We start from the raw sequence: 72,089 nt of genomic DNA, 5'->3' as shown, positions 1-72,089 counted from the left end.
AAGGTGTTTTCCCAGGTAATATCTTATTTATAAAGGCTCATGATGTATTTTAATGCATGTGTTTCAGCAATCAATAACACATTCTCCTATAGGTTCTAAATACTTTGATTAATTAATTAATTAAATTTGTTTATTTGCTCTGCTGGGTTATGAACCCTGAGCTCAAGCATCCTGGGCATGTGGTTTATGACTGAGCTACTGCCCCCACCAGGTTCTATATACTTTATTTCCTAACATGAAAATATCTATATCTTCTTCCATGACATGGAGTATTAAATAAATCCATCATGAGAATACTGGAAGTCTAACAGATAGTCCTCCCTATAAGAAGGAAGAAAGCCTTAAGCAATCCTTTCTAGATATTTTCTGATCACAAAAAGAGACTAAAAATAGTTTAAGATAAAGGGAGTGTCATCAGATAACACAAGTCACAGATAAGGAACTGCAGACTGTTGGTGCTTAAAAGCACTTCTGAGGGGGAAGATAAGAAAGAGGAACTTAGGCCCAAGTGAAGTATAAAATGTCTACCTGCAGCAGACTTCTGCCCTGCCCTTTGGGTGCTCAGTATTGTATTTTGGTTATTCTTGGAGTATTATGATCACACTAATTCTTAAAATTTAACAGAAGAGCCAAAGAATGGCCAAGATATCATACAAAAATTAACAAGGTTTTGGAGCCTGTCTACACTTGTTTTAAAGGTGAATTAAGACAATAGATTAACACAAGGATGGATATGTGAGGCAAAAGATCAAAATAGTGTTCCCAGAAGCATAAGTCTAACCTACATATGACAAATGTGGAGAAATTTGTTATTAGTTAATGGTATCAGGGCAGTTGATGATATTAAATCATACCAGAGATATCAACTCCAAGCTCATAAAAGACTTAAATATGAATATCAAGACTTTATAAAATTTAGAAAAGAATTTCCTTATATCATGATAGTATTTTAATAAAACTGAAGTAGCACAAACTATGAGTGAAAAGTTTGATAAATTGTTTTACATTAAAAGTAACTTCTAATGAAAAGGGAGTATTAAAGTAGTAAGACAAACCAGTTTCAAGAAGAAATTTCCAATTCATATAATAAAAAAGATAATAGAATCATATGTATTTATACATATATACATACCCATGAATATATAATATTTGCACACACAGTTAAATATATATATGTATGTATAGATATATAGATATGTTTTTTCTGATAATGGTAAGCAAAACCCAACATCTCTAATAAAAATGGTCAGAATTATGAAGAGGAACTCTCCTGTTTGATGTTCAATAAATCAATATGAATATTCTTAACCACATTAGTAATTAGTGAAATCACAATAAGTCACCATTTTACTCATACCTTATTGGCAAAAATTAAGTCTGAAACTAATAATGCTAACAAAAACATACTTTCTTATACTCATTCCAAACCACTTTTGAGCATGATTTGCTATCATCTATTAAAGTTGAAAATATGCCTAGCTTGAGGTATCATAATTCCATTCATAAACATATGGTAAATAGGAATATTTTGCATATATGCTTCAAGAAATGCAAAAGAAAGCTCATAAGAACCTTTATTGAAAAGGCAAATAAGTACCATACCGGAAAAATATCTATTGGCAGAAAATTGAATGAAAATATTATGGTACAATTATATAATGGAATATAACCCTGTAGTACAAATAAATTGCTTTCTTTACACAGTACAAATGTTCTCTCCAGAAGCATAACATTATCTAAAAATAAAGCTAGTTGCAAAATGATTAGACAGCAGGATAAAATTTATAATCCACAAAAAAAGAAAATAATATATTAACCACTAGAATTCTTCAATCAAGTGAATAAGAAACACAATAGCCAGGAAAAGTTTCTTCTATGCAGAGAGGAGGGATTCTACTGGCAAATGGTTCACAGTGATTTTTCAAATTTTTCATAAGTCTTGGTGTTCTATAGTGAGCTGTTAATTTTATTTTTCCTTATTCTTGACAAATATTCTCTATATATTCCTTTTTATTGGTGCATTATGATTAAAGATAACAGTGGGTTTTGTTGTTACATATTCATACGTCACACAATATAACAATGTAATTTGGTCAATTCCATTACCTAGTACCTCTCCCTGCTTGCCTTCCTCTCTCCTACAGTTCTCTCTTCTCCCTTTTATTTTCATGAAGTCTATTCCTATCTTTTGTTGTTATTGTTTTCTCTCCATCTTCCACATCTGAGAGAAAATATGATCTTGACTTTCTGATTTTGGTTTATTATGCTTAACATAATGCTCTCAAGTTCCATCCACTTTTCTGCAAATGATATAATTTGATTCTTCTTTACAGCTTTCTAAAATTGTGTATATATACCACATTTTTAAAAATCTATTTATCTATTGATGGACACCAAGTCTGGTTCCACAATTTGGCTATTGTGAACTGTGATACTATAAACCTTCGTGTATCACTGTAATGCAGACTTTAATGCTTTAGGATAAATACTGAGGAGTGGTATAGCTGGATTATACCATTGTTCTATTCCTGAGGAACCTCTCTACTGAATTCCATGGGGTTGTACTAATCCACATTCCATCAAGAACATGAAAGTATTTCTGGCTCCTCATGTCCTCTCCAGCATTTATTACTGTTTGTATTCTTTTTTTTTTTTTTAAATATTTTTTAGTTGTCAATGGACTTTATTTTGTTTATTTATATGTGGTGCGGAGAATCAAACCCAGTGCCTCACATATGCTAGGCAAGTGCTCTTCCACTGAGCTATGATCCAAGCCCTACTGTTTGTATTCTTGATGGTTACCCTTGTAACTGGAGTGAGATGAAATCTCATGTTGTTTTGATAAGCATTTTTCCTATTTTTTCATACATGGGTTGGCTATTTTTATTTATTCATTTGAGAACTGGCTGCTTAGTTCTTTTTACCATTTATTGATGGATTTTTAATCCTCTTGTACATGTTCCTTTTCATATGATATTCATAAAACAAACTTTTTCAAAAAGTTAAAGAGAGGAGATGCACAAAGTTTTCAGTTTGGTAGCAGATCTGCACCTCTGAGTGAACACATTTGTATCTAATAAAGAATCAAAATATCCAAGACTAAATTCATATATATATATAAAATAAATTTGTTTCCTTATTCTATGAGGGAGATGCAGCACCAAGAGAGGGCACAAAGTTTGGTTCATTCTCATCTATTTTTCCTCCCTCATAACCATAATGCAGGGTCAAAGTGTAAAATCACATATGGTTTCCACAGTAGAATGCTAATACCATAACTTTATATTTCTTACATTTTAGATGAAGATTATGGGCCATGGCCCAAGAAAGCATCATATCACATGCAAACCACTGTCCAGAATGCACAGATTTGGACAGAAAAGCCTAGCAGATTCTAGGCAATACCAGCCTGAACTGTACATGGATTTGGGCTTAATCAAGTTTCCTAAGAAGGAACTGAAAGTTTAGTTTGAGTTCTAAGCATATTATTTATAAGTTTTTCTGTATAAGTTTTATAACTAACTATATATTGTTCTCATCCCTGAACATTAATCATTTTTGCTAAAGTAATATTTATATTTAAAAAGGTTTACCCCCCCCCCAAAAAAAAAGACTGTTTTAGAATACAGGAACAATGTGAAGATAGTACAAAAAATTCCTATATGCCCTACTCTCCAGTTTGTTTTCCAAAATTAATTAGGTCCAAAATTTGTTTCTATACTTCTTTCAGGGAGATTGTTTCATATATTCATAATACAATTAGATTGTTTTGTCATAGTCTACTCTCCATCCAGATTCTGTGTTTTCAAATATTACCTATTAATCTGTAGACCTTAAGTTTATCTCCTTGCACTGTAGAATTCTATGGCTTCTATATTTGTGATTATAGTATCATATGGAAAATTTTATTTTCCATAAATCTCCCCTGTGTTATTACCATATGAATCTTTTCCCTCCTATGAGTGCTGTTTTGCTTTTTAAAGGATGTATAATTAGAAAAATAATGGTATGTTGCCTTTTCAGAGTGACTTCTTTCACTTAGAAAAATGCATCTAAAATCAATTCATGTGTTTTTGTGGTTTCTGTGGTTCTTTTCTTTCCAACCCTGGATGATATTCCATTTCATGTGTTTACCATAATTTGTTTATGTATCCAACTGTCAAAGGCCACTTTGGTTGCTTGACTTTGGCTGTAGAAACAGAAGCACTATATTCATGCAGGCTCTTCTGTTGATGTTAGTTTTCAAATTAGTTGATTAAATATCTAGGGATGTGATTGCTAGATATTATGGTAAAGCTGCTAAGCTTGTCAAAATTGCCAAACTAAAGTAACATTGTGAATTTCTACCTTTCATGAATGAGAATTCCCATTGCTTCATATTGTTACATGAAATTGTTTTTTGACCATTTTGTGGATTCTGGCCATCCCAACAGGTGGTTAGGGGTATCTCACTTATTATTGTTTTAATTGGTTACTTTCTAATGTCAAATTATGTTAGGCATCTTTGGTATGCTTATTTGTTGTAGTACATCTTTAGGGAGATGTATCTAGATCTTTCGCCTGCCTTTTTATTTTTATTTTTTATGGTGCTGGGTATTGAACCCAGAGCCTTGTGCATGTAAGGCAAATACTACCAACTGAGCTATATCCCCAGTCCCTTGCTTGCCTTTTAACTGCTTTATTTGTTTGTTTATTGTGTCGTTGAGTTCATTTTATATTTTGGAAAAAAAAATCCTTTAACAAGTATTTACTTTGTAAATATTTTTCTCCTAATGGTTGACTTTTCTTTTCAGTCTCTTTATAATATAGTTAGAGTTGAGAAAATTTGTTTTAAAGAAATAAAACTTAGTTTTATGCCTGTTATTATTGTGCTTTTAGTATTCATCTAACAATTCACCAATGATTCTGAAGTAATGTATTCTTGTTCTCTTGATTTCTTCTGTTTTTAATTTTTCAGTTTTTATGTATTACTGTGATCTATTTTGAGATACTTTGTGTTAAAATGTAAAGTATTTGTCTAGATTCATTTTTAAATTTTTTTATAGAAACTGATTTTTTTATTTGTTCCTATTAGTTATACATGCCATTAGAACATATTTTGATATACTATACATATATGGAGTATAATTTCTCATTCTTCTGGTTGTATATGTTGTAGAATCACCTCATAGATGCACATAGGAAAGTAATGCCTGATTTTTTAAACTATCTTTCCTATTCCCATCCCCCCTCCCTTACCTGCATTCCCCTTTGTCTAATCCAAAGTACTTCTATTCTTCCCTACCTTTCCCTTCCCTAGCATCTGCATATCAGAGACCATTTGGCCTTAGGTTTTGGGGGATTGGCTTATTTCAATTAGGATGAGAGTCTCTAGTTCCATCCATATAACAGCAAATGTCATAATTTCATTTCTCTTTATGGCTGAGTAGTATTCAAGTGTGTGTATATGCTACATTTTCTTTATCTATTCATCTGTTGAAGGGCATCTAGGTTGATTCCATAGTTTGGCTATTGTGAATTGAGCTCCAACATTTATTATTGCTTGTATTCTTGATGATTGCCATTCTGACTAGAGTGAGATGGAATCTCTCAGTGTAGTTTTGATTTTAATTTCTCTAAAAGCTAAAGGTGTTGAACACTTTTTCATATATTTGCTGATTGATTGGCATCTCTTTGATAGGAAATGAAACAAGTATTTAATGTAAGAAGGAATAATCCATGATCATATACCACCCTATATAGTAATCTTGCAGAGAACATATTCAGTGAAATAATAGGGTTCAAGACTTACTGGAATAAGTGTAAAGATAGAGTGGTAGAAAAACAAGTGGAGCTATGAAGTATAAACACTGAGAGTAATGATGGTGAGCAAGACAGAGACACAGTCTAAGAAAATATAACTAAATAATTATATGTATATCCATGTATCCAAAATATACAAAATACCCAATACATACATAAATATATACATGTAAGTTGTATGAATTTAGATTATAAAAAATCATATGTAAACAACACACATGACAACTAGGAGTATACATGACAACTATGCTGGAAAATAAAAATCTTAATATGACCATCAAGTCAAATACTCAAATTTCACCATTCCAGGTTTATTAATAAGAACGCAAACTATTTTTATTGAAAAAAGATCTTACACTAAAGTGAAAAATATAGACTTATCCAGCAGTCTTCTTAATTTTTTTAATATATTTTATCAAGTGGCCAGAAAACTTTATTGATTTCTTTAATGTCATAAAGCTCTTGTATCAGAAAAACATACCTGTATAGTTTCTTGTGATTCATCCACTCTGAGGTATGGAAGAGGAGGAATTGCCAATAAGCTTGTGTACAACCTCATAGCTTTGGGTTGATTTTGTGTGAGCACTGTCAAATTACTTCAATCAAAAAAAAAAGCCAGACTTTTCTTCTAGAGATTTAAATTCTCAAAAAAAAAAAAAAAGAAAGAAAGAAAAAGAAAACTTAAAACATTTTTATTGCTGCATAATAAGATAATTTTCAAACAAAAATGAACCACTCCAAAAATGTGTAAAACATTTCCATTTCATTTTCTTTTGACATGTAACTTTTTAATTTGTGAAAATATCCACATGTACTTAAAAATGACATTAGATAATTTCTATTCTGTTTTAATTCTTCCAAATTTTTTAAACTCCATATATTCTTGATCTTTTAAAATATTTCCACAGATTCCAATAAAGCAAGAAGAGTATTTGTATTGATTAAGACATCATTCTTGACAAAATATTGTGAGATTTTATTTTCATTTGTAATTAGGCAATCTTATAGTTCCCTATCCATTGTATGCTTATGATCCCTAACTTAGTACCAACTTTACCTGACCCATCGTTAACAATATTTATTTTTCTTTACGTCATGTATAGATTACTTTTCCTGGAAGCTAAAATCTTGTATGATTTCCCCAGAGAAGTTACAATGGATTCTAGACTGTAAGCTATTTCTTTCATGAAAAACAAGGGCTCACAACTGTAGTAACTCAGACCAATATTCTATGTTTTCAGTGAAAGATCTATAGTAATGCATGTGAAATAAGTTGAAGTGATAGATCAACTCATAGCTGATAAGTCCTTGGGAATTGGTATCTAAAAACTTTATTTTTCATGCCTAGTTTCAGAGACTTAAAACTTAGTACTTCTATCCTATTTTGAGAGCCCAATGGTGTGATACTTTACATTTTCAAATTTGCAATGGTAGAAAGGGATATGTATAAATTAATTTATGCTATAATAGTCTAGTTCATAATCCCTATAAACCAGAACTCAGAAATCTCTACTGGAAATTATCTTTGAATATCTAATAGAAATAAATATTTGATATATTTCTAACATTATAAGGAAAAATAGTTCACATGTTGAACATTTGTAACTTCAGCAGGAAGAACATTTTAAATATGAAGGAGAAAAGTTTAATCTCACTGTTACCAGAGTTCTAGGCCAGAGGTCTGGCTCTGAGGGTCCCAACAAATTTCACCCCTAAAATCAAACATTAAAAGTAATGGTGAACACCTGAAGGGAAACCTTAATTGGTATAGCTGTCCCATTATGACAGTGGGGCCGATGTTTCTAGCCCTGTCTTCTAGAGTATTTTCCTGAGCTTCCCAATTATAGATCTGGGGAACCAGAAATGTGTGCACTGTCAAGCAGTCCTGGTTAAACTGTGGTCTGTTTGCTTATATTCTCAGGATGGTCAGGTTGGGCCTTGTGGGTAATCAAGTTGCTATTGTAAGGGGGATAGTCTCAGCACATCACAGATGTTCCTGGATCAGGCCTTGTTGCTCCTAAAATCAAAGATCATCCAGGGCAAAGGAGACAGATGAAAAACGGAGGCGGAAATTCCAAGTTTTTAGTCTTGCTTTTATTACCCATTGGACATTTGCAGGCCCAAACAAATAGGTAATGCTTTTAGCAAAAGAGGGCTCTAAGTCTTATTACATGTGCATGAGCTATTTCCTTGATTTTTAAAAAAATTTTGGTCCAGATGAATTACTACATTGCCATTTAAGTTCATTCTCTTAGAAATTTAACTTATCTTAGAAAAAAAATTTTAGAAAATAATCCACATCCTAGAATCATGTGTAAGCTAATATTTGTGTATGATTTTGTGTGTGTGTTTATATAAATAGAAAAAATAGAGCATTTTCTGGAAATTTCTGCTAGATTATGAATCCATAATAGTTCACTATAGAAAATATATATATATATATATATATATATATATATATATATATATATATATATATAAAATGTATATATATATTATGTATATATAATATCTCTTGTGTATAATGAGTCTAGATAAGGAATCAGGCTCTAGAAATACAAAACTCATTAATTCCTGATTCCTATACTTGAAGAGCCCAGCATCAAACTAGTGGTGAAGGAAAACTCAGGGAATAATATTTATACATTAGAAATACCATTAAAGAAGTTTGAGAAAAGTACTATCAAAGCCTAGGGAAAGGAGAAACTAACAAGGATTTGGGACATTTGGAAAGACTTCCCAGATAGACTGACTTTTGAATTGAAGTCCACCTTCCCACACACCATACCACACCACTAATGTGGAATTTCTTTGGAGAATTAGTTACTTCACACCCTGGCCAAAATTCACATTACAGAATTACTTAGTTTGGTGGCTGTAAAAGAATGTTCAGTTTTTTGGGAGCATTGCCAAAAGATAAATGACCATAGAAAGCTTCTTTGAAAAATTTATGGTTACTCTGCAGCTACATTTTTAAGCCTTTTTATCTCACCGGACTTCTTTTTTCCCACCTTAGCAATTTCTATTGTTTAGAAGTCTATGTCAAAGCAAAATTGCACTTACTCTGGCTGCAGAGTCACTGAGCTCTTGAGGCTTCCTCCCCTAATTGACTTTCTATTTTTAGCTGGGCCAGTTACAGTGCAGGCATTTTTAGAACCTCCTGAAATAGAACATGTTTGATGCAACATTATTCTTATGAATGAGCAGTGTTTTTTAATTAGAATGTTTTATTTTCTTTGGGAAAAGTTTCAAACTTTAGTAGTTGTATGGCACTAAATCTAAGATTCTGGTTTCAAGATCTATTTACATGAGTTTCAACTCACTCGAAAGTGAATAGAAAGGACAGGACCAATTTTGATTTTGAAAGTAAAGTTTGTAAAGATGGAAATGTACCTCCGGAGGATTTAAAAATAACCATGAATAAATGAGCAAAACCCAACCAGGCAACATTAGCTTTGAGCACTGACTATCTCTTGGAAGAGAATAGAAGGAAGTTGATTATGTTTCGAATGACCTACATTGGGCCATCTAATTGCCCACAGTGTCATGACCCAACTCAGGAAAGTTCATGGTGTCAAGAGAGTTTAATTGCTCCTTCTAAATGTATTGGCTTGCAGTTCACAAATGGCAATGAAGTGGAAAATAAAAAATAATATGAATATAGAGGCTAAAACCCGATTATTAATTTCAAACTGCTAAGTTCCTATAAGCTTCTTTTCTTCTTTTCACTGATTTTATAATGGTTCACAATTTGCTGTGTGGGACTAGTAATTCTGCTTTGCTCACCTAATTTAAACTGTACCATTTGACATTTTGGGGTTATCTAATAATGGAGTTAGCCAGGCAATCAGCTTTAGTATTATGCATTTCATGACTGAAAGAAAAAAAAATCTTAAAAGACAGGCTGGCTTGGTTTAATTTCATTGGATATTAGCATTTCACAAAAGCAAAGTGGTATTAGTGATGGAAAGTAGGTTAAAACATTGCTGCTTTCCTAATATGAGAAAGTATTTTTCCCTAAAATGATAATCCTATTGAATGAAATTTTAACACACGTAAAGTAGCAAAATTCTTTTGTTTTTATGAGTCTCTTGATTTCTGAGTAATAGATTCATTATGGCATGAGAAAAGCACAAAAAAGATGACAGATCTTTAAATGACTGACTGGTAAAAGAGTAAATAGCAGGATTAAATAGGGAGAGAAGGAGGTGGAACTCTTACTCTTTTTAGAGAGGGAAATAGAAGGAGAGACAGTGTATCTCAACAGTTTAAATGTGTAATAGGGCATACTCAGAAGTGCTGTGCAGTGGCATTTAATGAAATTCTAAGCTCTCCCTCCTCTCATTAAGTTGATTCATGGAGTCAGTAACAGGGGAATAACTGGCAAGTGCGGCCTGCTGTGAAAATGACCACATGTTCCACATCCGTCACATTAAACTTCTGAGAAAAGGGCCTGGAAAACACGTCCTCAAGTCTTCTTACCTCCTTTTGTACTGTTATTGCCCTGAACTTCTTTGTGAGTGTATTGCCTACTTTTTACCCTCATTATCTCGGCTGTCTACACGCATGTTGCCATTCCTCCTAAATGGGTCCAAAATCTCCCATGAATTTTTTTTATCAAGTTTTTGGACTCAAAAGTGACACAAGGAAAGACATGACATCAGCTTTCCTATGGTGGGGTGGGTGGAGTGGTGGTAAGTTAATGACAGAAGAAAATGGATGAACTGAAAAAAATCTAGACCTGTTTAATCTAGTATAATAACTACTTGATGAATACATAATAAGAGATTTAATGAAGGTAATATTTAATCTCTGAAATTGGAAGTTTTTAAAAACTGTTTCATCTAAACATAAGCAAGTGGTACCATCCCTAGGACATGAAACTTACATGGTCAAGATCTTTTCAGTGAAATAACCATGAATCCTAATCTCCTCCTGTTTATCCTGAAACTAGAAAGAGATTAAGTACTCATTCAGTTAACTGATTTATTTCCCCTCTTCAAGGCTGTACGAAGGAGCTCTCTGAAGAAGAAAATGTAATGACCCAAGGTCCTTGTCTAAATGAATATGGGGATTTATTAGATTGAACAGAAAGGATTCTCCTATCATTTGCTCAGCTGTTCTTGTTTCCTGTGGCTATTCTTTATTCCTACGCTAGCAATAAAGCTAAGAATAACTTTCTTAATATGCTTACAACTTGTTTGGGGCTGAAATAATTCATAAACAGCAGAATTCCTTGGAGATATATATATATATATATATATATATATATATATATATATGTGGGTTTTATTGAAAATAAGGAATTTGAATGTGTATTATAGGAAGGAATATAACATCACAAAATGGTAGAAATAAATATTTGTCTGAAGTTGTTGTCTTGGAATGGTCAAAGGAAAGGTCCAAAGCAAATGTTGCCCTGTTATTGTCAGTGACACTCATAGGTCACCTTAGTATGATGTAGAGAGGAGGACAAAAGGCATTTTCCTTGGATAACTAGCAGCATGGTTTTCCTAACTCAAGAAAATTACATAGTAGTGAATGACTGTAGTATTCTAAATCTCAACAATTATACAAAAATATTTATTTCTCATATCCATTCTTAGGATATGAGACTATCCTGAGATATTAAACCACTTGTTCAATGGTTTGTGCTCATGTCTTCTTAGTAAATTGTAGTTCACTTTTCAGTTGGTGCTGCAGTCATCAGACGACTGCTGGGCCGGAGTAGCCCCTTCTGAGGTAGCCCACTCACACACCTGGCAAGTTAATGCTCCTGTTATCAGGAGGCCATACTTCTCTACCATATGGATCTCTCCTGGAGATCGCATGAGTGTTCTGCAGACATGGCAGCTAGCTTCCCCCTGAGCAAATGAGCTAAGAAGACTGCAAAGTAGATGTCACAATGTCTAAGTCTTATTTTTGAAACTGTGTACTTCTCAATCTTCTTTCTTTATTTAAAGATTAGGAGCTGCTTACTGGTGGGGCAAAGGGCAAATATTTGCCATGATGAGCAAACAGAAGAGAAAATCCAACTTTCTGCTAATAATTATGCATGTATCTAAATATTAAATACTTCTTTTTCTATGTTACTATATAAACTTACCTCCACATTAACTACTCAAGGGAAAATCAGTGGCATGGATAATTCAAAATCAATTAAAAATGCATTATATATTTTGGTGTGAGTGGGGAGTAATTGCTAATTTAATTACTTCTGGCCAAATTGAAATTTGTTTGTGTTCCCTGAGAATACACCTGTTAAAAGAGATGGCCCAAATGAGGCAGTGAAGATATGGGAAGATTTAATTTTCAAAGTGTCTTTAGAAAATCTACAAAGATTTTAATTCTGGTATAGAAGTCAATGTAATTACAATTAATTTGTAGGTGTAATTGTAATAAACCATTGTTTCACATCTTTATTCCTTTCCTATAATAATGATAGTTTTATTTCAGCATAGATTTGTATTGAGTCATATTGCTGAAATATTAGAAAAAGAATAAACTTTTAAAATATGATTAAAGAAGAGAGTTAAAACCATAGCCAAAGTAAGAGTAAGGTTCTGGAATTGACAGCCCCTGAGAGACATAGGAAGCTGAGGGGAAGTCAAGATACCTTTAGAGTAAACTCCTGTGTCTATTAAGAGTGAGGGAGCTAAGCCATGTCAAGAATCTGCTGATTTGTGCTGTGTTTTAATACATGCTTCTGGGGAGCAGTTAGCATCCTGCAGTTCTAAACTCAGAAAGCCATTGTACTTTTTAATGAAAACTTGTTCATTAATTTCATTTATTCAGTCACTCTTATGGGGCAACTATTATATGTCATGTGGCTATCAAGTAATGTGTTATTTTTGGGCTCTTGCAATTATATTAACTACAACAAAATAGAACAAATTTATAAAGTGATCTTGCTTTTTCTAAAAGTAAAGATAGAGATTGCAAATAAAAATTAATTGTGCATTGCCAATCAGTATTCATCAAGATACCTGTATTAGAAATGTTTTCTTTACAAACACAGTATTCATTTTATTTTTATGAAAATGAAATGTATTTGTGAAGCCTTTACATTAGCACGTGATCTTGTTCTTCCAATTCTGTTTTTCACATGTCTTCCATGTGAGTTATTCTACCCAGATGTTTTCAGGTGTCATTTACAGATTAGTCACCTTTGAGTGAATGATTCTTCTACAAAAATACCTTCACTTTCAAATACCTTATCACTTAATTTCTCAATAGAGGCAAATATTCATATAGGAACACTCTATATGAACCTGAGCTAAGTACACAGAGATTTCAGGTGTCTTGAAAAAATCAAAACTGAGAGTTCATAAGCTGTTCGGAGGTATGGAGGCTAATGCTGGAACCCTGATTAGAAACCAGCTCTTTTTTTCTTTTAAATTTTGAAAATGATCTCAGAAATTTAAAAAAAAAAAAATCCTAGTTTTAGTACTAAGACTTCCTCTTTTGTGTTTTGTTGCAGACGGTCACTGGTAAATATTAAGCCTCCTTTCCTTTATCTTTTCCTCTCACAGAGAAATTCTCATCGTATAGCAAAAATAATTTTCCATTCTAACAAATTTTATTAATCTACTTTTTCTTCTTTTTAGGTACATGTAATTAAGAAAGTACCTAGGATTTTGGTAGAAAGTATTTTGATGATTTAATGATTTGAAGAAATTATTTTAATGATTTAAAGTAAGCTGTTATAAAATGTTTGTGCCCTATGTTAAATGCATAAAAACTGATTACTTTACAACTGATAACTAGATAATTTGTCCTAACAATTTATAGAAAAGGAAATATTAGACTCATCTTGGGGAAGAGAATGGGTTATTTGATGAACATCTTAGGAATGATCTCATGTTACTATATTTGCAGGTCCTTTTCCTATTCAATGCTATTGCAAATAACCGAAACACTCTAGGATCAGGCAGGAAACTTTTGTAATGGACAATGAATAAAGAAGGCAAGCCCTCACTTTAAAAGCATCTTCTCCTGCTAGGCATGGTGGTACACACCTGTAATCTCATTGACTCAGGAGGCTGAAGTAGGAAGATCACATGTTTGGGACCAGTCTAGGGACCTTAGCAAGACCTGTTCTCAAAACAAAATTGAAAAGAATAAAAGGGTTTGGGTTGTGTAGCTCAGTGGCAGAATGCTTCTGGTTTCAATTCCTAGTACCATAAACACAAAAGTACCTTTTCCATGAGTAAGTCTGGGATTTAGGCTTTTACTAGGACTAAGTGAGGAGGGGGTATGATGTGCACCCTGTCATCAGAGCTTTTCATGGAAAGGGGAGGATATTTCCAGGAAACAGAATGCACCTCTTCTTCCCCATGTTATGCCTAGTTGGTTGTTTTGTGGTTCCAGTGGGTGTGTATTATATCATTATGAATAGATCATAATAATCCCAAGGTCTTATGGAATGTCAACATGGCATCCAGATCAGATGGAATGCATCTGGAGCCCCTACTTTGTGGTTGGGCATGTATGATAAGTGGGTGGTTGTCTACTGGGAGCATTGGTTATCAGCATATAGGCCTAAACTTTTGTATGCAATCAGGACAGTGGGCAGGACAATAGCTTATCAGTAATTTCTGTGTTCAGCTGATGGCACTTAAGTTATATACAATTTGTAAGCACAGTATGAATCATGTGGAAAACTGAGGGAGAAGAAAAAAAATCTTTAAATTTATGTTAGTAATTTATTACTTTAGTTATTAATTTAATCAATTTCCAAGTTAATTTCTAGTTTCCTGGAAGGTCAATACTTTACTAATTTGGGGAAATACAGAAAGAACAGTTGTAGAAATAGTCATCCATTCTTTTCCCCAGGATGACTTATACCTAATGATAAATAAATATTCTATGCTGAAAATTATTAGGGTCTTTCAGTATTTCTCATCATGAATAAGAAAAATTTTATGAACTGATAAAATTGATGAAAGCCTTACACATGTTAAAATAGTAATAATGTCTCAGGTGAGGGCAGTTTGATGTCAGAAATACAAAAAAATGTGAGAAGAGAGACCTTACCTTCTCTCTGGTGGTTGTATTTTTCTGATAATTGTTGGGTTGCTAAATAATTTAAAATATAAATATGTCTTTGTTTTAAAAAATTCATATACCTGTTGTGTTTGTCAGTGTTTCATCACTGGAAAAGATACTTGAGAAAAACAACTTAAAAAAAAAGGTTTATTCTTATTTTGGCTCATGGTTTTCAAAAGTTTTAATCCATGATCAGTTGGCTGCATTGTTTTAGGCTGAGATGAAGAAGGACATAATGGCAGAAGAGAGTAGCAGAGGAAAGATGTTCTACCTCATAGCAGTCAGAAAAGAGATATAAAATATTTGATCTTTGACTCTGGGGGACTACCTTATTTCACTTAGCATGATATTCTCTAATTCCATCTATTTACCATCAAATGCCATTGATTCTTTCTTCTTTAGAGCTTAGTAATAACCCATTGTGTACACAGACCACATTTTCTTCAGCCATTCATATGTTGAGGGGCACCTAGGTTGGCTCCATATCTTAACTTGTGAATGTGCTGCTATAAACATTGATGTGGCTGTGCCACTGTAGTATGCTGAGTTTAAATCCTTTAGGTATACACCAAGGAGTGGGATAGCTGGGTCATATGGTGGTTCCATTTCTAGTTTTTTGAGACATCTCCATACTACTTTCCAGAGTGGTTGTACTAATTTGTAGTCCCACCAACAATATACAAATGAACCTTTCCCCCCATATCCTCACCAACCTTTATTGTTTCTTGAAGTTTTGATCATTGCCATTCTTACTGAAGTATGATGAACCCTGAGTGTAGTTTTGATTTGCATTTCTATAATTGCTAGAGATGTTGAATATTTTTTATAAAGGTTGAGTATTTTCTGTGACATGTAGATGCTAATCTAAAATAAGGAAGGGGGTAAAAGAAGACTAGAAGAAATATCAATGGAGTAGATAAAGGGGAATGAGAGGATGAAAGGAGTAATGGGATAGGAAAAATCAGTGGAATGAATCTGACCTAATTTTCCTATGTGCATATATGAATATACTACTGTGAATCTCACCACCATGTATCTCTACAAGACACTAATTAAAGAAAAACAATTATAAATAAACAGCAGAAAGATCAGCAGAGGAAAGGGAACAGGGGGGTAGAAGGAAGGGATGAAAAAGGGAAGTACTGGGGACTGAAGTAAAATAAATTATATTTCATGCTTTTATAATTGTTATAGTATATCCTACATGTGTAACTAAAAAGAACCAATAAATAAAAAAACAGAAAGGAGAGAGAAAGGGGGAGGGATGACTGGGTGGGTAAGTTGGGAGAGGTATATCCTCCCTAGTGCACAACCCCTACTTTCTCCAAGTAGACCCCACTTCCCATAGCTTCAACCACCTCCCAATAATGCCATCAAAATAAGAATCCCTCAATGGGTAAAGTTAGAGCCCTCGAGATCTAATCATTTCCAAAATTCTCCCCTACGAACAATGCTGCATTGGAGACCAAGCCTTCAACCCATAAGTCTTTGGAAGCTACTTTGTTTCCAAACAGAACACTTATTTCATTTCCTGGATGAGTGAAACTCAGAAATTCTTCTCCATTCTGTGTATGCACTTACATGCTCCATTTTAAAACAGAAGAAAGAATCTGTGCTTCAATTATACCAAAATGGCTGAAAAAGAAACCTGGCTGAGGTTACGTTTTGTCAAATAGCCAATTAGTTATTCTTCCACCGTGAGTAACTGAGTTCACTCTTTAGAAAGTCAGCCCTTTCATTGCCTGTAAGATCCACATTATGCGTCCCATCTGCACTGGCTTCCTTTCTGTCCTCCACCTGTACCAGACATATTCCTACCTTGGGATCCTTGTACTTGCTTTTTCCAACAGTGACTTTTACTAAAAATCCTCTTAGTTAATTCTTTCACATTCATCAGATCTATTTTCCAATGTCATAGTGTCCTCAAGGACTTCCTTGACTTCCCTATTTCAAAATTTTACCTCTCCCAGCACTCCTTATCATTTTTCTTACTTTAATTTTCTTGCTTCATGTCTTCCTATTTATTGGAAAGTATATTTTATTCATTTATGGTTTTCTTCCTTGTAATATAAGCTGCATGAGGAAAAGTAATCTTTATTGGTTTTGCTGTTCATCCTCTTTCTAGGATTTAGAATGATGTTATCATATAGTAAGGGCCCACATGTATTTTTTGCATCAATAACTATAAAAACAGCTGACACATTTAATTTAGAATCTCTTAATTTTTATTCTGGGTTAGTTAATTTTGGTATATGCAATGACTTTCTGGAACAATTGGAGAAACTCATCTTACTGGGTAAAAAGGAAAACATAAATCTAGTTTACTTCTTAATTTCCTATTCCTAAATATTTTAGATTCTTCATGAATTTTGGGGAGTTTTGATACCATCTATTGGTCTATTGTATTCATTCTTTGAACTTGTGCTGTGTTATTATCTCCTTATATTAGAAGTCATTGCAGAGAGTTATCAATAACTCTCTCCAACTTCTCCCCTCACTCTCTCCCTGGTTACTTTGAGAATCTATGTTGGCCAGTCAAGGTTTGCACAGTGTCTAGATTAAAAGAAATCCCCAGTAGTCCCTGAAAATCTTTAGATCTTGAAATTCCTGGCTTAATTTACCCACATTATGACCTGCATTACATTACAGGTTGAAACTCTTAATCTCCTTGAATAATCAATTTCATCTAATTTCCACATGTGCTTTAGTCTAATTCAGGGTTTATCCATCTCAAGTCTTGGTTCTCTCTAGGTGTTATGGTTTAGGTATGAGGTTTCCCTGAAAAGCTTATGTGGGAGACAATGCAAAATAGTTTAGAGGTGAAATGTTTGGGTTATGAGAGTCTTAATCCATTAGAGTGCGTTAATCCATTGATAACTATTAACAGAATGGTAACTGTAGGCAGGTAGGGTATGGCTGGTAGAGGTGGGTCACTGAAGGTATGACTCTGGGGTATTATATTTTTTCCCTAGTAAGAGGAGTTCTCTCTCTCTGCTTCCTGGTATTGTGTCCTGAACTGCTTTTCCTTGCCACACCCTTCCATGATGATGTTCTGCCTTACCTACAGACCAAAACAATGGAGTTGACCATCTAAAGACTGAGACCTCTGAAATCCATTAGGGCCAAATAAATTTTTCCCTCTCTAACAGTTCTTATCAGGTCAGTTATTTATTTATTTATTTGTTTGTTTGTTTGTTTGTTTATTTATTTATTTATTATTAGTTGTTCAAAACATTACAAAGCTCTTGACATATCATCCAGGTCTTTTGATCACAGTGATTAAAAAGCTGACTAAAATATCAGGCTATTGATTTAACCATTTATCATGAAAAACCTCTTTTCTTACTTCTTTCAATATTCCACAGATGATTTTCAAAGTAGAATCTCGTAGCTAGATTAAGGTCCTAGGATATTTCTCCAAGAAAGGGTTTACAGTTACTCCTACTTGAATTATTCAACCTTTATAAGTGAGAATTGTATCTGTTTCCAGAAACTCTTCATTGTTTAGGTTTAAGTACAGAATCTTAATTGAGTTTATTTCTGTATTTCCAGCCATGCCTGTCTTTAATGAATATAACAATCACAATCATGTAAAGCCACCTGTGACTTCTTAGTGCTGATACACATCTATCTTAACCATTGTATTTCTTTTGATGGGTCTATGCACTCTCTTTTCATATCCAAGTCTTTCATGTGTAACTTTTTGTTCACTCTTATTCCTCTTTTTGTTCAGTTGCTTTTGAGACATAGTAAAGTGACAGGAAGGCTCTCTAAACTCCTAGATTTCTGGTGATGAGAAAGCTGGTTTTGTGCTATGTATGATTGGAAAATCTTTCATTGTTATCACAGTCATTGAACTCAAAGATTATTTCACTAGCACACATATGTTCTGCCTCAGGTTCCTCAGATTTATGATTTACCTATTTAATGCTCACTGTTTTAAAGATCACTTACCCATACAGTCATTTTATATGCATTATTCACTAGCTAGTCACTATAGATCATTCAGAAAATATGGCCATATGTATATAAAAGTCTGACTTTAAACCAACTATACCTGGGTTCTTCCCTGAAGCATTCTAAAATTGTTGAAGAGAATAAACTTACTTGCTGTGCAAGAGGCATCTATGGATAATATTTCTCTAAACTCAACTTTAGTCTGGGAATAATTTATATTTTGTGATTGACAACTTAGCTTAGGACAACCCAAGTAAAAATTTTTGAGTAAATAGTCCTTGAAACAGAACTGAAATACTCAAGTAAATTTAAAATATTGAAAAGTATTCAAAATAATAATAGAATTGCTATTGTTTTACCTTAACTTTTAAGCAGAGAAGCTAAAAATTCCAAGGTAGTACATGAGGTCAAATAGAATAGTTAACAGCTAGCATACAGTATAAATAAGAACAGACATGACTTAATTCATTTGGTTCCCATGAGATTTTAAAAAGTGCTTTCTTAATAGGCTTGTGTAATGAAATTGGGTAACTCGTTTTAAATTTGTATTCCAATACTAAAAATTCATATTCATTTCACATAGCAGAAAATTATTTATGGATTTTTTGTGTTCCAGTTTTAAGAGTTTGGAGTCCATGAATTACTTAATTGCCATTTCTTCCATTTTCTAGACTTAATAAAAAGGAAAATGTAAGAGAAATATTACCTTCTAAGGGGGTTAAGATATGATTTGGAAAAGTTTTAATTTCTTCACAAGATAAGTGGATTTATTTTTCTAAAATAATAAGTAATAGTGACCCCCAAATCTTTAAGATTATAACTAATTTTCATAGCCACCCATCAAGAAACAAATGTAAAAGAATTCATCTACTCCTTGAAAACACAGTTCACGCAAGCAACAATAAAGGCCATTGGAATTAAGCATGCTATTCTGGACAAATGCAAAGAAAGCAGTTTGAACATTTTGATCTCAGATAAATAAGATATTTTGTACTTAATTTTCAACTTTTCAGCTGGTCATTCAGTGGAACATTTCAATTAATTAAAGACTGAGCTTTGATTAATAGTCATTCTGTTGTTTCATTCTTCCCTTTTATTAACAAGTCACTTTGCCTACAAATGAACAAACAAATATTGCTTTACATAATCTTCTGTCTTCTATAAGGCAGTCTTAATCTTTTCAAAATCAAAGTCAAAGCTCCCGTTGTAGTGATCGGATAGCTTCTAATTTAAACTACTTGCTCTAGGTGTGTCTATCAGCACACTCTCAGTTTTAAAATATTTGACTAATCTCTAAAGTCATTGAACAATTAAATTAGTTCAATCTTTTTATGTAGTAGTATATTAGAAAATAAATAATATTAATCTATAATTTTAGATTAGAATTCAGATGTTGCTTCTTGCTGGCTGTATAATCCAGGCCAAATTACTATAGGTCTCTGAGTTACCATTTCATCATGTATAAAAAGGGAATTATGGCATTTATTAGCCATGTTAGGAGGACAAAATGAGTAAAATATGTGGGAAGGGCTTGTAACACTGCTAGGTATTAATTAGATGCTATGATGATGTTATTTTCTTTCCCATTTGTTTTATCCTAGACCTCATTCTCTGCTTCCCCCACCACATATGTGAGCATTTATGCACATACACTCACAGTGCTTATTTGATTACTTCTGTTTAGTTGACTTACTAGGTAAGTAAATTTAAATGATCAATCTGGCTCTATATGGGAACAAACTCAGTAGTTTCCCTGTGTGTGGACATTAAGTAGTTGAACTAATACTAAATGCATTTAATGTTTTTCAATGTAAAATTCATTTCATGATAGCAAATTCAATTAATATGATATAAAGCACTGTTAATTCATACCCTCTCCTAAGTTCCTACTCTTGAAAGAACTTTTATCAATTTAATTCAGAAACTATCCTTCTGAATGGCGAATAGAATTTAGAATCGTTTAGTTTTTCCTAAAATAACAAAAAATTTCAAATTCATTGTGGCTTAAAACAAAAATTAAAACAAAATTATATGTATTTTTTTATGCCACAAGTACTACGTGGTAAGTTCAGTAGTATTCCCCCAAAATTAATGTCCTTCCAGAAATTAACAATGTGACCTTTTTCCCTTCCTTTTTTGGAGGGGAGTACAGAGGATTGAACCCAGGGCCTTGTGCATACAAGACAGGCACTTTACCAACTGAGCTATATCCCCAGCCCCTATGATGTGACTGTTTTTGAAAATATGTTCTTTGCAGTTCTAATCAAGAATTGAGATGAAATCACACTGGATTAAGTTAGGCACTAAATCCAGTGGGAGCATCCTAAGGAGAGACAGAAGAGTATACAAAGAGGCATATATAGGACATGATGTGATGACAGAATGTGTTAATCTGCTTTTCCTCCACAGTAACAAAATGCATGAGGAAAGCTAAAGGAGGAGAGATGTATTTTAAATCATGGTTTCAGAGGTTTCAGTCCATGATTGGCTAGTTCCATTGCTTTGGGCAAATATCATTATTTCATGAGCCTGTAGCAAAGGATGCTGCTCACTTGATCACAGCCAGTTTGTGGGATGTGAGGCACAAGATATATCCTTCAAGAAGGGCAGGTCCCCAGTGATCTACTTCCTCTAACTAGGACCCACCTTCTTAAGTTCCTACCACCTCCAATGCCATCAGCTCTGAACTCATCAATGGATGAATCTATTGATTAGATTAGAGCTCTCAGGATCCATTTATTTCCCAAGAGGTCTCCTTGTGGGTGTTGTAGCATTGGGGTCTAAGCCTTCAATACATGAGCCTTTGGGGAACATTTCAAATCCAAAGGAAATCACAAAGTTAGAGATTTCAGTAATGCATGTGTAAACCAAGGAATGCCAGGAACTACCTGACCTGCAAGAGACAAGGAAGATTCTTCCCTAGTAATTTCAGGTGGAGTAAGGCCCTGTTAGATCTTTATATTGGGCTTGAAACCTGTGTCATAATTATTTCTGTTGTTTAAGCCATGGAGCTTGTTTGTGAGCCGCAGCCCTAGTAAATGAATAGATGCTACATAATCCTAACTCTAAGATAGAAGTTGGGATCCTCTACTATGTGGAACATCACTGTCTCAGTGACTATATGTAGAAGAGAATCTGGGGAGCATTTTAAAAAGCATAACAAATTCTTAAAGATTTTACCTAGAAGGAATTTCATATGTACCTACTACTCCCATTCCAGTATCTAAATCAATTTCTATGTTTGTCTCTAATTTAATGGAAAGAAGAAATAAAATCCCACTGTGTGTTGTAAAGAAGATACCAGAATACTGATGAGTATCGCTTGTGACTACAAACAGAGTTTTACAAAAATTCTCTCATGTTTTTACTTTCATATTTGAGAAAACCTTATTGTAAATTCCAATAATTCCAGAAGTTCCAATGATGCTCTGAATGGCAGCAAGTACAAGGCAGAATAAAAAGAGTTTCCTGTTTGCTTTCAGGGAATGGCAAACTTAGTTTTTCTATAATAAAAACTTTTTTTATGTTAAGATAAAGGCTTACATAGTAAAATAAGATGATGGGTCAAAAACTCAGATTTCCCATTATCCAATTATAGCTAATATTATTTTTGCAAACAACATTTAAGGACTTGCTGTTGGCAATAATGGTGATGAGTTGAATGTGATTTAAAATGTCCTTGTGAATATTCCTCAGCTTGAATTTTGCTTTGAGTAAGACATTGTTCAGCATCTCTGGCATCATTGATATGCATCAATGACTTATGACTGAGAGAGTGTCCTAAGATTCTGAATGTCTCCAATACATCATCTCTGCTTCTATTTACATTCATTTAATCTGTTCCAGTAGGCTAAGGAAGCTGTGGCTACTGGTACCTTATGTTCTCCTAATCATAAAAGCAGGAAACTACTAAATATTTATAATAAAAAATCCTTTTTATCTTTCATTTTTCTTTTATGTCCAGATAATTTTTTTTATGTATGTATGCTTTTCTTCTTTTTCCTTCATTAAGATGACTTTTAACTAATCTTCCTTATTTATGTATGTTCTTATTCAAGAAATTTGTTTACTAATTTTTATTACTGTTCTTTTTATTGATATATGAATTTCAGGATTCATACTTTTAGAAAAATATTTTGAAGTTATGAATGTGATTCAGTTTAGCCCCAAAACATTGTCATCATTATTATTGTTATAACTGCACTGAGATTGTTATCTGATTTTGCTCTTGATCTGATCCTTTTATAAAAATAATATTTCTAATTTTTTGCTCTTGATACCCTTATTGAATTTCAGTTTAATTGATTGTGATTAACACAATATTTGTGCTATTTCTACATTTTTGGGGTTTTTTATTTGTCAATTTTTGCAACATTCTTTGAATTATTGAAAATTAAGAATATTTCATTGCATCAAAGAGCATGTAAATGTCCCAATATCATTATAATTTTCATTCTTAACTTTTCTACATTTTTTGCTTAAATAATATTATTTATTACCATACATTTACAATTCATTTATCATGTGCCAGATACTTTTCCAGGGGCTTCTCAAAAAAACTTTCAAATAGACATTTTTATAAAATCCATTTTATAAATGATAAAATTGAAGCATGGAGAGATTAATTTGTCAAAGCCTTGACAGGCAGAAACATGAATTTAGACCTTGGACATTAAACTCTGTAATGTGCTCATTTAAAAACATCATGGTAGTTTATTTCTTTCACCATTATAGACATTCTTTTTTTAATTAATTTTTTAATTAGTTATACATGAGAGTAGAATGCATTTATGCACTTTGATATATCACACATAAATGGGGCATAATTTTTAATTTTTCTGGTGGTACATGTAGAATCACACTGGTCATGCAATCATATAAGAACAGGTTTACTTTAGATTAGGTAGAGGAATGTGACATTCTTTACATAATTGAGTATTCATCATTAGAAAAAAAATTATCTGTTAATTCTACTGCTATTTCCTTTTCTCCCACTTATCTCATACATTTTAATTAATATTTCATAGGTAAACTTTCTAGATTACTTTGTTTACAAAAATAAGCATATTGGATACAAATAAATTCTAATGTAAATCACATACATGGTTTTATTTATTCAATGATTTTTTTAAAAGTTTTTTTCTTATTTTTCCTTTTTGCCATCTGTTGAAGTTTAGCCTTTGTTTGTTTTTAGTTCTTTACCTTCTCCACCTTTGTCCCAAGCAAATTAGAAGGCAAGCACTTTGGCTTTATTCATGTTTGTTAATTTTATGACATGAATGAACTTATTCTATAAATACTATTTGCACAATGACTGAAAATTAGCATAAGTAAACTTTCTTGACTCTTCTTGATCACTTGTTCTCTCTCTTTCTCTTTCTTTCTTGGTTGTTGGTAATAATGCTATTCAGCCTCCTGAGTGACTGCAATTACAGGTGTGCACAACCACACCTGATTCATCATGATGTAATTCCTATTAAAAGAGTCACTTGCCACTTTCTAGCATTTATATACTTTGTGTCAGTTATTACAATTATTATTAAACAGAATGACTTTCCTTTGAGTTGGAGTAATAGGTTTGGTTATATTCCATTGTTTCATAATTATTTATCATGCTTGTTCATTTTCTTCATCTCAAAAGGCTCTAATAAAGGGGAATTATGTAAATTTTACCTACTCTGTCATACTATATGCAAGCCCTTTACCTATTGAATAAGTATAAATTTATTACATAAATAATGTAATATCTAACATATAAAAATCATAATAAAATTATAGTATTTAAAATAACTTAAAGATTAAATATTAGGTGCTCATGTCACCATGTATCACATCAACTCTTTTGATTATTAATATTTGAAGTCCTCAAACTTCAAGAAGTGGAGGAGCCTTACAAAGTGAAAATGATTCATAATTCATCAGGTTGTTGTTTCATCAGACTATCCATTAACTGACATTATGAATGCATATATGGTAAGGATCTAATTATGCCTCCTAGTATAAAGAGAAGCAGTACATCAAGATGCTTATCTATTCTTTTTCTGTCTCCTATCCTACCTCCATTTTAAATGACTCATGAATTGATCTTTAATTATTTATTGTGGAATATCTGTTTAAGAATATGAAAGTTAAAACTCTATTACTTTCTCCTTCTACCTATAGTACTAAATTAAATTTTAATTTATCCCTCTGTTTCATTGTGTCATCAATGGAATGATAACCCAAAATGGCTCATAAGAGTGTTTACTGGACTACTGTTGTTGATGGGAAAGGTAATGGCAGGATCTAATCATAATGAAAGGACAGGTGGTATAGTCATTGAGCTAGGTCTCAATGGTCTGGAAAATTTTATAATCTTGTATTCTTATTGTTATCTATAGTTAATAACAAAGAAAAGCAACAAAAATGAAAGCCATCAAAAATAACTCCATATTGCCTTAGTTACGTATGATAAATGAAAATGAGCACTACTTGGGATAGCATGTATAAGGGGCAAATTTTTTTCATAGAGTTGTATTGTTTTCAGAAAGGATATTTATAGTCTTCACTTTATGTATTTTGAGCTTTATGTCTTCCTCCTCCACTCTCAAACATAGCCTTTATTTTCTGATCCCAGAAATTTCAAAGGAAAATATATTTAAAGTAGCCATTCAGAGATCAGTATAATTCATGTCTTATTTCTGGAGATAGAGGAAAATTTTACTAGTGAATTTTGTGTAAAGAGTTATAATTACTGGCCTTGTTAGTATGATATAGAGGAATCAAAGAAGATCTTATCAGATGCCTCACAGTAAGATTTCAAGACTACCCACAGTTTTTCCACTTGCTATATATTTTTTTTGCATTTTCTTCATCATTACAGAAATAATGCATGTAAGAAAATTATACATGTGAAATTACATGAAAAATCATGTAAGAAAATGGAATACCTTTTATTTCACTTATTTACTGGAAAAGAGTATTCATTAAACAGGAATAGATTTTGAATTAAAAATTCCTTGATAATTCTATGATATTTGAATTCATTCTCCAAGGACTGAGCATAGATTGAGTGATGTCAAGGTTTTCAAAAAGGCCATGGGAATGTTTCATGAATGAGAAATAAGAAATGGATGTTCTCAAATAAAATCAGAATAAGAAAACTGAGGATCATAACAGTGGTGGGGGAAAAATGACAGATGAAGCCTCTATTTACAGAGGATATAACTATTTATGCAAACCATTCTGAGGCATCTTTAAGAAGGAAAATATGTTTAGTTAAGAAATGACTCTAAGAAATTCAAAGAGCACAAGATCTACTTACACACACATAGACACACAAAACCAATTACATTTTTAAATACACTAACAACGTACTTGGAGTGTGTTAGTCAGTTTTCCACACTGTAAAAAAAAATACCTGAAGTAATCAACTTTATATTGCTCATAGTTTGAACCCATAGTTGCTTTGTTTCATTACTTTTACTCCTATAGTAAGGCAATACCTAATGAAAGAAAGCATGGATGGTATAGAACACATTGCTCACCTCACAATGACCAGGAAACACACAGAGAGAGAGAGAGAGAGAGAGAGAGAGAGAGAGAGAGAGAGAGAGGGAGGGGAGAGAGAGAGAGAGAGAGAAAGAAAAAGAAGAAGAAGAACAAGAAGAAGAAGAACAAGAAGAAGAAGAGGAGGAGGGGGAGGAGGAGGGGGAGGGGTGAGGGGTGAGGGGTGAGGGGTGAGGGGAGGGGGAGGGGAGGGGAGGGGAGGAGAGGAGTGGAGAGGAGTCTGGGATTCCAATATCCCTTTCAATAGTATGCCCCCTCAAAACTAACATTTTTCTGATTAAGCCCCACCTTTTTGTTCCAGCACCTCCCAAGAGTACCTTACTGGAGATTAAGCCCATAACACACAAGACTTTGCAGGACAATGTGCATTTGGGCTATCAGATGTAAGTAAAAAATAAAAACACAATATGTATAAAAATAGAATTTTTCTAAAAACAATGCTTACATATCTTATCTATTACTTTTGCTTCATAAAACATGTGTAGGGTAATTATACGGAAATTAAAAGAGAAATTCTCATGAAAGAAAGACCAAAATAATTAGAGAGACATACTGTGTTCATAAATGTGTCAGGAGTCTGGCACTAGATATACTGACCTGAAAAGCCATGTAGTTATTATCCAGCAGAGTGCCAGGAACTGTTGGTTATTTCTTCAACTTCCTGAATTCTGTAATGTGGAATCTGGCTGCTACTAAAACCTGATACAGTAGACAACTGGAGAGCTGGTGACCAGTCACTGAAACAATCAGTCTAACTGCCAATACTACTTTAACCACATTTGATGCTTGCAAAGTTGAAGAGTAGAAAGTGGCATCACCTTGATTTTTTTGTGTGTTATTGGCATAGAAACAAAAGTTTTGCAAAGTATAATACTCCCAACTCACTTCTGCCTTTCAACTCTTGCTCAAGAGAATGTAATTATCAAAAATATTTTTGTTAAACTGTAGGTTAAGTAATGTATGGGCTATGAGGAGAACAAAGATATTTTAATTATAGTAACTTTACAACCACATATAAAGTAAAAAATATACATTTTACTAAAACATTGTTCAGAAAAGACTGGAGGAGTGATATCTGGTTGGGTGGTCTGCATTTGAGGGTGCTTTTGAAATTTATTAATTGTAATGAGAACTTGAGGCATGTTTACAGTACAGGGCATTTATTTTAGACCTGCAACACACTAACAATTGAACCTTAAAAATGACTTGATTTTTCTATGCCTTATGTTCTGCATATATAATATATTCATATAATCATAATGTTTGATGAATTACTACAAGGTTCAGTGTAAAAATACTAAATATGGTACTTTAATATCATCTCCCTCCACCTACTAGTTTTAACCAGAATACAACATGCCTGTGGAAGATAGGTAAATATAATATGAAGGTTAGTATATCTTTATATGCACACAAAAAAATCTGTTTTTATGAATTCATACCTATATTCATAAGTTCAAGTGCTTTTCAATTTTACATTACCTATGTCAAATAATTTTCATCATAAATCTGAATGATCACATTTAAATAAAGTTTAATAGATTAAGCTCTATGGTCAATATATTAACATGGGGAAATTTGTTACAATTACTTAAAGATTTTAATTGTATTATATAGGTTTAATTTTTCTTAAAATGACTCTTTTATGCTCAATGGGACAAACAACACTATCAGTCAAATTTTTCTCAAATACTTAAATAATTCTTTTTAATCTTTCAAATTGAACTTTTAATGAATCAAGTTTTCTTCAGTACTACAAAGTTCTAATCTTCTGTTTTAATCTTGAAATCACATCTTAAATCACTTAAAATCTCACAAGTTGCTTAATATTTAGTGTTTCACACTCTTCTGAGTTTAATTTTACAAATAGTTTAATAACCAAAAGTTTTTCTAAAATTTGCATGTCTCTGAACCAACACATCAAAGCCATCCTCTTCAACCAGTATTTTACCTTAGAACATATTTGTCTTTGGAAATTATATCCAATTTTAAAAAAATTAATCTGTTTCTAGTTTTATAACTTAATTTTAGAAGGCATAATTCTGCATTACTTTAGTGATCTTCCTTACTCATTTCCCTTAAACATTTGATTGGATTTTGCTGACCTCTTTATTGCCAGATTGGATTCTGCATCATCTAAGTGCCTATGTACCTCCAATTAAAGAGACATAAGGCAGATTAACAGTACTTTTGAATTTCCTGTATGCCCCATTTACTAGATGATTGTTGTCTACCAACTTTCCATTTAAAACATGTGCTTTTCTAGGATGTATGTTTATTATTCCTTTGCTTTAGGTATTATTTTACTGTATACATAGGTACCACACACACACACACGTGTGTGTGTGTGTGTGTGTGTGTGTGTGTGTTTGTGGCTTTTTAATGTTTTCAAATTTGTTTGTCACTTCTGTATGAATTTGTCTGTGATTTGTTTTTTTTTCCACTTTTGAAATGCATCTTTGTTGATGCCTATAGCTACAGCACATTCATTTGTAAATTCCAAACTGTGTTTGCCTGTTATGAAAATGTTTGAAAGTTTACAGTCTCTTGTGTTATTATTCTTTAAATTTTCTTAGCCTTTAGATTTTTAATATAAAGTTTAAATTAATATCATTTTTACAAGGAAGTTAATTTTTTTTGTATACTAACATCAAATCTATAGGCTCTCCTAGAGGTTAACTGAGAATTTATAATGCTGAATCTTTCTCTCAATGATCACAAGATGTCTTCCTTTTTAGTTAGGTCAACTAATGGTTTTCAATAAAGTTTAAGATTTTTCTCTGGCAATCTTTTCACCAGGTTATCTTTTATTAGGTTCATTAATAGATGATATCTAAACATACATGCATACATAAATTGTATAGGTATATTTCTTAAAAATTCACAGCTTTTATGGTTTTTTCCCCTCTGTATAAAATGAAAAAGATTTTAGCATATTACTATTGTAATTTACCAAGTGACCAAGCTCTTTCACTAATTCCAATTCTGTTGTTCTTTCTATAGATACAACTCTACCTAATTCTATATCAGTTGATCTATGATTGATTGATTGCTCTATGAATAATCTTGGAATCTTAACATATTTAGTGACCTTTCTGGATTAGCAAAGACTTCTCATGAAGTGTTAAATGATTATGGGTATCTTTTCCTTGTTCCTCCTTTTAAATGAGTGCCCACATGTGTATCACTAATCTGGTATTTGCTGAAATTTATTTTCGAGCCTCACTTTGTGAGGTGAAATAGTAATTTATAACATAAAATGTTTCATTTTGGCATATTTTTTCTTTTTAATGGATCATACAAATTTATTTCTAAATTCCATGTAATTTCAGGCCTATGGATACAAATTTAGGGTTTTTGTTAGGGAAATTATATTATTATTAAATTGCTATTTTTAATTATCTCCCCTAACTAGAACTAAAAAAGAAATAGTTTACCCTGTAGATTCACTTTGCTGATTGACATATTTTTTTTCTGATTTATATTTTCATCGAGGCTGAATTTCATTTAGGAATCTCTGATTTAGCTTCACAATTTTGTGAACGCCCATGGATCCAAAACAAGCATTTTAAACGATTGTTAGTCTCTCAGTTCTAGTTTTCTGGTAGCACATTCCCCACTCCAACGCTCTCTTTGATATTAATTTGACTTAACACTGTGACTTAAGTTCACATTGGGTACAATTTTTAGCTCTTGGTCATTTTAACTATTTTCTTGACAGTTTAATGATGTAAGGTATTAAAAATATTTTTATTATTCTTCACTCAGTTTTGTTTCTTTTATAAGCAGAATAATATTGTGGACTCATTTGTTAGTTTTTCTAGAAGCAAAAAGACCTATTAATCCTTTAATAACACTTCTTTTTCTTTTTTTTTTTCCTTGTTGTGTTGAGTAATTGAGCTGTGATTCCTTACTAAGCCAACTGTAAATATTATTTTCATTACTAATTATACATTCAAGATCTCACATTCTCATACTGTTTCTTTTATACTATGGGAAAATTTATATTTTCCTTTTTAAAACTACTCATTGTCTGAATAAGTCATCTAACAATTAACCATGTATATCTTTACAATTTCTCATCTCGTTTCCTTAAAATATGATTACATTTCTCAGCTATTATAATCATTCTGTGAGGACAGTTCATCTAAATTATAATCATGTTTAAGCCTCCTAAGTGTTAATGTGGTGAGTTATAAATCTTACACTGTGGTAGAATGTGAGAAATTATGTTTGAATTGCAGTTTAATTTCTTTATACAGATAAGTTACCCCCAAGTTCTTTTCCATTTATTTATCATTCACTCCTTATTACCTTGGATTTCACATCCTTTTGCTTTCCATATTATTCCCAAATTTATTAACTTATATTAATTATAATTTATATTAACTAAATTCAGTGGGATATAGAAAATTTTTTATATTATCTATCAATCATATTATCATTTATTCACTCATATAATAAAACTTTAACAAATTTCCATGCTTCTATCCACTCTCTATTATAACAATTTTATTTAATAATATATAACTGTGTTTACATTTTTTGAAAATCATGATTCACTTTCACACATGTGAATTACTCCAGTTATTTTTAAAATTTTAATAATACATATAATTTCATGTATTTGCTCTTATTTTAGCTTTACTTTGATTTGTAGCTCAGGAACTTATAATGTGGAAATGATGGTGTGAATTTTTTAATCTTCCTTGACTTCCTTCTTGTTCTGATTCCTGTTCTCTAGGTTTGACAGTGGGTAAAAAATGGTTAGGAAAAAGAGAGACAACGAATACATCAACTAGATCGTTGTAATCTATTACAACTATTTAGTGTCATGGTGAACTTTCAGATACTGTTCTCTCATGGAGGAAACTAAGCTTTCAAGTTTCCTGCCCTGAATGATATGCTCTCTAGTAAATACCTTGCTTTGATTTTATTTTTATATTTCTTCTACACATAGGCTTTTTTTGCTGTAGACATTTCAACATAGTAGACAATCCTTCTGTCCCCTGTAACTCCAAAATGGCTTGAGCAGAGTTAGCTACCCTCCAGAATTTCTGCCATGCCCTGCCCTGCCAGAAAGGAGGAAAGAGAGTGCACTTCTTTGATGACTAACCCTTCTCTCTCATGCATTTTACTAGTTTCTTCAGTTAATCCTGATCTTTAAACTTCTCTTGAATAGAGTGTAGACTTCAGTCTTTGAATCCATGTGTTCCTTTATGCTAATTGGAATGTGTTTTTTTTCTCCCAAAAATGCTAATGATGTTCTAAAATTGCAGGCCACATATTCATTTTTTATTCATTCAACAAATATTACTTACTCTATGCCAGGTATTCTTTTCAGCACTGGTAAGATACCAGACTTCAGCAATAAAAATACAGATACCAAATTAAATTTGAACTGTACATAAACACAATTAATTTATTGACAGAAATATACAATATTTGGGATATTTTATATTAAAATGATCTCTTCATCCAAAATTAAAGCTTATCTTAGTGTCCTATATTTTGGATGAAAAACTTAGATATAGGATATAGTATATAGCACAGACATAAACCTCTCTTCATGGTGCTATATATTAATTGAAACAAACAACAATAAAAAATTTAAAATACTATATTATATATTAACAAAGGACATAACAAATAAAATAGAAAATTATGGAGTGTAGAAGGGACCCAATATTAGTTTTTAAATGAATTGGCCATGGTTTCAGAACCAAAGAGACAGACTTATGAATAGATGGGTAGAAAGTAAATTAAAGAGAGAGATAATCCAGACATAAGAACAAGCAAGCATAGGGAACTGTGATGGATGCTGTGGCATATACAAGAGACAACAAATAGGGAAGGAGTGAAGTAAAGGGTGCAGGAGAGAGGTTCAGAGTGGAATGGGAGTAGGGTGCTGGGCCTGGGGTTGGGGGAGGCCACAGGCATTTAACCATTACAAGGATTTAGAATTATTTTCATTTACTCTTTATGAAATTGGAGTTTTTGCAGCAATTTGAGGGGAGAAGTTTTCCTTCAAATTTTTTAGTATAAAAATTTGATTGGAGAGTGGCAATTGCAATGACAGGATATACAATTGGGAACCTGTTGCAGTAACCTTGGCAAGAAATTGATGGAGGAAGCATCCATCAATTGACTTTTGCCAAAATATTACAATGTACTAACCGATTTGATACAGAGTGTGAGAAAATGTCAAAGATACTTGTGATAACATCTACTGGAGAAACTGGAAAAAGGGAGTAGAAGTTTTCTATGATGGGGAAGGCTGTGAGCAGTGGGCAAGAGTATATGGAAAGAAAGAATTCAGTTGTGGACACATTATATTTGCATTGTTAGATATTCAGTTGCAGAGATCAAATTTGCTATTAGATTTTTCTTTAGGGAAGAATATTGGGTCAGAGACAACAATTTAGGAATTTCTAGTCTGTATATGACATTTAACACAAGAACATGAGAGGAGTTCTCCTTCTTGAAGGCGTTTCCAAGAAATTTTTAAAAATTCTTTCATTTCGAGTGGGGGTCACTACACCCTGTGCACAAAATGGATAGGAAAGTTCTCTGCTTTTCCCCAGAGCTAATGCTCACTGTAGATTCATGATTCAGGGATAACCTTTAAGACCCATGTAGAAAATAGTATCTATTCATTGTAAACATTATCTTTCATTTATAATGCACTAGACTGTTACTGTCTTCCTAATTTAAATTGAATAAGAGCCAGATGCTCACCTACAGGTGCTGATAGCTCAATGTATTGTGTCAATAAGAGAATTGGCTCTACTAACATTTTCTATGCTTTTCTTTCATGGATAATATTCAGTCAATAAATTGGTTATTAAATAAAATTTGATGAATACATCTTGTATTTGTCACATAGAACTAGATAACTTGCTATAGATTAAGTAGTATTAGGACCTCTTAGCATGTTCAGCCTCCAAAAAGGTGAGTTGCCTCATTAGTACATTCTGAAAGTAATTACCATTTTAATAATTTTGATTAAATTTCTCAATGAGGTAAAAAAAGAGTCTGATTTCAATATGTTAAATTGACAATGTGAGTTTTAAATTTGATTTTAGCAATGGTAATCTTTTAAATGTGAACTTCTGACCATGGGTCTCTACTCAGTCATATATTTAATTTTATTTTGCATTTCCATGCCTCATTAAGAGCTTGGTTTAAGGAAGCATCCTTAAATGCTGTCCACATCTTTTTACTTTCTTTTTTTAGTTGGATAAAATGATATGATTTTTCATATGAATTGAACAGTTAATTTACTAAGTAATAAAATTTTGCATAGAAACCAGGTTCTAATATTAACATAGCTAAAAATTAGTCATATATTTTTGAGTACAACACCTAATTTTTATACATATTAATTATTTCATATGTATGACATGAGAGTTGAAATGCATACTCTGGAAAATCCTTTCCTCTGTTAAAAATTTTTAATTCTCTGATGAAAATTTTCAATCTAGGCAGCCCCTGAAAATTCTGGTTATCTAATTTCTTTATTTCTCTCACAGGCTTAGAATATTTTCCACGTTTCACATTGTGAAAACACTTTCAAAATGAAATAAGCACCCTTGTGTACAAGTAAATTCCTAGAATTGTTTAGTTAATTTTCATGACTTACACTTCTATAATTAGGAATATGGTACTTGAATATGATCAGTAAACGTATAGAGTGTATTTGATCAGATTGTATACCTAGGGTATAATTTTGGAATAAAGCTGTTAAGCAATAGGTACCTGATATGTGCATGAAGTATAGAATTCTTTGAATATTGAAACTTTTACCACTAAAGAAAGATGATAGATTTTCATATATTAGATAATTAGAAACTGAAATGTTTCCTGTCCAGACTATGTTATTATTAAAAATCACAAAGATATCTAATGCAAGTGAAACCACTACAATCTGTATGATGAAATATGGTTGGATAATTTGAAAACCCTGTTGCTTATGCCATTAAAATACACAAATGTCATAAACAAAAGGTGAATGCCAATCACAAACCTATTAGCCTAGAGGCTAAGATGGATCAGATTTTTAACTTTGAAGGTGAATAGATGAAAAATAAAATTAAATATACACTGCCTCATTTCTTTAAGTTCCCCAAGGAAATTACCTGATATATTCTATTTCCTAAGGAGGAAAGGAATAAATCATTTTGGTGAGCTAAAGATATCCCTGAGAGTACAATGGCATCTTTGCTATTTTAAATCCAGAGAAACTGACAAAACAATAAAATGCAGAACTCATGCTCTTGACTTTGCTGATAGGTACACTTGCTTTTCCTCCTGATTAGCTAACTGGTAAAATAAGCTTACTGAACTGGGCTGTGATAGAAAGTGAAAATAACAGTTTGCTTTCTAAATGTTTTTATTCTTTTTCTTAAATACTTCGAATTTGACTAAAATATCCTGGTTAACTAGGAATAAATTATTTTGTGAAATATTTTTAGATGCAGAGAATAATATATAATTTGAAAGCATAGGAATGATCTTTGACTTTTATTCTTGTTATAAATTAAAAGAAGTCAATTCCCATTAGGCCAATCTTCAACACTCATTATAGATAATTCTTTAAGACAAAAGAAAAACACAGAATTTCTTCTTATGACACTGATTTCTAAAGACTATTAAATGTGGGTTTATTTTTGGTAATTTTTTAATGGTTAATCGACATTTCAAATTTTCTGCTTTACGTTATCATAATTCCATGCATTATATTATTTTATTTTCTATATTCCTTTCCTGAACCTTTTTGAGATTTTTAAGTTCTTTAAATGCAGGGACTCTCTGGCTTTGTATTCTTGCCACCATATATGAGACTAAAAAAATTTTCCCAAATTAGCGGAACAGAGTTCTGAAGGTATTGCTGTTTGTGATAGTTTAATTTTGTTATAGGAAGAAAAGTAAAGATGTTTGTCTAAACATAACTTATGGGCTTTTTTTTTCCTGAATATGATATTTTTTCCCCTTTTAAAAACAATAGCACAAAGTGATCATATTGTAGGCAGATTCAGGTAGTTGTTATGTTCTAATTAAAAATATACCATGAAAAAAGAAAGGATGCACCATACCTTGGATAGCACGATTTTCATGTGTAGTGTTAACTGAATGTTGCCTTTTTTAGTTATGTAGTCTTGTACGTAACTGAGTATCTCTGACTGAATTCCCCACCCAGTCCAATGCATTCATAGACACAGGTTTGAGAAGAGGAAACAGGCCACAAAAGATAAGCTGCTTTATTTTTAACAGCTTTAGGAAAACAAATTCATAAGAAGCTCTCATTTTTCCAAGATAGCAATTCTCAGATTTTGACATTTCAAAAATTTCTGAGGATTTCAAAGTACATTTGTGTATATAGTTTATATCTATTGATGTTCACCACATTAAAAGTTTGACACTAGCTAGTACGGCGCACACCTGAAATCCCAGCTACTTAGGAGACTGAGGCATCAGTGTCACAAGCTCAAGGCCAGTCTGGACAACTTAGTGAGACCCTGTCTCAAAACAATGATTTGTTAAAATGACAGAGAATGTAGCTCAGTTGTAAAACAAATTGGGTTCAATCTCCAGAACTGAAAAAGACTGAAACTGAGAAATTCTAAAGTAATGCATATTAATGTATATATAACAATACTAAATGTCTTACATGTTCAATATTTTTAAGAAAAAAACCTACTTATTTTCAAAGAACAAAGTAGGGAGTAGAATTATTTTGTATTTTTAATTACTTATTTAATATCCTCGCTGATATCCTCTATCTGCTTCTACATTTGGTCTATTGCTACACACTGTTTTAATGCAATGACACAAAGAAAATCTGGTCCCACATGTACATATAATTAGTAAAGAGAGAAACATTTTAACAGTGTTTTTACATAATTTTGGATATTTTTCTTTGCAGTATAGGAAGCTGTACTAATTTGTATTTCATACTTTGCCACAAAATCAATTGGTCTATCTTGAAATTTGAAAATTTACTTATGCATGATTTTGAAAAATTATGCTTTGGTCTTGGGCAAACATTGGTTTGCAAAATTATGTAGATTTGTAAGTCATGAAACACTTCATTTATACAATATGAAAAAAAATCACAGTCATCACTTATAGTTTCAGTGATGATAAAGTAATAGGTACAGGTATACTTTCCCACTGAAAACAAATAGAAATCCAAATAAAGAATATGAAATAACAAATGTAAAGATATTAGGCATTAGTTACCGAAGGGTAATAATCCTGAGACACTGAATCCAGCTTTTAGTTTTCCAGCCCAGTACCTGGAGAGTTCTCAGTCCATGGCACTGAGAGAAAACCTAGGCTAAGTATAATGGCCTTCTTCAGTTGGCAAGATAAAGTTAAGATACCAGGAAGGTAAAGTGGTCGGAGTTATCAACGCAGAAAATCAAGATGGAGAACATTTAAGAGTAGCAAGAGGGCAGCTCTAGAAATCTCAGTGGTTCCCTCTTATCTCTTAAATTTAAAATTATCAGTATATGCATGTGAAGAAACTATTCAAAGTTGAGCAAGGAATAGTTCTGTTTCTACCAACTAGAGTGAGAAGCCACATGCTTTACGATAATTCAGTTGGAATATTTTAGAAAACTTCTGCCTCAATAGTAGAAAAAGTAGCCCTAGACCAAGCACTGATTTCATACTACTCAGCAAAGATTTAATCTTAATTTAATTTAATCAGCAAGACCTGAAAACCTCAAACTATTTACAGGTAATTTAATTATGTTATAAAATAAAGGTTAAGAATATTTATGCAATTGCAAAATTATTTAATACTTAACAAGGTAAAATTTACAAAAGCTTCACATCCAATAATAGAGTACTAATGGCATACCAGGATACCAGCCATGGCCCCTTTCTCCCTCCTGAGAGAAGTCTATGTTACCCCTTTTAAATAAACCCTGTTTTACACGCTTGCCTTGGCATGCTTCTCTAATGTCGTATTTCAACATGTGAAGTAGAACTCATCACCTTTAACGAGTGGTATCATATTTGGAGTTTCCACCAAGATCTACACCAATGTTAGCCCCTTTCCATACACTCTACATCTGTTTGAGGTGTATTTTTCATTCTCTTTCTGGTGGACAATAGTGGGTACCCTTTGGCTACTTAAAAGCATCAGTGAAGCTGCCACTCTGCAAGATTGGAGTGAAAGATTTCCTGGCGTAGGTGGCTCCCAATCACCTGTTCTATGCAAAGCAGGCATGTTGGGCCTTGCTGAAGCCACTTCCTACTTTTTTATCCAGGCCCAGAGAGTGAAAAGTACATCTTGTCTCTAGTGCCAATCTACCTTGAATGCCTGGAGATGGGTAAAACAACTGGAGCAATGGTGGAATTCTGGCTAGGGCCACTCTAGGGTGAATTCCAAAGGTTCCTTCTCTGAACCCCACTCCTGACTGCCCTTAGGGTATCCAGGCTGACTAGTTGATAAGTGGCACTGAGGGAAAAGGCCAATAACAAGTCTCCTTCATATGGACAGTACAACACTCTCCAGCACCCATTCCCCACACCAGTTCCTCAGGGGGCTTCCCTTGCCTCACTGATCAGATGTTAGCAATTCAGACTGTAGGGCTGAAAGAAAGGGATGATTAGTCAAAAAAATACCCAGGTTCCATTTGTTCGCATAGTTAGCCTTCACAAGCCAGTCTAGAATCTCCCCATTACTGTTCCTATGCTTAAATGTACTTAATGAATTTCTTTTTAAAGGCTGGAAGAGGGAGGCATTCTATTTCAAACAATCCCTTCAGTAAACTCCTCCAGAAAAAGGGTGTTATGCGCCTAAATAAATTTAGGGAGACTTTCGGAGGATCCGAATAAATATATTGAGATGTTACAGAACTTATTCCAGATGTTTGACCTCACCTGGAAAGATATTATGCTATTACTTAGCCAAACTTTAGCCTTCAATGAGAAGGAGGCCACCCTAAAACAGCTAAACAACTTGGGGATTACCTACATCTTGCCTAAGCCCCAGTAGCACAAACTAGAAACAAACCTAATTATTTGTTTAGAGCACAGGAAATTCCCAGAAATGATTCTAACTGGGATCTAAGATGAGCAAGATGCCTGGAAAATTATCACAGAAGGCCTTCAGGAAAGTCCTGCTATTTCCATGGAAAGTCTCAGGGAGACAATAAAATACACCATCCTAAACCCTGAGTCTAGAGAGGGGCACCCAATTTTAAAGGATAAATTTTTCATTTATTCAGCCTTATACATTCGAAGGATATTACAAAAATTGGCATATGGCCCTGTTCAATCCTTAGATGATTTCCTGCAGTTTACAACTTCCATTATTTTTAAAAATAGAAATCAAGAAAAAGGAAAGAAAGAGCATAGGGAGAGAAAAAGACTGAAGTGCTAGCCTTGATCCCAGGAGGAGTAAACTTCCTGGATGGAAAAAGAAAAGGCCAAATTCCTTCACACAGGCCTAACAGAGCCCTAAGTGGATTCTAATGGCTCCTATAACTCTAATCACCATGTGTGAGCCCCAGGTATGCTTCTCCTGCTTCTCTATAGGGAACCCAGAGGTCAGTTTCCTCTTAGATATTAGCACCAACTTTTCTGTTCTCACTTCTTACCCTAGACCTCTTAGGGATATCTGAACAGCCTATTACCAAAAGGCTTACTGCCCTCTGAGTTATGAGCAGGCTTTGCAAGCCTTTAAGACATTAATACAGTGCCTTATTTTGAGCCCCTGTCCTCAGCTTCCCTATGAAGTAAGATTTAACCTGTTTGTCACTGACAGAGGAGGACTAGTCACTCAAAAAATGGACCCGCTCAACAGTAATTAACTTTTCCCAGCAAGTAATTAAGAGTAATTAATTTATCCCAGCAAGGAATTTAACATAGTATCTCCATTCTCTTAGTGGAAGATAAGCTACTGTAATTTTCGACACCCAAACCTGTCCGATTACCAACTAGAAAAAATATATATATTTAAAACACCTTAGGCATGAGGTTTCTACTCTGAAGAGCAGTTTTCCCCAGCTCCTTCCTGATCACTGGCAGAACTTACATTGAAATGTAAATGGAAGAAGCCTGTAGACTTAGCAGGAGGCTGGTCTAAGACCCAAGGAAAAGTGTCTTTTACCTGAAATCACACTAATCTGAATCAAAAAATAAATTATATGGTACTTTACTAATTACCACACAGGCATTTTTTCTAGGATTCTTGTTTTTCTTCTTAAATTCCATACTTTTTGAGCTCAATGATTTTCTTTTTTTTTTTTTTTTTTTTTTTAAAGAGAGAGTGAGAGAAAGAGAAAGAATTTTTTAATATTTATTTTTTAGTTTTCAGCGTACACAACATCCCAGTTTGTATGTGGTGCTGAGGATCAAACCCGGGCCACACACATGCCAGGCAAGCGCACTTGAGCCACATCCCCAGCCCCTCAATGATTTTCTGATCAGTCCTATATTTTATTCAACTATGAAGTTTTTAAACACCTGTAACATTTCAATGGAAATTCACCTCCATATGGACAGTACAGCACTCTCCAGCACCCATTCCCCACACCAGTTCCTCAGGGGGCTTCCCTTGCCTCACTGATCAGATGTTAGCAATTCAGACTGTAGGGCTGAAAGAAAGGGATGATTAGTCAAAAAAATACCCAGGTTCCATTTGTTCTCATAGTTAGCCTTCACAAGGCAGTCTAGAATCTCCCCTATGAAAAGCTACAAAGCCTTTGCTCTTGTGTTTTGTTTGCACACTCATGTATTGTGTTGACTGTCTATATGTATGTGCATCCATATATCATGTACATGATATAAAAATTGGCATATAGGTAATGAGCACTCATAAAATTAAAAAAAAATGGATCCAAATACTTTTAATTCAAGTGGTTTAAGAAGCTTCAATTTAAGTTGTGAAGACAAATGATGTAAAGATGGCTTTAAAATTACTCAGCTCACAAGTCTCTCTAGGTGAACAAGAAAACTAATTAAATGTTGATGTCTATAAAAAGTTTAATAGCCATTGTTTTTAGGACTTTTCTTCAACAAGGGAGAGATAGCTAATACTGTTCAATATACTTGTCTGATATCTTGGTAAAAATAAATAAATTAGATTTGACATGGGATTACTCATAAATGTGTTTGTTAGACATCTGATTAATTTATAAGGTTAAAATGCTGTTAAATATAACAAGTACTCTTAACTCCTTAAATTCCATAGGGTAACATTATTTGTGTTTTCATAAATTGGTAAATGAAGAAAAAAGGGTTTAATATTGCTTTGTCATCACTGAAAACAAGGTTACTAAGAGTTTAGAGTCCCAACAAATATAATTCTATATGCTTGAACATAATTTATGTTTTCATGAAATGGTAAACAAATGTGATTCTGTGTACAATGGAGCCCAAAAATTTCAACTGTGTTTTGATTAGAGTACTGTGAATAACATAAAGTATTTCATCTCATTAAAATAAAGTAATTTGCCTAAATTCAGACATTTATAAGGTTGTTTCAGAATGTGAAAGGGGTTAACCAATGGGAAAGAAAAATTAGAAGTTTCTAGGTGTGAAAACTATATTTAATAGAAGGAAAAAAAGTGTTTCTGGGTCAGAAAGCCTTTGTGTGATGAAATAAACAAGAGAGTTTAAGTAAGTGATAAAGAATTTCTGTGTAAGAAAGGACACATTTCAATAAGTTTATATGTAAGTAAGTTGGATATATGAGGTTTCTACTCAGAAAAGTACATATGGAACAATTAGTCAAAGCTATTTAAGGTTTACTTCTAAGGTCAAATGTTAATGTACTGAGGTAAATCAAAGTTTAATCTATTTATATTATAATAGCAAGGATTTCTTATCATTAATTTAGTAACATGGTATCTGTTAAGTTTTATTTTTTAGTGCAAATAACCTTGAAGGAATTAAGGTTTATACAATTGGTTAAACAACAACTCTTATTTTGAAGTATTGTACTATGTTAGAGTATATATATATATATATATATATATATATATATATATATATATTTTAAAAGCTAAACCTGGTTAATAAAATAACATTAATGTAATTATGTTGCTATTACTCTTCTTTTTATATTAAATGTGTTCATATCTTCCAGGTATATAAATCTTTAAAGTAGAAAGTTTAAAAGGGCGTTATATCAAGCTGGTGTTCTCCAAACTAAAATTGTCTGGTAATTTTACACTTATAAAAGTAACAATTCCATTGGAGATTTATTTATATCATCTAATGTTCTATACCTGGACCTATTATCAATAACATATATAAAGTTTTATGTTACTTTTTACACTGGAATAAAATTTAAATGTATTTTTAGTTTAATGAGAACCTAATCTGTTTAAAGGTTAATATTGTAAAATACAAAAGCATTTTGCTACTTTTCCACACAAAAGGAAAATTAAAATTCCTCTCAGCCTTTAATTCATATTTTAGTTGTAATATCATATTGTGTTACTTACATTCATGTAGACTCAAAAACAATATATGTAAACTTTATGATATTTAAAAAACAGGCAAAGATTAGCTCCAGAACTAGAACACTTTACCTCAAGATTCATGAAGGGCCCCACTTTACCTGAGATTAGGCTCTGCCTCCCACTTTACTACATGTTAAAATGACTCCAAAGTAGGCCAGACTTCAGATCATTTAAAGCTATGTTCCAAAGATTGATTTTTGTTGTAAGGATTACTGCAATCTCAAACAGGGAATCTAATGTATAATTCAGCCAAAATTCAAGATAGCTATTACAAAAACTAAATATGTTTTTACTCTTTTTAATTTCATTTTGTCTTTTCCTTGTAAATTCCATAACTGTTGCCTGTTAATGTTTTGCAGAGGTATTGCTTTAAAAACATACAACCTGGGATAATTTAAGATAACAAGTCATCACCTATAGGACAGATGGGATAATATAGACCCTAATTAATAAAAGGGGTAAATGACTATATGGCATATATAGATATTAAATATAGACATTAAAGTCTTAAACAGACTTTAAGTCTGGTGAGATTGACTTGCTAGATGTTTAAGATCAAGACTTAAAAATTAAGGTTAAATTTAAAGGGCCAAGAAAATCAATATTTGTCTCTTGCCCTCTGAGTCAGCCTGAACCCAAGGAACAAGGAACTTCTCTAAAGAGCTTTGCAACTCTGGGCCATATAACCTCCCAATCGGGGAGATTAATGAGACCACTAGAGAAGAAAAAGCTAATCAGTGCACTTGCTATGAAGAGGAGGTTCATTAGAGAAGGGAGATATCTCTAATGCTTTCAAGGGAAGCCACATGATCAGCAAGACCTCAACCCATCCTAGAGCAAATGGCACTAGCGGAGCTAAGAAGCTACTCTCAAGTTCCCTAAGAGTGACCCCCATGGTAACTTAGCTGACTCTTAATAGCAGGTAGTAACAAAGTCAATTTTGACCAACTTGATATTAAACACCTAGCAAAAACAGTTAAAACCAAAACACAGCCATTCCTGGGCATTAAAAAAAAAACAATACTTAAATGTAACTTAAGATATACACTTGCATTAGCCCTCAAAATAATAAAGACTGAAGGCTACAAAAGATTCTTAGGCAGGAATGAATGATAACTATCAAGAGAAACTGCCAGAGTCAGAAGTTTTAGTTAACTTAAGGCCTACAGATCTTCCTAACCTCCTACACATGGAGGCTTAATATTTGCTATTGTGATTATCTAGCCCTAAGTAACAGAAATAGAGATCTCTCCTAGACACAGAGGTCATACCTTTAGAAAGATTTTAGAAAATCAGATGACATAGGGATGGACATCTGTGTCATTAAAAGTTAAATGTTGAGTCTACATTCCTGATAACTCTGTGGTTGTTAAAGATTTACATTTCCAAATAAAGGCCTTATCCCCTCTGGCCTTGTTATATGGGGACAATTTCTCAGCTCTTACATTTCCTGGTGAGAGATCATTGGCTTCTATCATCTTCATGATATTCATTGACATGTTCCAGAAGCTACGACATTTATTTTGTATTAATCTCATTTTAGTACTCATGTCTTTTTGTTTCTCTCTCATAGAAGCACACAGCCTTAGACTATGCAACCTGTTTGTCCCCCAACCAGACTTTTGATCCCACCCAACTTCTGAAAGGGAACTCTAAAACTGCTTGCACCATTGTATGTCACCCCCCTCTCAGCTTGAAGCAGCAGGAGTGGTTATGGCCCCTTATGCTTACAACAATAAGGAGTTCCTAAAATTAGAGAGGGGAATGAAACCATAACTAGGCAGATAGGCAAGGGTAAAATCCAGAGAATGGAGGGATTGAAATATTAATTCCTTCAGAGCTCTTCCTTCCCCTTTATCAAGATAACCTGCCCCTGCTCCAACCTGTTGCTAAGGTAACCTATCCCAGGAATTGTCTCTCCCTAGAGAGAGAGATTTGTTAATTATGCCCCTTTCCTGAGTAGATCATTCCACATTGGCCCCTTCATCCTATTTGCTTCTTAACTTTTGGCCATCCCACTGAGCATTTCCTGGGCCTAGTCACATATGTAGAAACACGGAAGATAAAGGGGAAAAGAGCAGGAGAACAAAGGAAGCCTAGGACATATAAAAATGCTGAACACCATCACTTCTTAGGAAGAAGCATGCAAAGAAGTAAAAAAAAAAGAATAAAAAATAAAACCTATCCTGAAGGAAAGCCAACCAACAGAAATTGATCCAGTTGATGATGATAGGATTTGCAGATTAGGAAATCTGAAGTTATTATAACTCAATTCCTTATTTCATTATAGAAATAAGGAATTGAATTATAATATAAAGAATATATTATTCTTTTAAGAATAAAGGAAAAATAAGGACTTTTACAGAGATACAAAGAGTAATTACAGCACCTAGCAATACAGATGATGGAAGAAACACCTATATGAAACTCTTAGTGAAAACTACACTTAATGAAATTAATAGCAAAATAAACACTACAGAGGGCATGGTTAGTGAACTTGAGGCATATAAATGAAAGAAACTAACGTAAAACAAGAATAAAGAAAACTGAAAAAATAAGTTTTATTTATTTAAAAATTTTTTTTAGTTGTCGATTACCTTTATTTTATTTTATTTTTTTAATGTGGTGCTGAGGATCAAACCCCATGCCTCACATGTGCTAGGTAAGCATTCTACCACTGATCTACAACCCCAGCCCAAATCTTATTTTATTACAGCTTTAGTGAACTGTTCATCTAATCTATGTATAGTTGGAAGCATAAAGTTAAGAAGTCAAATTTAAAAAAATTACTTATACAAAATAATGGCTATTCAATCTCTAAAGTTGAAAAAATTTTAAACCTATGGTTACAAGAGATTAAAGCTTAAGCTCACATATATGCCATATGAAAGCATATCACATACAAATTGCCAGACTATAGGACACACAACAAATATATAAAGTATATAGACATACAAGACACCTTAGATACTGAGATACAAATATAATAACAGCAACATACTTCTTGTTTGAAATAGTGAAAGCCAGGAGGCCAAAATGAAATATATTAAAAATATCTTTCAAGGATAAAGGAGAAATAAGGATTTTTACAGAGATACAAATGCTGAGATAATTTACTTTTATATTCACTGTAAGAAATATTAATAGGGCTGGTGATATAGCTCAGTTGGTACAGTGTTTGACTTGCATGCACAAGGCCCTGGGTTCTAATCCCCAGCAACACAAAAAAAATAGAGAAAGAAATATTAATAGAAGTCCTCCAAGTGGAAGGAAAACATTGCATGGAAATAAGAATTAATACAAAGAAATGGAAAACATATATGCACACACATATGCATATGTGTGTACATATATAATGAATAGTAGAGAAATACAATGAAAGTCTTCTTTGTACAATAAATTTGACAACTTAGGCAAAATGAACAATGTTCTTGAAGGATATAAAATATCAAGTTTTACTCAAGATGCAGCATGTAAGCTGAAGAGTCCTATGTCTGTTATAGAAATTTGAGTTTTAATATATAATTTTCCTTCTCTTTTCCTTTGTCAAAATCCAGATCCAAATGACTTCTCTGTTAATTTTACACCATATCTATGAAAGATATAAAATACTGTGAAATTTGGAAAAAAACACCCAGAAAATTAAAGGAAGAAATACATCTTAATCTATGAGCCAGTGTTATTTTGATATTTGAGTCAAATAAAAATATTACAAGAAAACTACAAAGTAATCTCTCTTTTAACTATAGGTTCAAAAATTCTTTAAAATACTTGGCAAATTTAATACAATTGTGTGTGTGTTTATGCATCTGTGTGTAATGACCAAGATGGGCTTATCCCAAAGATGAAAGATTATTTAATATATAGAAATCAATCAATTAAATCCTTTTTATTAACAGACTAAAAAAAAAAAGAAAGGCTATTTGATCATAACAGAAAAAAACATCTAAAACTAATTTTGAAAATTTAGCTCCATTTCTAATGAAAATTTTCCAGAAACAGAGTAATGTAACATAAACATGTATTCAAACAAATACTTTGTTTGAAAACTATATAACTGACATCTGTTTAATGATTTACATCAAATGTATTTTCCTTTACATCGTGAATGAATAAAGAAATTGAAGTATATCTACACAATGAAATATTATTCAGCTATAAACTGAGGTATGCTATCAAAAAGCAAAAAAGATAAACAAAACAAAACAACAACAAAAGAAACCAAAATAATGTATGAATCTTAAGTGCATAATGCTAAGTGAAAAAATATAGTTTGGACACATTACATATTTATAATTCCAATGATATTTTAGAAAATGTCTATAGAGATAATAAGCAGATCATTTATTGTTAACAGTTTGAAGTCGTGAGGTGGTTGCATAAGTGAAACACATGAAATTTCTTTAAAATGGTTGAACTATTCTATATGGTTGTGTACATTGTCAGTGCAACCACCAAGCATTTGTCAAAAATCACGGAGCTTTACAGCAAAAAATGTGATTTATGCAAATCCTACAAAACCATTCTGAAGATAAGTGGGTCCCAAAATAGAATGTAGAGCATGATAAAAGAATCCATACGTCTTATAAATTCATGAAACATAAAACACAAGTGGGTGAGAAATAAGATGCACTGATTTTGGAAATGTGTGCAATCTGTAAGACTAAAGGCAAAAGGCTTTTTAAAGGACATAAGTACTGTCATCTAGTTGATCAAGGTATTTACCCAAGGTATGTAAATTAATGCTTCTTAAACCAATATTTGTATTAGGGTGTACTAAACACTTGGTAATATACAATTAAATGAATGGATGTTAAATTAAGGAGGCCAGGATCTCATGTTGGAATGGAAGGTTACACATAAGCAAGGGGAGGGTAGAAGGACCCATGCAATAACTGATTAACACTGAAAATGTCATTATGAACTCATGCTTTGGTTAATATAAGCACAGGTGGTTACATGTAGAAATATTTAGAAATGTGTGTGTATACCTGGGTTAGTATACCCACGTATGCCTTCTTCTTCTGTTAACTGAGAGCTTGGAAGCAATGACATCCAAATAACCATGAGCACATCTAAAACCCAAATCTGGGTTTCTAATCATATTCTCTAAAGGGAATATGGACTCTGTGGAGTAATGGCTGATTGTCACCGGGAAGGAATGTGCAAGATGATCTTGTAGTTCTACTTAGTAATAGAGTGCTTTTAAAATACCCCACAATGATGGGGTAAAGTCCAGATGATAGAGGAGCCAACTAGAAGAATTTTTACTGACCAAAGTTAGTACAATATTAATACAGCGAATAAGGGAGAACAGGACTGCCAACAAAGGCATAAATTGTGTGTCTGTGAGACTGTACTAAGGCAGATTATTCAATAAATAAACAGACGGGGAGAATGGATACATTTTCCATACATAGATTTCTGAATGTTTCTTGTAGATAACTTTTAAGGAAGTGGAGTGCAACTCCTCCTCCTCCTTAACTGTGGACAGGGCATTGTACCTTCCTTTAAACATCACTTTCTTCTCAAGAGTCTAATATAAAAAGCAAGGAAAAAAAATCACTTCATGTTGGGTAAACCTGACAAACACCAAGGTTAACACCAGCTGTAGTATAACTGCAGGGAAGTCATTTATCTTCTTTGTGATTCAGTATCACCATCTGGAAAGTGGAAAAAGTAACTGTGGAATAATAACTGTACTTCTCTCAAAGGGTTGTTAAGAGAATAAAATGTGTTAATGTATGTAAAATTCTTAACACAAGTCTGAGCCTAAAACAGTATATACCATTTAATTGTTGTTATTAGTGAAGTCATAGTTTTTTGTTTTTTTTTATCCAAGGCCAATTTTAGACATTATCTTAACAAAGCTGAGATCTGAGTAGATGCAATAGAAGTCATATTCAGGGATGATCTTATATATCAGAAATTCAATATTACATTCAGTTTGGAGAATGTTTAATGGTGTTCTACCTTTTCTAAGTCTCTCAAAGTAAGATCCAGACAAATTTGGGTGATTCTAACGGTCGTGTTATTTTACATGTAATTGTGTGTGTTAGTTATCATTGCAGATATCCCATAATCATTAACCTATTTAATTTTTTGAATAAGCCTGTGCAGATATGTACTGTTTTATTGTTGTTTGAAGAGAGTTCTCCGTGGTCCTTTCAAATATCTATATGTCTCTTGAAAGCCTCTATCCCCACCAGACTATCTTTATGCATGTTACTATAAAAAATAGCCTTGGGAGATAGAGGCAATTTTCTCCTATAGGCACAGGTAGAGTTGTTTATTACTCAGGATAGTAATGATGTATCTATATGGACAAAGGTTGTTTAGGTTTTCTAGCAACACTTCAATAAATTGTGAAGGTTCCTAAGTTTAAATTTTCTCAGTTATGACATAGGGTGCTCTAGAGTATTTGCCTGCACTTATCACCACATTAGCACTAAGGAACTTTGGAGGCAAGGGGGAACCAAGGGGAGCAAAAATCTCATATTACCTTCCATGCTGTGATTAGCTGAGTCCTTTGCCTCTTACTCAGGAGTTTCAGGTTTTCTGGCAGGACATAAGAAAGCATGGCACTCTAACTTGCTACCTTGAAACATGTTCCATCTTCAGTGTTATTGACAATCATAATTAAATCCCTTTTACCACTTGAAGAAACTGGTCAAGCGACTTATCCCAGGTAACCCAGAAGTCAGAGAGGTTAGATTTTGAACACAGTCTAATTCCAGGGATTGCACACTTCACCTTGTGCTGTATTACTACCTGGAAAGGCAAATGTACATAATATTGACTACTGACTTGGAAATGATGTCACAGATTTAGTTGTTCTGCTAAACTATACAATTGTCAACTTAAAACAAAAAGTAAAATGAAAAATGCATTTGTCTTCTCACATAAAGGTCCACCAATCCCTTGCTCAAGTTACTGAAATCCTGTTATCTCTATCTACCAACTTCTTCCTGACCCATATTTTCTTGCCAGGAATCCTAGTTAATGTACCAAAAGACAGAAATATATGATCATTCTCAAGGGCAGTCTGATTGATTTTTGCTGAGTGGGGTGTCTTTCTAGCCGAAGGTTATTTTTTAATGAGCAGTCACATGCTGTAACTCTTGCTCTGATGAATCTTAGTGGCACTGACAAAATATAGAATGGGCAGGAGATTTGAATGCATTTGCTGAATCTAGAAGGCTACGTAAAATATTTTCACCCATCTTATGTTTCATTTCCCCTGGACAAAGGTAGCTTCTTGTACCCTTTCCACTCTGAAGACTTTTTCTTTGGAATAGAAATAAAATTTAGACATTCTGGTTCAAGGTTTTATAAGGAAATGATCAGGGATCTTTCTGCTTTTGCTTGGATTAAAATGTTTTGTTCAAACCTGTTGCACTGAGGTCTTCTTATGAAGATTCTATTGAAATTAGATACTGACTTTTATATTTATTTAAATAAAATAATCAAATGAAATATCTAACTGTAGTAAGAAAACATTCTCAGGTTTTTCCTGGTTCTTACAGCTTGAAGGGAGTTATAAATTATATTTTAAGTTACAAGTCTCTTTATGAGACAGAGGGTTTTTAAAATATTCTTATTTTTACCCCACTCATTTCTCAATTTCTTCCCTAACCCAAAGCAACTTCTACATCTGTAGTGAAATGTGATCCTCACCACCAGTATCCTAACAGATCTTCTATGATAGCATTTGGCTAGGTTTCTTCAAAGCAGGCATAAATTGTACTGAACAAAATAGCCTCAGTGTCCAGGTTAATGATAGAATTTTACAGGTATTTAAGTGACTCAGTCCACCTCCTGCCAAAAAAGCACATCCAACCCCTTTTAGTTAAATCCAGCCCAAAAGAAGATGTCTTATTTTTTTATTTGTTCTAATTTGTTACACATGACAGTAGAATGCATTTTTACACATCATACATAAATTGAGTATGACTTGTCATTCTTCTGATTTTACACGATGTGGAATTACACAGGTCATGTAATCATATATGCACATAGGGTAATTATGTCTGATTCATTCTAATATCATTCCTACCCCTGTCTCTCCTCCCCTGCCTTCACTCCCCTCTATCTAATCCAAAATATCTCTGTTCTTCCTTAGAAGTTGCCTTGTTTTTATGTGGAAAAAGCAGGACTGTGAAAAGTTGAAAGGAAATTATTGTATACTATTTATCATTATATATCTATTTTTGGCACAGTGTCTACAACGAACTATGTACTAGTAATGCTTGAAACAAAAATATGTTTCAGTATTTGGAAAGAGGCATAGAAGAAACAGAATTCTCTATTATTTCAATTTCTTAGCAAAGTGATGAGAAATTCATGTAAATGAATAATTTAGTGGCATATGCTCTTTATAATACTATGAAAGTTTTCTGATGATATAAAAGTTTAGAAAAGATCACCATTTATGGGATCCTAGGTATATGTCTTTCCAGAAGCAAAACTGTAGTTTAATTTGAAAACATGGTAATTATCAGGCAAAGTCCTCAGGTTTCAGAAACATGTTTCTTCAGCTAGAAATTTTACTTTCTCTTAGTATAGGATGATGATTCTTCCAAGATGAAAATCATGCTTTGTTATGACTAGATCTAAATAACAATATCAGACAAAGATTGCATGGATATTTAATGATATAACTTTCTGAATAATAAAAGGATATACAAGTTTTAAAGTTTTCAATAATTTTTCCAAAGTGCAATCTGTTAGAAATGAAACCTCAGTTAAATTAGCCAATTTTAATATAAATAAAATTGTACCAATTATCTGTAAAAAAAGAATCCTTCAGTATCAGCAGAAGGCTTTCTATTTTCTTTGAAGATGTGAAAACTTCTGAATATTTTTTAGTGCAGAGATTTAACATTTTGGTTAAGGAGAAGGTCCATTATTCAGGTGAACAAAGTGACCTTGTGCCATAAAGAATCATTAGGCTAAAGCTATCATACAGCTAATTTTGTACAAGCCGTGAAAAATACTAGACTCTTTCATTTTACACGATTTCATCAAAACAAGGATTTAATTGGCTACAATGTAGTTCAATTGAGCCAATAAAAAGTATCATTGATTATAATCTCTATAGGATTGTAATGGCAACCATTTTTTAATGTATTGGCAGGTAAAATTGCATTTTCTTCGTCTTGGGTCACTTACCACCCAAATGAGCAATTGTTAATGGAACCAGATCATTAGTCCTTTCTGTACTGATTGCCATGTCACCGCATGAGTGCACATTTCAATAGAATATTCTAGGATGGCTTCTTCTTACACATGAGGAAGAAACTTGGTGAGTATTGATAAATGGCTTCATTTATAGCATGAAGAATTACCTAACTGAAAATGCTGAGCACTGAGTTGGGACAGCTAATGACAGAATAAGAAGGCTGATTCATACCTGCCAAAAAATAGAAGAAAAACCAAAGTATTCAAGACAGGGCAAATAATTATAATACTAATGTTAAAAGAGGAATGATATTCACACAACAGAGAGTTAATGATTATTGGGAACCTACCCTGTTCTAAGCAATGTATTTAATGATTTACATACATTGGTTTATTTAGCCCTTATAACAGCACTCTATAGTAAATAGTATTATTTTAAATTTAAAAATAAATAAAGGGAGGCTTGGATGAAACACTGTAATTTCCATAGTGAAGACCTTACAGTGAATGGCATCACACTGGTAGGAGCATATGTGGGAGGGATAGATCCCATGTGAGACAGGAAGCCAGAGGGTGAGAAGGGGCCACACTTGTTCTTTTATAGTGATCTTCACAAGTACTAACCAGGATCCCATTAGAACTAGCTCAATCTCTTTCAAGAGTAGTGCCCAGAGTGACCTAATAAAAGCCCAGTAGCTCCCACCTCTTTACATTGCCACATTGAGGACCAAACTTCCAACATGTGGAACAACTTGAGGGGACCATGTAAGCCATATCCAGATCATAGCATTCATTATGTACTTTATGCTTTCATATTTTCCTGAAAAGCATGGCTTAAGTAAATTCACATCAATTTAATAATTTGAAATACACCAAAAGAATCTTTTAGTGAATTATTTGTAGGACATAAAATCCTTTACTTTTAAAAATTTATTTTAAATATTTTTGCTTACATTAAACTGTAGTTAGCTTTTAAATATGCACATACTCTCTGTGTTAGTAATTTAAGGAACAAAGGGAAAAATGCAGACTGAAGAAGTAAAGGGTTTGATCACAATGAGTATTCAGTGAGCACACACTACACATAAACTACTTTGCCATTAGTTTTGGAAACTCAAAGCAGGACTGGGAAATGACTATAAGTATAAACACGCACACATAGTCATAGATACACACACACACATACACACACACACACACAGAGTTGTGGTTGTTGGTAGAATAAAAAACATCATGCTAGAGAGATAGATGATTCTATGTGAAAGGGAAAGGGGATGAATGAAACAGATAACATGATAAAAAAAATCATTCAGTCTTACAGAGTTTTGTATAAGTAGCTTTATTAAAATTCATTATGCCCCTGGCCATAGACAGTGTTCCAGCAAAGGCAAAAGCTGTTCAAACTTATGAAAATAAAATCTAAGAAAACCAACTTGTTAAAACATAAACATATATGAATATTTACATACACACACATATATGCATACACACATCACAAAACAGAAACACATTTTAAATATACTTAATTTAAACTATACACTTAATTTCACAAACTATTCAACACAGTGTGCCCTCAAAATGCAACTATCTGGGTTTATTTTATTTAATTTGCCTCAGGCAAATTCATTCTCTCTTGGCACCATCTCTCTTCCTCTCCCTCACCATCCTGTGTCCTACCTAATATGGTACAGAAGAAGCTCTTCTGTGCACTTCCATGTCTTCATTTTCTAAAAATAACACCCTCTGTTTGCAATTACATTCATAGACAACAACCTGTGGTCTGGAATGGGCATGAGTGTCCCATAGGCTCTAAAAGTGGTTATATCAAACCTCTTATCTCACATGCATGAATGTAACCTACCAGTTTCAGGAACTAAATAAAAGTTTACCAAACACAACCAGAGGCATGAAAAATAAGAGATCTTTTAGTTGACTGTAGGACAAAAATTCATGCATAAATAGAATGTGTAATGGGGCAGCAGCTTTATCAGGAGGAACTTCCAGGGTTCAGAGGGCATCTGTCAGGGGCATTCTTTGTTGTCCTCCCACAATAATATATCAGATACAACTGGTACATAAGGCTTGTTCCTCCCTTTCAGGAGTATGCTGGATGTGGAATTGTGGAGTAATGTCGATTCACCTGGTAAGGCAAATGCTTATTGAACATTTAAGATGGATTCAGTAAACTATGTCCATACAGCCACTGAATTTCTCTCAATGTAACACTCAGAGTAATTGAAGGACCAAGATATGCACACATGAAAGTAAAATATTTATTTAAGACAATGCGTCATGGAATTTAGTATTGTTGGCATTAGAAGCTGACCTGAGAGTTTTTAATAGTCTGGTGTTTTCCTATTATATCCTCAAGACCTGGAGTTCCATGGAGGTGTTAGGGTAGCTGGTGCTAATATCCATGAGAGACACATCTCTGAGTTTAAGTAAAGGTTTAAATTGACAGAGAGTGTCTGCCAGCTGCCCCTCTGCAAGATGCAGCAACCAGAATCACTTGAATAGAGGTTTCACATCTTTTTTAAGAAGGGATAAGAGCAAGCTGGAAATGACCTTGGGTGCAGGTGGTTGAGTAACAACAGATTTTTGTATTTAGGGACCTTAGAGGGGGGGACTTAGTGGGAACAAGGTATCTTAAATTTATTTTTCTTGGTAGTTCATAAGTTTTGGTTTTGGGCTGAGACAGAGTGCCAGAACCAAAAATTGAGTTACTAAGGTCTAGGGACCTAATGGGAGCGGTACTTCAAGAATTAAACACGATTCACAAGGGAAAGGCCAAGTTCATCTGTGTATACTCATCAATCCATTTTACAGAGAACCTATGCTGACATCAGTATCCCAAAGGCATTTGCTAGTGATTAGCAGAGCTGAAATGATAAATAATTATTAATATGTGGTAAAGGTAATATGTGCTGCTTGGTTCCAAAGGGGAGATACATTTTATTAATAAACACATAGCACCAAAATATATTCTCACCTCACTTAGAGGCTGTGTTCTGAACCTCCCACCGTTACCCATGCTAAGGATTGTACGCTGAAAATATTTAATGGATTTTAAAATACATAGTAAGGATAAATTTGACCTTTGATTTTTTTTTCTATCATGAAGAGCCCAGAAGAAAATTATTCCAGGTCACAGCCTCATTTTAGAATTATCCTAAATAACATGTTATAAACAAGTTAAATTTGTTGTACAAAAGTCATAAAAACTTCAAAGCCAAAAACATGTGACTTTTTGGTGATCTATTTTTTCCATAGATTATCTCCATTGAAAATAATTATTTAGAAATAGGCTTCTTTCATTTTATTGCATTTTCAAATTTAATTTTCTCAAAACATTTAATAGATTTGAAGTGAATTCACTAAGCAGAATGATGAAGCTAAACAGGATTTTGACTTCTAAAACTGACTTTATGTGGGGCTTATGAACTCATTTACTCAAAGAGGTCATAAAACAACATAATATAGTGGTTTGACCCATGTTCTTGAATTAGTTTTGTTGTTAAAATTTAGCACTCTCCAGTCAGGAGTAGTAAAAGAAGTACTTTAACCTTTTGGTTACCCTTAACTCTTAAATGTTTAGTTACTCTTTGTAAATATATATAATTTCTCTAAATATGAATTTCTCTATATAGGTACATGAATAACTATAGACTGATTAGGTAAAAGATCTCACTGTCCAATGAATTCAGGACTTCTTGTGGAACACCTCATATCCAAACATACCAGGCAGTTTACCATTAGGTTATAGAAAATCTAGAATTTCATTATAAAAGTATGAAACTTTTCTGTAGGTAATGAAATATATAGGAGATTTTTGGGAACAAGAGAGAGTTAATCTTCATTTGCTTTTAGCAAGTCAGAAGGCAGTATGACAGGCTACATGGAGGTAGAATGGGTTTCTATTTCAGTGATGCAGAAAAATATAATTTTGACAGAAACTACTATAAAAGAATAGTGAGAATGAAAAGTGGAAAGGGGAAGAGAAAGCTCTTACTGTGGTAAAAACAATTCTTTGTAATTAAATTATTTTCAAAGGAGACATATCAAAGGCGACATGCAATGTTTAGCTTGAGTAACTTGAAAGATGAATATTGCTAATAATCAAGGTAGGAAACAAGGATATAGAAATAGCAAGTCAGAAAATATTCACATAGAGGTTACCATGGGCTCAGTGTTTAAACCTAACCACACACTTCTCTTGTTATCCCACTTTTTTTCAGAAGAAAACAATAATGACTGGGTGAAGAACCTTGTTTAGAGTAAAAGAACTGGTTAGAGTCAGAACTTGGATTTGAACTCATATAGTCTCCTACCTTAGTCCACTCTGACATTCTGTTTCCCTGAAAGCAAGAGGGACACATAGAGTCTGAAGCACAGAAGCAATTGTGTTTCTAAGATGCTGAGTTTGCTGTATTGTCCAGGCCTCAATATGGGAATGTCTTGCAAGCCATTCCTGAAAATTGAGTTTCCTGTATAAGAGAATGATTACAGTTGGGCCCATCGATAAGGCAATGTCTGAAAACTGAGGACATAGGTATCTCAGAATGAACCAGAACTGCAAACTACAAAGCCTGTCTTTCTTTCTCTTTTCACATTGTATGAAAATGTGAAGTATATGTGAAATGTGTTGGCCTTTTTATGTTCTGGGTAACTGATTTGCATTTTTATAAATTCAAATATTATTTTTCTTCTGTTTTACTAATTTAAAAGACCACTGAAAAAAATGAGATTAAGTCTGTATATTGAGTTTGAAAATCTGATTGCAAAATACCTACTGCCACAGATATGATTATATAAAAGCATAAAAAATCCTTTTAAACTCTAGTTAGATTCTCCTACATAGGTTACCCTTTCTCCTATATAGAAATCTCAAGTTGAACTCTCACCCATCTTATCTTCATCTCCTCGGAGTATTGCTATCCAGTGCTGTGAAAAGATAGGCACGTCAAGAGAAAGCACATTAGTTAAGCATCAATTGCAACTTAATGGGCCAAGACATTTGAATGATATTCTACAATGACATTATAAATCTTTTATTTAGACTGTTGAGGGAATATGCTGCACCTCATTGAAAATCTCTGATGTGCCTTTGATATCAATAACCTTTTTGTAGAAGAGCCAATTGAATAGATATATTTTGAGAACAAATAGTCCACAATGAAAGCAGGAATACAATAATATAATGAGCCCAATATTGGGGCAAACAGTCTGTTGTGAAAAAGATTTGACTGAGAGAAATGGAAAGAGGGAAGGAGAAAAAATGAGAATTAATATGAACACATGAATCAAAAATGCTGTGTTATTTTTCTGTCTTCTTTACTAGATGCTCACATCATTCTGTCTTCAATCAAGTGAATAGCAGGTGGCATTTTTATGTGGCTGAGAGAGAAGACTAAATCAGCCAAGCAGGTAATAGCTAGCTGTAAGCCTGGCCAGTCTTATCCAGCAATGGGGAAACTGTGTTTTTATAACTGGGTTTAAATACGATATGCTCACCCCATTTTTCTTTTGGTTATACCATGCAAGGTATCAGTGTTTGCAAGTGCACAGGGACAGGCAGAAAAGATGATTCAAAGAGGGATAGGGTAAGACTGTAAATCTAGGTGCACAGAAAAGAGGCATTAACATTCTTCTGTCACCTGGTATCTGTTTAAGATGGCACACTCTTGAAATTTTTAAGTAAAACTAAACATTTAAGAGAAAAATGTCATGGCAACAGAAATTGAGTGACTAAAATTCCTAATGAGATGTTAATGATTATGTTTCATACAATAACGAACTACTTACACAGAAAAGAAATATAAAATGCTCTGAGTGTCTGAAGGAGGGCTTGATTCTTTCTTAATTCTTTTGATTTATATGCACTTATTCAACACATATTAATTGAGTACTTATTCCCAACCAGGTGTCTTATTCTAATTTTTGCTGCTCTAAAAGAATACTTAAGACTGAACAAATTATAAAGAAAAGAGACTTGATTTTTATAGTTCTGGAGGCTAAGATATTGGAGAGCAAGATGCCAGCATCTGGTGGGCATTTGGTGAGGGTCTTAGTGTATCTCATGGTGGAGAAGAGAAGCCAGAGAGTACCTGTAAAAGAGAAAGCAGGAAGGACTGGGCTTTCTTTATAACAAACCATTTTTTTTGCAAGTTTTTAAAATTTTATTTATTTATTTGTTTTAATCAATTATAAAAGACAGAATGCTCTTTCAGTCATTGTACACAAATAAAGCAGAATTTTTCACTTCTCTGGTTGTATCCAAAGTAGGGTCAAAACATTCATGCAATCATACATGTACTAGGGTAATGATGACCATCTATTTCGCCAATCTTCTCTACCTCCATGCTCCCTCCCCTGCTCCCCTTTGCCCCATCCACAGTTCCTCTACTCATCCCATGTTCCCTCCCACATTATGGATATGCATCCACTTATAAGATAAGATATTCAGCCTTTGGTATTTTGGGATTGGCTCACTTCACTTAGCATGATATTTTCCAACTTCATCCATTTACCTTCAAATGCCATAATTTTATTCTTTTTTATTACTAATATTTCTTTGTGTATATATACCACAGTTTCTTTATCCATTCATCTATTGAAGGGCACCTAGTTTGGTTCCACAGTTTGGCTATTGTGAATTGTGCTACTATAAACATTGATGTGATTGAATCACTGCAATATGATGTTTTTAAGTCCTTTGGGTATAAATCAAGGAATGTGGGATAGCTGGTTCAAATAGTGGTTCCATTTTAAGTTTTCTGAGGAATTTCCATACTGCTTTCCAGATTGGCTGTACCAATTTGCAGGCCCACCAGCAATATATGAATGTACCTTTTCCCCCCACATCCTTGCCAACATTTATTGTTGTTTGTATTCTTGATAACTGCAATTCTGACTAGAATGAGGTGAAATCATAGAGTAGTTTTGATTTGCATTTCTCTAATTGCTAGAGATGTTGAACATTTTTTAGTATATTTGTTGATCAATTGTATATCTTCTTCTGAGAAGTGTCTATTCAGCTCCTTAGCCCATTTATTGATCATTGATCGTGTTGTTTCATTTTTTGGTTTTAAGTTTTTTGAATTCTTTATATATCCTGGAGATGATTAGTGCTCTATCTGATGTGCATGTGGCAAAAATTTGCTCCCAAAATGTAGGCAGCACCCTTTAATGTTCAAAACACTAGAAAAACTAGGCATGGTAGGAATATACCTCAACATTATAAAAACAATCTATGCTAAACCCCAGGCCAACATCATTCTAAATGGAGAAAAATTAGAAGCAGTCTCTCTAAGAACTAAAAAGAAGACAGGGATGCCCCTTTTTATCACTTCTATTCAGCACAGTTCTTGAAAATCTAGCCAGAGCAATTAGACAGACAAAAGAAATTAAAGTGATATGGATAGGAAAAGAAGAACTCAAACTATCACTATTTGTTGATGACATGATTTTATACTTAGAGGATCCAAAAAATCCCACCAGAAAACTTCTAGAATTAATAAATGAATTCAGCAAAGTAACAGGATATAAAATCAATACCCATAAATCAAATGCATTTCTATGCATCAATGATTAAGCCTCTGAAAAAGGAATAAGGAAAACTAACCCATTTACAATAGCTTAAAAAATACTTGAGAGTCAATTTAGCAAAAGAGGTGAAAGACCTCTACAATGAAAACTATAGAACACTAAAGAAAGAAATTGAAGAAGACCTTTGAAGATGGAAAGATCTCCCATGCTCCTGGATAGGCATAATTAATATTGTCAAAATGGCCATATTACCCAAAGTGCTATACGGTTTCAATGTGATTCCAATTAAAATTTCAATGTCATTCCTTATAGATACAGAAAAAGGACTTATGAAATTCATTTGGAAAAAATCAGTGACCGAGGATAGCCAAAGAAATACTTAGCAAGAGTGAAGCATCACTATACCAGACCTTAAACTATACTACAAAGCTATAGAAACAAAAAACCAGCATGGTATTGGCACCAAAATAGACATGTAGACAAATGGTACATAATAGAAGACACAGAAACAAACCCACATACATACAGTTATCTCATACTAGACACAGGTGCCAAAAAACACACATTGGAGAAAAGATAGCCTCTTTAACAAATGGTGCTGGGAAAATTAGAAAGCCATATGCAGCAAAATGAAAGGAAACCCCTCTCTCTCACCATGCCCAAAACTCAACTCAAAGTGAATCAAGGACCTAGGCCTAAATCTTTATCATGTCGGATTAGGCCCAGACTTCCTTAACAGGACTCCTCAAGTGCAAGAAATAAAGTCAAGAATCAAGAAATGGGATGAATTAAAACTAAGAAAACTTTTTCTAAGCAAAAGAAACAATCAAACAAACCACTTTTGAGATAACTAACCTTATCCTGTGACAATGGCATTGATGCATTTATGAGGGTAGGGCCCTATGACCCAATTCCTTCCTAATGTTCCACCACTTAATGCTATTACAATGGCAATTATTTCCAACATAAGTTCCAGAGAGAACAAATATTCAAACTATAGCAACAGATACTATACCTGGCACCGGGTATTCTGCAGGGAACAAGAGATTGAGGACTCTGTCTTCAAAGAGCTTATATTCTGGTGATGTCTTTGTGAGGAAAGTAACAGAGGGACACAGTGAGACATAAAATGATTCAAATAAGTAATTAACACTTAAAATTTGGCATATATTTTAAAGCACTGTCCAGAAAAATAGTGGGGGCAAAGGGTTTGGTGACAATAGAGTCAGGTCTGCAACTTAAAATACTATGGTGCATTGAGTAGCTTCACTGAAAGGGGATGTTTGAGTGAAGATTAAAAATCATGAAGGAATGAGGCACATGGACATCTAGGAAGAGAGTCCTTTGGGTATAGGGGAAAATACTCTAGCAGGAGTGGGCCTGGTACACATGAGGAGCAGCATGGATAGTGTAGTTGGAACAGTGAACAGTAGGGAGGGGATAAGAAATGAGATCAAAGAACTAAGGAGAATAAACAGGCTTTCCTAAGACTTTGTAGAGTGCTGAAAGGAATTTGCTTTAGTTTTGAATTACACAAAAAATTTTGTTGTGCTGGTCATGAATCGTAGGGCACAAGTACAGGGGTAGATAGATAAGGTAGGAAGTTGTTGCATTAATTCCCATGAGAAATCATAGTTTAGGTAAAGACCTGTGGTCAGATCCTGGGTGCCCTTCTAACAGAGATGGCCTGTGAAAGAAAATTTAATTTGTTTTTTAAAAATTTTTATTTTTTGACATAATGACTGGAATGATGCTTTTCCATTTATATTAATAGAGGGAATTACAATAGTAGGGAAGATGAAAACTATAATTTAGAACATGTTAAATGAGAAGACTATCCCCGATGAAATGTTAATGCTATCTTTACTTGTGCTATTTATTTATTTTATTTTTTTATGGTACTAGGGATTAAACTCAGAGATGCTTAAGCACTGACCCACATCCATGGCCTTTTAAAATTTTTATGTTGATACAGTTTCTTACTAAGTTGCTTAGGGCCTCGCTTAGTTGTTGAGGCTGGATTTGAACTTGCAATCATCCTGCCTTAGCCTCCTGAGCTGCTGGGATTACAGGCGAGTGCCAATATGTTCACCCTACTTGTCCCTTTCATATACATACATATTTGAAGATCACAAAGAACTCTGACCTGAGCATCATCATTAGGTGACATTCTAAACCACAACATTGGGTCTGATAAACAAAGAGGTAGGCATAGAAATAGATGAGAAATTATCCAAGTACTGAGACCTGGAACATCCTGACATTAAAATCTGAGCAAGATGGGAAGAGCAAGCAGAAGAACTGGATAATAAAGAGTCAATTGGGTAGGGGGGGAAATCAGGAGAGTATAAAATTTAGAAAACTCAGAAAAAATTTTTGTTCTGTTTTGCCTTCTTATCCACAGGAAGGCCTTGTGAATGGTGTCAAATAAAATGAAAGCAGATTTAAGCAAATCATAAATTATTGCCTAACTCAAACAATGGAGTTTCAATGGAGTTACAGAGAGAAAGGTATGAAGTACAAGGTTTTAAAAAGAAAAAGTGCCAAATAGGAAGTAGGTACAGACAAGTCTTTCAAAGACCTTATTATATGAAGTCATAGGAGTATACCATTATATGGAGAAGAAGCTGAATCAAAAGAAAGGGGTTTTTTTGGAGGAGAGAGAGGAAAAGAAATTAAAGTGTACTGTGTGCCAATGGAAGAGATGCATTCACAAAGGAAAGAGGCTGGTTACCTAGGAGAATGAGGGAAACTTGTGGGGGCAGTGACTTTAGGTGAAAGGAGTGGGGTGGAATTCAACAGTGAAGGGGTAGCCTTACCTCAGATCTGTGTGGTTTACCACAGCATGAGGGAAGGCTGAAGGCACAGGTGTAGGGAAATTCAGGTAGAGGTGATGTTAGGAATGTGGGGAAACAAAAATGAACACAAAATTGAAACCAAAATCATCAGTAGATCATGACTATGTGGAGAAGATTTCAGAGATTTAAAGAGAGATGTGGAGTATTTCTTTAGGAACTAGGTGAAAAATATAACACACTTGTTTGACAGTAATAGAGAATAATGGTTTTCAGAATATGATCAGGAATTTAAAGTGATGTTAGCACATGGATGTGTTTTCTGCCAAGTATGTTCAGGAGAGGAGGCACAGTTGTCTAGTGTGGATAGATAAACGCTTGCGGTAGGGATTTTGTCAAGCAACTAAAGTGAGTTAAGGAAAGTCACTGGAAATGATGATATATGCAGGAGAGTAATTTTAATGATGGGCAATGGAATTTTGGGTGGTTAAGAAGGGAAATGACTATAGAATGGGGTTTAAACCAGAAAATGAAAATAACAGACTGTAAGGGGTTGGTGTTTTAGAAAGGCTAAGCCAGAATATAGGAGATGGTAGCAAGAGAATAGAATACTTAAAATTGAGATTATGGGGGAGTTGCAGCCATCAGGAATAAAATATGCAGGCTTATGTATAAACACGACTGCTAGGAGACTTGAGAGTGAGTTCTGTGCACTGGACAAGACAAGGGCATTATAAGAGTTATGTGCCAAAGGAAAAAAGTCAAGAAAGCTCAGCAGACTCATCTAGTAATATTCTTCCTAGTTCAGTCTGCATCAGCAACAGGGGAGGAGTGTGATTCAGGATCCCACGTTCATTCAAATAGTAGCATCTAGTTCCCCAAAGGATCCTCTGTGTCTGGCCTCAGACAAGGGAAGAGAAAATAACGTATAGTTTGAAAGTATTATAAGTCAGGTCTAGAGTGGCAAATATCACTTAGTCAAAGTCCAATGAATGAGCTTAGTCACAAGGGCCCAACTATGAATGAGGGGCTGGGAGATGTGCTATAACAGAGGGCCCAGATTAAAGTAGAGACCTAGAGATCAGTGAGCACAATCATTATCTATTACACAAAGGCCCCAAGGGGCCAGAATGTTGGAAAGATCCTCAGCATGGATATTATGGGTTTACTAACCATGTTTTTAAATTTTCTCTATTTAATGATGCTTTGACATTGTGGTGGCCCTGCACTGGTCCTCCCAGGCTTAGTTGTGGGAGGCCATCCTCGCAGGTGATTTGAGTTACCTCCCTGGCTGGGTGAGAGGCGCTTAGACACAGCTGTGTCAGAACTATTCTCCACCCTTTTTCAGGTCCGAGGGGTTGTCCGTGCTGAGGCATGCCTGGCCACTGCCCCGAAGACCTAATCATCGCCCCTGACCTTGGGATGCTGCCCCCTTAATCTTCACTGGATGGGATTTTCCGTGGAATTTTTTGTTCCCCATTAAAAGCCCACTCCTTGGCTTGTTCTCTCTTTCTCGCTGGTCTCTTCTGTAAACCTCGCCACCGCATTAGGTGGCTGGAGGTGAGAGCTAGGGGAAGCCATCCTGGAGCTGGTATTAAAGGTAGAAGAGTATTGTCTCTTTACTTTAAAACTCCCTAGCATTTACTCATGAATGGAACCTTCTTTCAAGAAGCCAGCACTAGTCGCGTGGCAGACTCAGTTAATTCCTGAAGATAGCAAACAACTTGCCTGAGAGCACACCTTTGTTATGAAAACCCACAAATTTCCAGAGCTCACATCTTTAATTATCTCCTTTATCAAACTCTCATACACTAAGCTAATATTCCCAACCCTAAATTACTCAAGGGCCAAGAAGGGGAAAGTTAGGGATTATAGAAACACCATAAAAGCCAAGACTGAAATTATTCATTGAATTTATTCAAACTATTTATTCCTAAAATTACTATGTCTACCTACCTGGTCTTGACCATTCTTTCCCATGAAAACTCCAGTAAAGGCTCTGACCTGTGATTCCCCCTTGACACCTCCTTACTGAACCTAGTCCTTTTCCATGTGACTCTGCAGACAGTGAGGTACTCCTTTCCCTTGGGAATGGAAAGTTATAAGCAATCTTTCAATGGTCATAATCTCCTAATCTGTTGGCATGCATAACTAAAATCCAAAGACACAAGTACATTTTAATACAGAAGGCATAAAAAAATATGACAGGAGTAGTGTCAGAGAAATATACAGTGAGTCAGAAAGTAAATTCATCCAGCACAAAGAGGTGAAAACCAGGCATTTATCATTCACATACATATATTTATCTCAAGAAGAGGAGTGGTGAGTATCATGGGCTTATGGCATAAGATTCAATATCTATGGGTATCAAAGTGAGAATAATAATGGCCTGAAATTAGCAAAGAAAACTATCAGGCATATCCACCTGTCATCCAGATGATATGAGTGTATAGAGTCTTCACTTGAGAAAGCCAACAAGAAAGACCAGCCTGATGAGAGAACTAGGTTTCTGTTACAGTGGGAAGACAAAGGAAACTTTCACAGAAGAGGCTGAAAATACAAAATATATATATATTTTTAATGAATGACAGTGGGTTCTATAAGATATAGCGAGAAAATTTTTGAAGTGAGAGTAGAAGGAGACAAGTTTTAAAAGGAAAATGTAAAAATTTATAATCATATTTAAATGTAGGTATCCCTTTTCTTTAAGGGTGACTAATGAAACTATAGACAAAGGCATAATCTGATATAATGTTAATGGTCCCAGGAATGGAGTGGTTAGCCATGTAGAGTGATGCAGAAAAACAGGGGAAAAGTTGTTCTGCAGGATGATCAAGGATTACAGAACCCATATTTGGCTCTCACTAAGACAAGAGGGATGTGGCACATCGGGGTCTATCTCATTCTGATAGTTCCTTGGGTCCCTGTGAGATATTGCTCCAGTAGATATTCAAATGGATTTATAACTAGGCTACTTTGCAAACACATTATTTATAGTTCCCTATCTGTTTTCCTTAGTAGATTCTAAACTTTGGGGGAGATATTGAGAGTGAAGTTGATCAAATTACATTTTAGTGTTTGGAGGTACTGTGAATTGAACCCAAAGCAGCTCTCCCACTGAGCTACATCTCTAGCCATTTTTATTTCTTATTTTTAGACAGTGTCTTGCTTAGTAGTTGAGGCTGGCCTGGAATATGTGATCCTCCTGCCTCAGCCTATGGAATAGCTAGAATTTCAGAGAGGAGCCACCACATCCAGCCAAATTATATTCTTATGTATATATAAATATGCCACAGTGAATCCCACCATTCTGTACAAATAACAAGCACCTATTATATATATATATATATATATATATATATATATATATATATATATATATGAAAAAAATAATAGGCATATGATATCTGTATTAAATATATAATGAGGAAAATATTAATGTTTGGATGTATCTAGGTAACAGTTTCAAAGGAATGGGTTCAAGGCTTGCTGCTTGCTCAGAGTGGTGATATGCTGGTATTTTGTGTCCTGTTTTTATGCTCACACAAGAGGTTCCTCTGTCAGTAATCTTTTACTGGTTACTGTATCGGGCTACCCATCTCAGTTTGAAGAAAGTTATTATTTGGAGATCAAGGGAAATAAGAAGGAGATGGCAGAGGGCAACAAACCTGAAAGTTAAAAAGAAAAAAAAAAGCCATGGAAGCAGAGATGAATCCTCAAAGTTTCACCAAAAAGAGGCATGCATGCCTGACAACTTGTGAGGCAGAGCTGACAGAGTATTTTGAAACATAATTGAGGCTGTTTTACCTTTTTGGAGTCTTGCTCACTTTTGGACTTGGTGAATCCTATGGCTTTAAATGTTCATTTTATCTTTTGAGATTAATCAGTAGGGAGGAATGAGGCATGCTGGCAGATCATGTCTGTCTGACATGTTCTATCAAAACTTTGAACTTGGTAGTTGGCAGTAAAGGAATATTAGCAAAGGGTCCTCAGGATAAAGAACTCAACTCCCACACTAAATGTTGGGAGAGCCTAATGACTACCCTGCTCACAGTGAAAAATGAGACTCCCTTTTATAATAAATGATAATTTACAGGAGAGCAGAGAAATTATGTCTTTTTCATTACTGTATTATTACAGCATAGCATATAGCCAAACAAGTAATACGAGCATGCACACACACACACACACACACACACACACACACACACATGCGTGCGCACACACACAAAAAATAGTGAATGTGATGTACCTTTGCAATTCACAGAATGTAGGGTATGCAGCTATTCATATAGATTGGAATATCAAGGTAGACTTGGGAGTTGTGCACATGGGTACATCCATGTTTTCCTTGATAAATGAGGTAACCATCTATCCTCTGATATTCATTAGGCACTTATTATGTGTAAGGCATGTGCTGAGAATTTTACATGTAAAATATGACTCAATCTTTATAACTAAAACACTGAAAAAAATAACATTTGGATGTTTACTCCACATCATGTAGTTTGCAAATGAGAAACCAGGATTTAGAGCTTAGGGTGGGGCTGGATTAGACACCTACAAGTTCCTCTAGGACAGTAGTCAGAACCATGGAAATTGAAAGAATTATAACGCTGATATATTATTTCTTCTCAAAATGTGTCTTTTTTTTAAGATGGAGGACAATTTAAACAACGAAGAAAAGTATATATCAAGTTTTACAAAAGATAGTGCAAAAAAGGGAAAGATAGACTCTTCAAGGTTTGAATAGTTGTATTAATACTTTCTAAAGGGAGCCATGGGTTTGGTTTCAGATGATACCTATAGTTTGGGGATTCAGGGGAGATAATATGAGATATTCAGACAGATGGAAGAACTTGAGCCAGGGTGGAGTAGGGAGTTAGAGAAGTCTTCATCAGATTGGAGAACACAGAGGGACTATGTGCTAGGATATATTTCTTGATACTTGGGTGGTTTTTAGGCTGTTTTTATTTGTGCAGAAGTAATGATCAATTTCTTAGTTTTCCTTGTGGCTTTTGTAACTTTTTGATGGCTACAATACCAGACATTTTCATGTATTTCTCCTTTCTGTTGTAACTAGAAGGTAAGATAATCAGTTTTCAGAGGTAATGGACTTGAAAGAATAAAAACACTAGTTAAGGAGGCCAATCTTTCTGTAAAAATGTGTATAGGGTATTTCCAATTTCAGGTTGCAGAGAAGATCTGGCTATATATTTTCATAGCATTTCTATAAGAATAAAAAAGAGAAAATGTTACACATACTAGTTTTCTTCAGGGGGACTGACCTATAGTGTGTCCAATTGCATCTAAAGTTATGTTTTCTTTGTTTCATATGAAAAAATTAAACATTTCTGAGGCTTAAAATAAGGCATGGTCCTTGTCTATCTTCTTAAATGAAGAAGTTAAAATCTTAAGAAGTTTAGATAATCTTTCCTTCTTCTTACCTCAGTTTATTCACTGTACTTCTGTTTTTAGAGCTTTGATTTTTCCTTTTAGATATATAGTGGAGGGTTTTAATTTGAACCCCTGAGTTTCCTCAGTGTTATAATTTAAACCATTAATAGTGAACACATTTCTTTGATTTGCTGTAGCAGCAATTACAATGGTAACTAATGTTATTAATAGGGAGGAAGGAACCATTAGGATTTTAGGTATGAGACAAATTGAGACTTTTAGCATTAATGGAACTCTGTTGTTAATGGCACCTTTGTTAATTCATGGTGAAGCCAACATGTACTGCTTCTTTGGAGACAGAAACTTTAAAGTATAATGGTGGAAATAATCTCAGTTGGCGGCCATTTGTCAAGTATAGTAATAGAACAAATGATATTTCACTCAAATCATTAAAATGTAAAACATTCAGACAAGTGAATGTGAGAATTGTCAGACTGGTAGTTTGAGAAGCAGAAAGGAAATGATTAATTTGTCAATGTAGCTACTTTTCAAGTAATGGCATCTTTAACAAGCAAATACAACATAAAGGCCTTGTATACCCAGGTATGTTTTAAAACAACAAAATTTAAATGTTTCTGATTTTTACAAAAAAAAATTAAGTCTAGTTTGGTATTTCAAGATTTTTAGAATAGCTTTCTAACTTCTATTAACTTAGGTCTTTACATAATTTTTGCCTTTTGTTTTATCAATATCAGCTGATACTAATATTGTTGGCTTGGAAAGTTCTCCATGTGCATGCAGTATAGAAGTTGGGTTTTAAAGGTACTGAGAGAGAAGTAGATCATAGACATTGGTAGGAGAAACAGCAGGAAACAAAATATTCAGAATATATTGGGCAGCTATTTTAGTGATAATCCTTTTATAAAAACAATGGAGTGCTTGAAAAAATTTATTTTGGACTCAAAATTAGAAAACAATATTCGGAAATTCTATTTTCCATGTAAATAGGAACCCCAGGCATCCCTCCCCTGTGGGGACTGCAGGAGAGATTATCTGGAATAGTGGGCTCAGACTCCTTTCTCAGCCACAGTCTCTTCAGTGATCTCTTCATTCCTTTCCATCTCCCACAGATTCCAACAATTTAATATTTTCTGGTGTTTGGAAGTTGTCTTTGCTATTTTCCTCCCATTTTTCCACATATTTTTATTCAGAGCCAGAAAGTGCCTCCTTTCTTTTTATTGATTGATTGATTGTCCTGTTTCCTTGCACTAGTGAATATGTAATTTCATGGCTAACTTAAGCGCAAGGAATACAAGAAACAAAACAGATACATAAATAGAAAATTACTTTTTAAGACTGCAATAAATTTCACAAATTCTTTTTCCCTATAGAGTGCAGAGAAATTTCTAGACAAATGTCATTAGCCATTGTTAATATTTTGAACTTGATTCTTGGCTCTTGGATCATGCTGAAGTTTTACCATGTTGAAGCTTGAAGTTACTCTTCTAATCATCAATGTGACTCTAATTGAGTACTGTGTTCACGTTTTCGTCAAAGAAATTTTCGGGATTATTAGGAAATAGTAAGTGAAACCCTAAAATAAATGACTGAAATTTTTCAAAATTATTTTCCGTCTTCAAATTGCTAAGACAATTTGACTTTTAGAGGAAAAAATAGTGTTTGCAAGAGTCAATTATTAATTTGCTTTTTAAGAGTACTTTGAATGAGAGATACTGGGAAGAAACAAAAATCTAGATAACAATATAGCAGGGGAATCTAGGTTAAACACCAAATATATTTTGTTTTAGAAATGGGAAATATTGAAAAGTTTCATTCGATAGCTTATTTTTCTGGAATTCCAAGGACTCTGATGATGAACAAATGAACCCAACAAAATAATATTAATAAACTACTCCTAGTCCTGCTTCATTACCATTCTTGCTTCACTCAAACATTTCATCACTTATCTACTCAGATACAATAGCTCACAGACTACAAAAGGATAAAGCATTAGGATTTGTTCTCTCCAGTTCAAGGATTAAATTTGTTCTTGTCTAAGCATTGTTTCTTGGAACTAATGCTTGTTTTTAAATTATTACTACACATGGAATTGCATAGATATCTGTGTCAAAATATGTAGAAATATTTTCTGTTTGACTCATAATAACTTTTCATAAATGCTCATATGGAAACTTTTCATATGGAAGAGGACTGGAACAGTCTTTTTTGAAGAGTGCAAAGTTAATCACAAAATACGAATGGATTAGCTTAAAGTTTGGAGCAATCTTAGAAATGCTATTAGAGAGTTTAAATCTGAAAAAAAAATTAACTCTCTATTGAAGGAAATAAGGTAAGAGTGAAAAATAGTGAGTAGGATGGAGGAACAATTTTACATTACTCTAAAGATGATTTACTAAGAAAGATGATTATAGAGACACCAAGAAAACAGAAAGAACAATCTTGTAGGGTGACAGAGAAGGAACAGTGGAAACAGTCTCTCCTTTTTAATTTCATCTTTACTCAATTTAAAACTTATGGCAAGGAGAAAATTTTCTGGTAACAGAAAGTTATTATTTATTTCCTCTTCCAAGTGCATTGCTGATTTTAATGTGATTATTATTCAGTCATCACTTGATCTTCTTTGACAGATGTGGCTGTCCTGTAGGTTGAGTAATTTAAAAATAGTTAGAGAGATTTTTGTTAAAATGAGCACTATAATTTTCCCCTTTGAGAATCTAATAAAAATAAGGTAATTCAAAGGAGGCAAAGTGGTATGGTCACTTGATTTCACAGAAAACATTTGGATTTAAAATCAAGTTCTGTTGAGGACTAGAGACATGTATTTTTAATTTTATCCACCTCTGGTCTTAAATTTCTTATGTACTAATTTAGGATTTGAATTCCAAAAGGATGTTGTGGATAAGAGATGATAACATGGGCTGGGGATGTGGCTCAAGTGGTAGCGCGCTCACCTGGCATGGGTGCAGCCCGGGTTCAATCTCAGCACCACATACAAACACAAAGATGTTGTGTCCGCCAAAAAAACTAAAATAAATAAATAAATAAATAAATATTTAAAAAATTAAAAAAAAACTCACCAAATTTTATGATGCTCTTTCTAAACATGCCAAGAAATGATATCACAAATTATCTAAGTGTGTGATAACTTGTCTTAAAATTTAAGTATTGTGCTTGAGTATCTTTGTAATTTATTCTATAATGATTTTACATAATATGTAATAAATTTTGCAGTTTAGTATATGTTGTTAAAATTCTTATGAGTTTATAAAATTATTATGGAAGAATAAAATATTGCAAACAAAGGTAAGTATTTGACAGTATGATCAAGAATCTTAAAATATTTCTCAGTTTATTTAAAATACAAGTGATTTACAATAATAGTAAAACAATAGAAAAAAAGTGATTGTGCTACAGTCATATTTATACTTTTGTGGAGATTCATAGAAGACAGATTGTTAAATTCTGTTAAATATGGACAGATTGTTAAATTCTGTTAAATATGAATATAAATGATATTTTAAGCTGTTATCAAAACCAAAAACTAAAATTTTAAGTAGCAAATAATCCCACCTTCCCTTCTTCGCAACTGAAACCTTAATTTAACCTTTTCTTTAACTATTTCTGCTTTACCTGTGATGTTCCAGCAGCAAATGCAATCTTGTAATTTCTGTACACACCACATGTTTCTTGATCCAGTTATTTCTCCATGTTTTTCTGAGGCTTATATTTCCCTCTTTGATACTCAGCCCCCTTACCACACACTCCCCGACACCACTTCACCTCTCTCTTAGCCTCCATAAGTCTTACTCATTCTAAAAGATGATGCCACAATTTCCACCTCCAGGAAATCTTGCCTTGTCTTCCAATATGAAGGTGACCACATACTTTGTTAAGCAAACTTAAATTATTTTGAGAAAGAAAAGGAACCCAATTCACAATTACTCTGGGAAAACCTGAGTAAACAAGGAAAATGTTGGCAAACACAGATACATGGTCTTCTTACCTAAAAGGGATTCAGGGAGAAAGTTCTTTCTACTGCAATATGAATAGAACTCCCATGACTTATTTTGGGTTCTTTCTTCTCTGTAATCATTCCACGCTCCACCCTGCTCCAGGAATGAGAATGATTTTTGTGTTTGGTAAATTTTGAAAGAATAAGCAATAAGCTTGGTTTGAGAGTTCCACTCACCTCTCCCCCTTTTTTTTTTTTTTTTTTTTTGGTACCAGGGATTGAACTCAGGGACCCTTAACCGCTGAGCCACATCCCCAGCCCTTTTTTTGTATTTTATTTAGAGAAAGTGTCTCACTGAGTCATTAGTGACTTGCTAAGTTGCTGAGGCTGGCTTTGAACTTGCTATTCTCCTTGCTTTCATATTCTTTATTCAATAAGGCTCTTCTGGAAATAATGAGGCACTGGGACTTCCTATGTAACTCACCTCCTCCCATCAATATAGTAAAAAAAATTAATAAAATAAAAATAAAAAGAGCTGGGGATATGGCTCAGTGGTTAAGCACCTCTGGGTTCAACTCAGTACTAAAACAAAATAAACAACAACAAAAACAACAACAACAACAAAAAAAACCCATGAGAGCCAGAAATTGCACTAGAGAATTTCTGATATTTAAGTACTTAGATATTATCATTTCTAGAGTTTCTGGTTTGAAAAAAAATGCTGCATGAAATGTTGATGCCAGGGAGTGGCAGTGAACATACTTGCTTAACCTTGAGTAGCCTATGGAATTGTTTGTGTCTTTTATGTGGCATGAAATAATAAAAAATTTTCTATGCCTGAATATAACCACATATCATTACATCTTTACCACATATGATTTCTTTCTTACATCATAATTGTGTAATGTTCCTATTTATTGATTTTCTAAATGTAACTTTGTAGGATTCATTTTAATCTAACCTATTTTTGGATTTCCTCGTGCATTCATGTTGCTCTTTTAGGCATCTATGTAAAAGGAGGTAAATTTTAATACTGCCTACAACACTTCTGAACTCAACAAATATACCAATGTTAAGTCAATCTATTGCTGAAAGGAGATATAAGCAATGCTGTGAGAAATTTGAAAGAAACATCACATTTTGAATGGTAATGGGGGAGAGGCATCACAGAGGAAGTAGAATTTTGAGTACAGTTAAAGGATGAGGAAAGGTTATATTGGACACAAGGAAGGTATGGTAGCATATAAATGTATGTCCCATTTTAGATTTGAGAGTGGACCAGTGTTGCTGTGTCGGTATTTTTTCTGTAGGTAGAGTAAAGTCTCTAAAAGTAATTTGGAATAAATTATACAACATTGA

The sequence above is a fragment of the Callospermophilus lateralis genome, chromosome 2 (genome assembly GCF_048772815.1).
Source record: "Callospermophilus lateralis isolate mCalLat2 chromosome 2, mCalLat2.hap1, whole genome shotgun sequence".
Classification (NCBI taxonomy): Eukaryota; Metazoa; Chordata; class Mammalia; order Rodentia; family Sciuridae; genus Callospermophilus; species Callospermophilus lateralis.
This window is presented reverse-complemented; position numbering follows the sequence as displayed.